The sequence below is a fragment of the Drosophila kikkawai genome, chromosome 3R (assembly GCF_030179895.1).
Source record: "Drosophila kikkawai strain 14028-0561.14 chromosome 3R, DkikHiC1v2, whole genome shotgun sequence".
In the NCBI taxonomy this organism is placed as follows: Eukaryota; Metazoa; Arthropoda; class Insecta; order Diptera; family Drosophilidae; genus Drosophila; species Drosophila kikkawai.
Window position 1 is genome coordinate 10,071,372 of NC_091731.1, and position 65,061 is coordinate 10,136,432.

Genomic DNA, 65,061 nt, shown 5'->3' on the forward strand with positions numbered 1-65,061 from the left:
CTGCCAATAACCTAACACGAGCGAGAGAGCATCCAAAATAAAAGCGAATCTCGAAAAAATACAAAAAAATTGAAAGAAGAAACACAAACAAGCGAAAATAAAATGAAACCAAAGCCATGCCGAAATAAACTCGCTCTCAACACATAAATTGCATTTTGGCCGCTGGCGAGGTAAACAGCCACAAATGCCACACGAAAATAGAAGAAAAAGCCAAGCGATAGAGCGAGCGGGTAGGAAAATAAACCAAAACTTGACAATAATCGAAAAATTATTTCCACACATTGTGTCCTGAGAGGGGGCCAAGCGTTGGGGGCGTGTCAAATCAAAGAAACAAATAAAATGAGGAAAAACAAGCAGAAAATCCACAGAGCACACAGAGCGTTGAGAGCGAAAGAGGAGAGCACGAATTAAGTTAAGCACTTTTATTTATTATTAAAAAAGTTTTCAACGGAAAGGGGGAACCATTTTTGGGTGTGGCAAAGGAAAATCTGCAAAATCTGCACATAATGCAAAGAAAAGCCCGAATTTATCGTATCACTTAGATGGAGTGTCATATGTATGTGTGTGTGTGTTCCCCGTCTCGAAAGGGGTTAAAATGCGCATTATGTGTGCTTACAACTGTGGTCAGAACATACATATATCTAACTAATTATCAAAAATTTACATTCCCAAAATTTTGTAATTTGGAATTTTTTAATAAATGTAATGTCAAGTATTAGTATACACATTTAAAGACTTTAGATTCATTAGGATTATGATATTTGCTGCATAAGACTTTACTTTTAAAAAAGTAGGAAAGCAAAAATTGTCCTTAACAATACCTATTGCCTTGACCGCGACTGTAGTCGATGTGTTTGTGCATTCATAATATAACTGTTGATTATTGCGCCAACACGCACTCGACGTAAGTGAACCAGCAACAGCTTCAACGGCATCAACTGTAGAAGCTGCGAGCTGAAATCTCGCAACGTGGCGTATGCGCAATATTATTAGATATTGAAAGCAGCCATCGATGATGATGGCCAACGCGCTCTGCTCCCTCTTCGTCGTCCTGGAACTCGTCCAAAAGCAATTGAAAGCAGCCACAGCAGGAGCAGCAGCAGCAGTAGCAGTAGCAGACATATGAATTTTTTCCTGGCTCCCTTTAGCACTCGGCATAAACCTCCTTGAGCCTTGGCATCCTGCTCATCCTTTGGCATAAACATCCTCATGAAGCATGTGTGTGTGTGTGTATGTGCGCGCAGGGATTCGGCGGGGGTTATGCGATTGGGATTCGGATTCGGTTTCGGATTTGTCTGTGGGCGTGTCTTTAGCGGAAAGCTCTGTGGCTGCGGCTCCTGCCGATGACGCTGAAGCTGCTGTATTATATCGATGGCAATGTGCTAAATTTGTGGCAGATTATTTATTAGTGTAATGGCTTTAAATTTGCCAGAGCAGATGCTCAGGCCAAGAATACTTTACGCCCCGAGATTTATGCTCGTTCTTGGCGGGCGTTGCTATTTAAATATTACGTATAAATGGAATGTTTTCAAACGATGCGATGAACACAAAATGATTGAGTTGAGATTTGAGGGGTATTTGATGCAGCTCAGAATGAATTTATGGGAAAATACTTTGGAAAGATTGCTTGAATTTGTACAGCATTTCCTTCTATAAGCCATGTAGTTACTACATGAATATTTCTATATTTTACTTTAAGGTAATTTTTGAATAAATTTCGACTAGTTTTGTTCTGATCTTAATGCCTTGACAGTTGAATATTGGTGCAACCATAACCCTTTTGCTTCTATGTCGGCGACTTATCTGTCACACTCCATCTGCAAAAAGGGAATTGCCGGGAATTGCTTCTGTGCTCCCCCAACTCTTTCACCCCTTTTGCCGCTTCTAATCTTTCTAACCATTTGGCCATTTTCAATTCGTTTTACCCCGTTCGAGCGCTTTTTATCTGGCCACTTTCAAAATCAAATCTTACAAATTCACAACTGACAACAAAAACCAAAAAAAAAAAAAATGAGAGGGAAAAAATATAAAAAAAGTGCGAAAAGCAGCGGATGGAAGAAGAACAGAAAAAAGCAACACGAAAAATCTAATAAGAGAATAGCTCAAAATCGGTGTGTAAAAATCAAATAAACGCTGCAACTGCATCGGCAGCCACCAAAGGAAAAGCTTGCCCCCAGCTGGGTTTCCTCGTTTTTCCTCCTCGGTGAAAAAAGTTTGTTTTCGCCTTGCGCCAAGTTTTGTGCGTTTTTAAATGGCCCGAGCTGCTGGCCCAAACAAAAACGAGCAAGAAAATCTTGGCCAGAGCCAAGGAAAAGCTGGGAAAACCATTGGAAACACATGTCCAGCCAGCGGACAAGGACAAGAACCGCCAGGATCCATGGACCCTGGAGCTGTGTAAATGTTTGTGAGCTCGGATTTCTCTTCGGTCATTACATTAAGTTGGCTATCTGTGGAGAAACACACAAACAGCCGGGCACAAACTCCCCATAAGTGGTATTTGTGTTTGTGCCTGGCCTGCAGATGGGGAGCGACGGCTGCTCCTAATAGTCAACGATTCGTAATATTTTTAATATTTGCTCAATAAAATGTCAGACAATTTCTGTCTCCGCCACTTGGACTCATTACATTTATTCGTACGGTTGTTCCTTTGTTTGTGCTTAACAGATTCGCTGTTTGGTCTCTGATTTGGTTTCGCCATGAACTTCGATATGCTCTAACTTGGTTTTATTTGTATTTATTAAATACATTTTTAAATTTTAAAATACTTGTAGTAATTATAAGAGTAAACATTTATAGAAGACTACCTTATGAGTAAATGTTTATTTATGTAATAAATTGTTTTCAAGAAATAGGAACCGCATAGGAACGCTTACAATAGAAACGCAGTTCCACATTAATCCATCGCAACAACAAATCCTAAAGACCACTTCTAGAGATCAGTTAGGAATTTAATGGATTCATTAAGTTTACTAACGGAGTCTTTATTTAAATATTTATCCGTATACACAAAGCAAGTTATCCATATTGCGCTGTAGTCCCTTGGCGAATCCCTTAGAGTATATTGATCCCCTTAAGGGAAGCCGAAACATTATTCTTCATATTCGTTGGAAGCGGCTGCAGCGTCCCGTGGGAGGGAGGGACAGCGTGTAATCCTTTTTGTAGTTGACGCAAATCCTGTTGCTCTTTGCCAAGTCATAAAGTTTAATTTAGTTTTAAGCCTTTCAACTGGAAAATTGCATGGCTCGGCGAGGGGGTAAAGAGGGAGAGATCAACGAGTGGCACTCACTTGTGAGCTCCCCAACTCCCTCGGCTCCTATTATTTTCCCTCTGCTTGTTCTTACCAACAAAAGCAAATGGCGTTGACCGCAGCAGCCTGTCATTCCAATGCAAGAGGAGGGGTCAGATGGCCGGACCTCCTGCCTGGCTGACACTGCTCTAAAATTAACACACGTTTAATATGCAAGTCGTGCATAAATTTTATTGTTGTTGTTGCTGCCCTGCTGGCCAAGAACCCGTCCTCTCTCTCCTCCTTCGCTCGCTCCTTGGGATGCAGTTGGCTGTCAAGAGAGCCTTTATGATTTTTAATTTACCATCAGACGTCACGGGCAACAACAATGACCACATGTCGGCGTTCTGAGAGAAAATGCTTTGTTTTTTTTTTACCATGTTTTCCCGCCTTTCCAAGGGAAAAATACGTGCTTGACGTCTCGTTATCATCATCAGCGTTATAATCATTATTATCAGGCAGCCTGACATTAATGTTGATGCGCTTTAATTGCCAATTGAGGTCTTTTCTGTTTTTTTTTTTTTCTTGCAGCGATCCAATCAGCCAACAGGCCCTTAAAGCCGCCAGCCGTTGTAATTTCGTTATATTCCGACTTTTAAAGTAATTACCACCTGGGTTTTAGTTATATATGTACAAGAACAGGACATTTTAAGTCACCAAAGCATTTTACAAGTCTTTAATATATTTTTTAAGCTTAGTTTTTGAATAAATATTCAACAATCCGATATACAAACATATATCCTATTATTCAGCTAACCAATAAAAATAATAAAGAAAATATTTCCAGACAGAAGACCCTTTTTCGAACACATCAGTACAAAAAAATATATATAAATATTTCCGCAAAAAGGATAAATTTTCAATATATAAATATTATTTCATATTTTCTTTAATCAGCTAAGTATTTTTTTAAAGTTTCATCGCAAGTAATAAATAAATTACTTTACCTTTTTCTGTGAAAAACAAATCTTACATTTCTCGCAAACATCTATTCACCTCAATTTATGTATTTTCGGCCAATTATGCCAGATACTATTAGAGAGGACTTCCGCCTTTCGCAATTCCCCGGCTTGAGTCAGTGCCAAATTTCTTGGCAGTCGCATTAACGACAAATGTTGCCAAGTAAATTGGCATAAAACAAATCGGCGTCGTCATTGTTATTATCGTTCTTCTTGTTATTCCTCTGCCGCCGTCTAATTAGATTGTTCGGGCAACGACAACAACAACAACAGCAACAACGTCTGGAAAATGGAAGTCGAAAATTGTTAAATAATTTAAAAAGAAATTAGCGGCCATTTTGTGTGTGTGCGAGCGCAGACAAAAGCAGCATGAAAATAAAAACTGTAACCAATTTCATGCATAACAGTTAAATAAAATTTAATTTAGCAGAAAAACGAAGCAAATGCGAGTTAAAACGGCAAAAGCGGGGAAAAAACAAACAACAACTGCACAAATTGCCAAAAGAAATAAAAATCACAACCAGATGAAAACAGAGAAGCAGTAGCTTTTCCAAGAGAGTAAGCGGAAAGCTAGCTGCCACACAGTCGTGGGCAAAGCGAAAGTACTAAATATTAACCAGAAATAAAATTGAAATGTATGTTTTTAAAGTCTCAGAATAAAAGAAAAAATATATTTACGAAATCAGCGATTACATATTTCAATTACATATTAAACATATAATACAAAGTACATGTTTATAAACAAAATGACTTAATATTTACTTCTAGTGTTAATTTTTCCCCCATCATAGTATGTCAAAGGGAGAGAGGGACAGGGCCAAAGAGAGGTAACGCCAAAAAATAGACAACACAAAATGCGTTGGCCATAATGAAGACTTCATATTTGTGTAGCAGCAACAACAAATGAATGCCGTCAACATTTATTATTAATTTTAATATTTCAAAGAGCGCAGCCAGCCAAAAAACAACAACTCTGTTCCGTTGATGTCCACCCAATAGCTACTGGGCTTGAACAAAGGCGAAGAACGAGCCAAATAGCCGGGGAGACGGCCTTACATTTTTGGCATAAAGCCGGCACACTAATTTGATGGCTTTTTTGTGTGTTTCGACCAAAGTGAAAATTCACTGCCTTGAATTTAAACTTAAATTAAATGCACAGGAGTGAATTTCTTAAAATTATAAACAACACTGCAAGTGTTTGGCCCAGAGCTAGCCCCGGAGTTTTAAACTAACATTTGAATTTAGCAAAACTAAAATTGCTTTAATTTATGAATAATAAACAAGCCAATAAGTGTATGCATGGGGATGGGCATCCTTCAGCTTAAAGTTTAAGCATTTTAATAATACATAATTTTCACGATTTTAGCTAATTAGAAATAGTTAATTTGGATATAAGATATTATCTTTATGGATACATACATAAATTAAAAATTAGACAAAAGTAGCTTTAACGTGATGAAATACGTTATCAACCAAAAATACACCCAGAAAACAACCATAACCAATACAAAACCGCCTAAAATATGCTTAAAAATATGTTTATGTCAAAGTTTTTTTTTGTATTTGAAGCTACTGTCATTACTTTTATCTCACCTCTTTAAAGGGCAATTTTGTTTGCTATCTAAATATTTTTAATATTAATTTACACAAAATCCCAATATCAAATTTTCCGTTGAAAAATTGATTTTAATAAAATCGTTGTATCTAAAAATTATTGAATTACCTAATAAATGTTTCCTTTTATATCGATTATATTTTAAACATCTTTATAAGTTTTTGGAACATTTAACTTATATTATAATATAACTTATATATTATATATCGTAAAGATAAAACATATATAAATACATATGTATAAATGGATCTGCATGTAATATTTATACAATATCTGTATAACAATATTTTCTGCTGTTCCCATTATTTAACTATTTGAAAGGATTATCCCCCAATTCTGAAATCCTTACCCAAAACTTTTAATAATTAACACAAGCCCTAATTTAAAAATCTGACTTAAATAATAAACACAATTAAACAATAAAAACAATACACATAATTCTGATTCCTTCATACATATGTCAGCAATTTATAATCGTCAAAAAAAACCCTGCAATCACAATAAATGTTTGCCAACTGCAACATATAGTATAGTCAAACAAGGCAAGGACAATTTCGTATACACTGACATACACACGCACACAGTAAAGTTCTAAGCTGTGCCGAAAACTATCTGTCATCTTGTAAATTGCGTGTGTTGAAAAATGCCAAAAGGAGGAAGTCAAAGCTGTAAATCAAAAGAAAAAACGAACTTTAATTTAAACGACAAGCAAAAATAAAAAAAACAAAGCTTTAACAAGGAGAACGAAGGGAACGGAAAGGAAAAAGTGAAAAAAAAAAACAGGCAACAACAATGAAAACCACAAAACGGCGCTTTTGTTCGCCAGTGTCGCATGCAGTCAATCTATGTATGAATGTCCTCGCGTGTGTGTGTGTGTGTGTGTGTCGCCTGCCAATCAACTCAACAATCGCAATCAATTTGCCCCGCTGCATAGCCCCACCTCTATGGCTACCAAGCCCCCCACTGATTTTCCCACACCCCTAGGCCAGGCATACATACCCCTTCATTCCATTTCGGGCGCATTGTCATGGTACAAGTGCAACTGTCATTTCAAGCGCAATCTCTGCATGTGCCGCGGCAGCGCAAGAGAGAGAGAGACAGCGAAGGAGAGGACTGCAGCGGGGTGAGCGAAAAAGATATATCAGTGAAACCATCCAAAAATAACAACAGTAAAATGCCCACGGCGCCGCAGTGCATTTTTTAATTACGATCCTGCGACATTAAGGACCGCAGACGTCACATACATGAATCATGGAGACACAAGATATTTAACAAACGGCAGCAAAGGATGACAAATATCTCGCTCGAAGGTCCTTTAAGACTGAGAACGTATTTAAAGGATTTATCAGAATTCGACAGTCTGTTTTTTATTTAAACTTAACTATTTGATTGAATAAATACAGCGGCCTAGGAAATAATTTATTACATTTATTAATTGCGATTCTAAAACACAACTTTTCAATATCTTACGATAGAAATAATTTATGTAAATATATCTATTAATAACTACTTATGTATATGTCAACTGTCAATAATTTTATTTAACTTCAAATAAACATTTGGTCATTTCATAAACAAAAAAACTAGCCTTATAAAAAAGAAAACCCAAATAAGTCGCCTCAAAATAGGATTTAAAATTGTCAAAAATTTATGCGCATTATTTGCGAATCAAAATCATCATCATAATACGCATACGCAGCGTTGCTCCTATACACAGAAACGCGCACACTCATTCATAAATTTGCCCAGCATTGTTATGCTAAATTTATTTGCCCTCGCAGCCATCTGTCCTTGCTGTTTGCGTTTTTGTTGGTAACTTCATCAGAAGTGCGATTGAAACGCAACTTCCGTTTCCGCAAAATGGCTGTCAATGTGTGGAATGGGATGTCGGGGAGGGGGGGCGAGAAAAGCGAAAGGAGGCAAAACGATGGGGTGGGAATAAAAAAAAGGCACGAGGGGCACCCGAGTTCCACTTTGCCTGCAAACAAATCAACTTGAACTTCCGTTTCATTTCGCTTTTTCTTGCCATTTCATATTCTTTTGCAAGTTCCGCCAGCACACACCGCTTTTCCTTCTGCTGCTTTGCTCGGGAAACCCACTCAACTCTCAATTTTTATTTTCTCTTTACTGTGCATTTCGGCGACTTTAGCGTAAATTTACTTTTCACTTTCAGCGCGCCATCAAAAAAGTTTTTGTGCATAGCTAACTTTTTGGCTCACATTACGTATATTTTCCATATTTTTCCTGCTTCACTTGCCTTCTCTCTCCTTCTCGCTCTTTTGGTCTACGTGTCTTTTCAATGTCATTGCACACTCTGACACTGATATAAAATGTTTTTAATACGATAATAATATGAAAATAAATGAAAATATGTAAATGAAAATAAATTTTAATAAAGAAATGTAAAATAATTGTCAAAGTTCTGCTTTGATTATATTTTTATTCAATTGTTTCATTGAAGTAATTAAATCATACTTGACTGTATGTGTTTATAAATGTATTTATTCACTTTAAGAAATAAACCCTATCTAAACCGCTCCCCCTTTTTTCTCAATGTACCAACACACTCGGAAAATTTCGCGTATGTGCTGCTGGAGAGGAAACTTTGTCTTTTTGGCATTTCATTTCCTTCATTTCAGCCGTTTTGCACCTCGGAGCAGTTTCCTTTTCCTCTATTCTTTGTTTTTTCTTTATTTTTTGTCGTGGGCGTTACAGTGTCTTCCTAGTTGTTGTTGCTTAATTTAATGCTCGAGTGCCTATTTAAATTTTCTGTCCCTCATCGTCGTCTGCATTTCCCATTTTGTTTTGTCATTTACTTTTCGTTTTTATATTTTCCATTCGTTTCGCGGTGAAATCAATCAGCGGCCGACACGTGTGTGCATTGATAACATTGCCAATAATAGGAAAAACGAAATGTATTTTTGGCAGCCCATGAAAATACATCTCAACTTTTCACAGCGAGTTAGCGATTGTTTGTGCGATGGTTGGAAAAGATGAAAACAATTTTGTGCAGCATACTTTTGGCCAGAGTAATTTGTTTTCAACAGGAAATGGAAATGGAGAAGGCACAACAATGGCAATGGAAGTTAGGGGCCACAAATTCAAATTCTTGGCAATTAAAATAGCTTATTTGAGATAATTATATCTTATTGGTAGAAGTTAATTTGCAGTGCTTTCTATTTAAAACGGGAAATGGATATGTTCATGCGGACAATTTTAAATAAACCAAGAAATCCTTTATACTATGTTTTTAAATATGAATAAAAATGTATTACACAACAAAAAGTGACATAAAATATGTACAAATATAATAAAAATATATATTTCTGTCTGTAAGATATATAAAACAATCTTGACTAGTTTAAAACGTTAGTTTAGCTTTACTTTTCCCCCTTGAGTTTTCTTTTCCCCCAATACTAATTTCGTAAGTAGCCTCAAAATAACGTATGGCAGTAGAATTATCGTAAAGATCACGACTGCAAAGAGTATGAGGAGGACATCAGCGTTGTGGTATTGCCACCAGTTCAGTCTCTGGGCGGCACTCTTCAAATAGGCAGCTCCTTGGTGTCGGGTCACATGCTCCACCCAGTACACGGCGTTCTCCAAGGGCGTGTGCTGCTGATCCCGATATCTAAAAGACATTCCTCGCACCACTTCTGCGTAAGAGGGCTCGCTGGTGATCCTCTCGATCGCCGCCCGGAAGTCCTGGGCCTTTAAAGCCTTAAAGTCCAGCATAATGCCATAGCCAGTTTGCTCGGCATGAGCCATGTTGAAGAATTGATCGCTGAAAATGGGCAAACCGATTACGGGCTTGCCATGGTAAATGGACTCCGTGGTGCTGAGCATTCCGCCGTGGGTGGCAAAGGCCAAAACCTTCGGATGGGCTAGTATGTCGGTCTGCGGAAACCAGTCGGAAATGTAGACATTATCCGGCTTGTTGGGCAGATCCTCTAGCTCAAATTTCCAAAGAACTCGCTGCTTGAGGCCCCTGAAGGCTTTTAGGATCTCTTGAACCTTTGCGGGCGGCAGATCCTTGCTCTTAAGATTAGAGCCCATCGAAAAATAAATGACTCCATGCTCTGACTCATTGAGGAACCTCTCGATGCGCTCGGGCAGTGGACTCAGCTTGCCATCGATGTGCATGCCACCCACCTCGACCATGTTGGGCGCATAAGGACGCGGGAAACTTAGAGACACATGCTGGTTGATCAGCACCAGAGAGGCATTCCGGCGCATTTCGTAGAAACTCTGCTTATTGTCCGGAAAGAACTCCTGGTATAGTTGCTCCTGTCCCGGCAAGTAATAATAATCCAGGAGCAGTCTTTCATAGGCCAGGAATGCCACGTTGGCGAGGCGTTCGAAGAGAGTCATATGATCGTTAAAGGGTAACATTATGTGGGGCACAAAGGAAGCGGGAGCTGGAGAACCAACCTGCAGGGAGAAATGGAAGGTGATGAATACAAATTCATAAGAATATAATAAAATTAAATAAAAATAATAATATTAAAGATTAAGAAATTAAGAATCACAAAAAAACAAAATGGAGCCAACTTCGGCACGTCGTCCTATGGCATCTATATAATATATTAGTTACATATATAGTACTAGTGACAGTAGTAAAAAACTATCTGCAAAGTTGAATTCAAATAGCTTAAAAACTTAGAGACTAGTTTGCGTAGAAACGGACAGGCGGACAATCGGATAGACGGACATGGCTAGATCGACTCGGCTGCTGATCATAAATATATATATATTTTTTAGAGTCGGAAATCACTCTTTCACCACGTTGCAAACTTCTAACTAAAACTGGTATACACTCAAGGGAAAAAAAATTTCATAAATTTAGGAAATTGTTTACGATAAATACAATTAATGCTAATGCTTCTACTTACCATATCTGTAATAAAAGTCAACCCACCACCGGTGCTCAGTCCTATAAGTGGGGCCTTGAAATGCTCAGCCAAGCCATAGTGGGCGTCGTTATAAAAGGTCTCGCATATTATCGCATCGAAACTTTTGTTGCTCTTTAAGAGCTCCTGGAAGTTGGGTTCCTCAAACAGGGCTCTGGTCAAGCGGAAGCCCATTTGATAGTGATCAATGAGTTTCTGCGTCACAGATTTCTGAATAGATGCCCATAAGCCAGCCAAGTCACCTAATAGAATCATAAAATAACATATGAATTAGTTAATAAAAAAAAGATAATTAAAATCACTTTTTTCAACACTTACCCCTCATTGCATTTATCACATTTGGAATATAAATATCATGATAGCCCGGAATGGGTTTCTTCAGAGGAAACACAGATGCCACGGTGATCTCATGACCTGCTTGGACCAATCCCTTGGCCAGGGCATGGCCGACATTAAAGTGCGAGCGCCCGGGAGAGTTCAAGATCATGAGAAACTTGTAGCCACTGGAGGATCCCAGGCTAAATATTAGCGCCAAGATCAAGGTAAATAAACGCATGGTGATGAAAATCAAACAAGAAACCCCACACCGAGAACCTAACCGAGCACGCTGCTCCACAAGACTAAAAATGTTTGCCGCACTCAACCTTGAATTTATATAGATATCAGACATACATATAGACACACTCGATTATTGTGAAATTCTCGGTTGCGTGAGGCTCAGCATGGACTGGACACAAGCCAAATGGTAAACATAATGCTTTGATTGTGGAAAAAGTACAATAGTTAATTTGGATTTTTGAATACCCTTACAGTAGACATTATAGATTCTTTAAGGTTATTAACACTGGAGATTCATTATTCTTATTTCTTGAATCTTCGTTGTTTTAGTTTTACATTTGTTGTATACATTTAATATATTTTTTATTTCAAAACCAAAGTAAGTTTACTTCAGGAAGAGTGCAGAACTTAAATTTGCTGATCAATTAGAATTTGACTTTAGTAACTTAAGTTCCTCCCATGAGTGCTTACTCTCGCTCTCTTTCTTTCTCTCTCTCTCTCTCTCTCTTTCTTTCTCTCTCTCTCTCTCTCTCTCTCTCTCTCTCTCTCTCTCTCTCTTTCTCTTTCTCTCTATCTCTCTCTTCTGACAAACAAAACGTGTTTGACTTAATTTAAAGCTTTTAACCAAAGAGAAATAGTTGGCATAAAGAGTACAGATATTTAAGAGAGAAAGATTTACTAATTTTGTAGAATGTTTCTTACAAATTTTACTGTTTTCTTTCCAAATAATTTATTTAAATTTAATATAAAAAACGGCGATTCAATTATTACTGTGTATAAATATTTATTTATATTTTCAAAAAACAGTTTACTATAAACACTTGAAGCTTATCACTGACCTAATCCACTCGCATTTTTTCTTATCTGGACTATAACAAGCTGCGACACCATTTGGCTCAATTCAGTCTAGTTTAAACATTCAAAAGTATTGCGACAATGAGCTGGTTCCTTAATTCCTGGACTTTTCTGCTTACCTTGGCCTTGGTGAGTCAGGTGTGTGGTTACTCCTACCTGATGGTGTTGCACACCGCCTCAAAGTCACATCACGTTGTGGGGGAGGCACTGGCAAAAGGGTTAACAGCTGCCGGCCATGAGGTCACCCTGATATCACCTTTTCCCCAAAAGAAACCTGTGAAGAACCTCATCGACGTAGACACGCCGAACACTATCAAAGTAATGGGAGGTGAGTCCAAATATTATCTGGGTGTTTCCTCGATCTGTCACGTATGGCTTATCGTCTAGCGACACGCCACCTGATAATAAAAACGTGTTTGCTTATCTAAATCGTAGCGAGTAATCAAAAAACTATAGAGATAAATATAAACATTAGTTTAACCCATAATCATTTTAATCTTTTTTCCTTACTTACACTCCAGTTTACAAGGCGAGGATCTTACAAAATGCCCAGAAACCTTTGGTAATTCGCTATCCCTATATGCATGGAATGGGACTGGATCTAACAGAGGCTCTCTTGGTGGCCCCGGAGGTGCAGGAGCTCCTGGGACAAAACCGAACCTTCGATGCGGTCATCTGCGAGACATTCATGAACGATGCCCACTATGGGTTCGCAGAGCACTTTGGAGCACCGCTGATCACGTTGAGCACTCTAGGAGCCACTGGCTGGACCTCAGATCTAGTGGGCACTCCCTCTCCACCGTCGTATGTTCCTCATAGCTTACTGCCATTCGATGACCACATGGATTTCTGGCAGCGAGCCCAGAATCTAGGATTCCAGGCATACGAATACATTTACCAAAACTGGGTCAATCTACCCAGGCAAGAGGCCTTGTATAGGAAATACTTCCCCAGCAATAAGCAGGACTTTTATGAGATGCGCAGAGGCACTTCGTTGGTTTTGCTAAACACTCACGTTTCTCTAAGCAATCCTCGTCCCTATTCGCCCAATATGATTGAGGTCGGAGGAATGCACGTGAATCGAAATGACCCGAAGCCCCTGCCCGTGGATATTCGGGAATTCATCGAGGGAGCCGAGCACGGTGTGATCTATTTCTCCTTGGGCTCCAATCTAAAAAGTAAGGACTTGCCAGAGGAGAAACGTAGAGCCATTGTGGAGACCCTGAGAGGACTCAAGTACCGAGTGCTTTGGAAGTACGAAGAGGAAGACTTTGCCGACAAGCCTGCTAACGTGTTCGTATCCAAATGGTTCCCACAGGACGACATTCTGGCCCACGAGAACGTGATTGCCTTCATAACCCACGGCGGACTCTTGAGCACCATGGAGACTATTTACCACGGCAAGCCGGTCGTGGGAATACCCTTCTTCGGGGATCAGTTCATGAACATGGCCCGAGCCGAGCAATCGGGTTATGGAATCACCGTAAGATACGGTCAACTCACCGCACCTCTATTCCGTTCCGCCATCGATCGCATCACAGGTGACCCCAGTTATTTGCAGAGGGTCAAGGTCATGTCCAGTCAGTTTAGGGATCAGAAAGAGACCCCCCTGGAGCGCGCTATTTACTGGGTGGAGCATGTGGCACGGCAGAAGGGAGCCAAGTACCTGAGGAGTGCCTCGCAGGATCTAAGCTTCGTGGAGTATCACAATCTGGACGTTTTAGCCGCATTTTTTACAGTGTTGAGCTTAGTTTTGGTTTTATTCGTGCTTCTTGTCCGATTTGTTGCATTAAAAGTGAAAGGTTGCACAGCGAAAAGTTCAAAACATAAGATTAATTAAATTAAATAAGACACTTTAGTTAATGTTAACTTTATTAAATTAATAAACTAATAAAATAACAAAGATGATCTTGCAGATTCTAGAAACAAACTTTATTTTACTAAGTATGAATTATAAATTATTTATATAAATTAATGAATTAAAACAAGAATACTTAATCGCTTTCGGAATGGTCTAAGTATACTGAAACCGATTTTAAATATATTATTTCTTAATAAAATCTTTTTAGTAATTGCAATACGTAGGTTTTTTCGATATTATTTAAGCTATAACTATAAAACATAATTTTTCTATGAATGATTCTCCTATAAAATCATTTTAGCATGAATTCAGGCCTACATTTTCCTTCATTATCCTAAAAATGAAGGAATGAATTCATACACAAATTTACGTATTAACTCCGACATGAATATTCCTAAAAATTTAGACATAAAATAAATTTATTGAGTCTCGATATATCGTCTCTTGAATATACATATATCTTAAACATTGCAGTTTTCTTTTTTTGGCCTTTTCTAAAGTTGTATCTGCCAGTGTAATTCAACTTTGATACCTTTATGTACATAGTATATGATATAAAACTCAAACCAATTACTGAATTGCAATTTCTGATGGCAACAATTTAACAAACAGAAGGGAACCACTATACACTTTTCTTTCATTTTTTATGATAATAATCAATAAAAATGTTAAAGGAAAGGGTTACATTTTTTATAAGATTATTAAAAAAATAATTTTGTATTATCAAAGGTCTAAAATTCAATGGATAAAATAATACTTTCTGTTCCAAGTTAATGTAAATTTGTTTATATACCAAATTAAAAAATATACAAATAAGCCATATTAACTTTATTATAAAGATATTTTTGTATAAACACAGTGGGTCAATGGGGCCTTAATAATATTTTCATTTTTAAGTAGCCCTAGACGAACCCTTTTAAAAATAATACGACTACACCCATAACTCTAGAGTCTAGACCGTTAATTATCAGTGAAACAACCAACAATCATAAATGTATACACACGTACATATGTATGTATAAGTCCCAAACAAAATTCTTGTTTAATCTATCAAAATTTAGCGGCCCAAAACAAAACAAAGGAGGGAATATGGAAAACGAAACACAACCTATAGCGCGCGATGAGAGCGAAAGAGAAACTAATACCTTCAAATATAGCTTTCCGATCGTGAGCAGCCTTAAAATTCTGAAGTGTCATTTTTAGCTACGTAACGATGATAGAGAGAGAACTACTGAAACATTGAGATATGGCGCGATTGCGAGAATAAAGGTACTGGTTACCGACGGGTCAGAGCTCCGAGTATCGGAACTGGGACCTACCCAACGCTTATAATTACCTCATCGCAGCCCCGAGCTAGCTCAGTTTATTTCGAGAAGCGAAGGCGTGCGTATCGATGATAGCAGCTTCTGGGAACACCACCGTTTGGGTTTGATAACAATAAAGAACACGCGTATTTCACAACTAATGACAATTAAGTCCCATTAATTGGCTGGAATTTGTGGCTCGAAGAACGGATAAAATGAAGCCAACAGGTGGTCAAACGAGTTTCCTGGGCCTGCTGCTGCTTTGCCTGCTGAGCTGCGTGTCCGCCTACAATTATCTAATGGTGCTCCATACGGCCGCCCGATCCCACTACCATGTGGGATCAGCCCTGGCCAAGGGATTAGCCAATGCCGGCCATCAGGTCACCCTTGTGTCACCCTTCGAGCTGAAGAAACCCATCAAAAACATCAAGGATGTGACAGCCAAGGGCATTATAGCCAGAATGCAGGGTAAGTTTACTTAAGTTTTGGTAATTGCAAGATTGCACAATTGGCATCTATTGTTGCTAATCGCTGTGCTGTAAAGTACAACCTATAATTCGTTTTTGTAGACGCAAATTCTGTAGTTTTATGTAATATTTTTACCCTAACTGAAATTCCTATTGGAGTGGTAAATAAACCGAGTTGTGCCTTACAAAAGTGTAACGATAAAAGCTTTTAGAGCTTATACCCTATGTTTATTTAAATGACACAAATAACATAACATATGGTTCAAACCGGTTTAATTTAGTTTTGGCTATTTACAATATATGTAGATTTGTTTTGATTTGCTTTCTGCTACTTTTTTGATTAAATCAAAACTAATGGTTCTGCCTGCGACTCATATTTTAGTTGAATAACAATAACTATTAGTTGTTGTATACATATATATATTTAATATCAACATTTACTTAGTTCAAATTAAATGTTCTCCCCATTTTCCAGCTTCACTTTTAGTTTTTTTTCAGATATTACACATTTCATATTATTATTTTATAATTAAACAAGAACAAAGTCTGCTTTAGTAATCTGTTTTGTGAATAGCTAAGCATTTATACAGCCTTTTATACAGTATTATTAAAACCCAAGCCTAAAAGTACTGTGTGTTGAATACAAGTTCATTGTTCAAAAAGTTTCGTAACTTCTTAAGAGATTACGTCGATTGAATCCAATTATCATGCCTTCTTATCAAGCTTCTAATAACTAAGTTTATTGATTCAAAACTTCCCAGTCTGATATTTAAAATCAATTATGATTACGTACACTTTTTATTTACTTTATTTATCAAATTTATAACAATTCCAGGAAGAATGAGCAACTTGCTGGAGAGTTCCAAGCAGCCGATAATGAAGCAGATCGTGGAATTCCATCAAATGGGTATTGAAATAACCGATTTCTTGCTAAATGATCCTGGTGTGGTGGAGCTTATGAAGTCAAATCAGACCTTCGATGCTGTGATATGTGAGGTCTTCCTCAATGAAGCCCATTTCGGCCTGGCCGAGCACTTCAAGGCCCCGCTGATAGGAGTGGGCACCTTTGGGGCCATTAGCTGGAACACAGATCTGGTGAGCAGAATGAGAACAAGTTTTATGTTATCCTTAGACTAATAATTTCTTCTCTGAATCTTCATAGGTTGGCACGCCCTCGCCGCCGTCGTACGTGCCGCATGCCATGCTCAAGTTCAGCGACCGCATGTCCTTTGTGGAGCGCGTGGCCAATCTGGCCTTTGCCACCTACGAGTATCTGTTCCTAAACTTTGTCTATCTGCCCCGACAAGAGGTTCTGTACCGGAAGTACTTCCCCAACAACAAGCAGGACTTTTACGATATGCGCCGGAACACGGCTCTGGTGCTGCTCAATCAGCATGTCTCACTCAGTTTCCCGCGACCCTACTCCCCCAACATGATCGAGGTGGGCGGCATGCATATCAACCGGAAACGCCAGCCCCTGCCTAAGGACATTGAGGCGTTCATCGAGGGGGCCGAGCATGGTGTCATCTACTTCTCAATGGGCTCCAACCTGAAGAGCAAGACCCTGCCCCTGGACAAGAGACAGGCCTTGATCGACACTTTTGCCCAGCTGAAGCAGCGAGTGCTGTGGAAGTTCGAGGACACGAACTTGCCCGGAAAACCCGACAATGTCTTCATCTCCGACTGGTTCCCCCAGGACGATATCCTGGCTCACGACAATGTGATTGCCTTCATCACCCACGGCGGTCTTTTGAGTACCACGGAATCGATTTACCACCGCAAGCCCTTCGTGGGCATCCCGATCTTTGGGGATCAGTTCCTGAACATGGCTCGGGCCGAGCAGAATGGCTATGGTGTGACGGTGAACTACGAGGAACTGACTGCTCCCAGGCTCCTGGCGGCCATTCAGCGACTTATTGAGGATCCTGAGGCCACCAAGAAGGTGCGTGACATGTCCGACAGGTATCGGGATCAGCCGCAGAAGCCCCTGGAGCGAGCTGTGTTCTGGGTAGAGCACGTGTCCCGGCACAAGGGCGCCAAGTATTTAAGGAGCGCCTCCCAGGATCTGAATTTCATTCAGTATCACAGCCTGGATACCATGCTGGTCCTGTACGGAGGCATTGCATTCGTGATATTCTGCATTCTGCTGCTCATACGTAGGGTGTGGCGCTTCCTGCAGGAATTGTTTGTAAGGAAGGACACTCACAAACAAAAGCCGAAGGTCAAGCGTAACTAAGAAGAAGAGATTAATGTGTCCAGGACCTGCTAATAAGTAAGAATAGCTCTCCTAAGAATGCATACTGTGCTAGGTTTTTAAGCTGTGTTTTTAGCAGAAAGATAAAGAAAGTCAATTCGGTTCAAAATAAAAAATAATATATATTATATATTAGTCGTAACCATTTTGTTGTTGGACAAGTTCGTGAAAATTTTATTTGATTTTTCAGTGGGTTGAGCGGTTGGTTCCAGCCTGCGGCTCGAAACTTGTAAACTAAAACGGAAAATATTGTGAACTTCTATCGAAAAAATACTTCGTTGCCATACCATTTTCTCTTTTGCCCTTCCTCTTTGTTTCCCTACTGATTTTATTCCCCTTTATAGTTTTATACCCTAACTAAGCGAGCTCTGAATATTATGTGGGTTTTGAAACTGGTACATGTATTTGAGGTAATAATACTCTAAGAACTAAAGGACCAAAGATTTATATATTATGAAGTCAATGATGAACAAGTTTTAATAAAAATTAAGCAACATTTGTAGAAACTACATTATTATTATTATTTTTATTATTTAAAAAATTATTACTTATGTCACATGACAATAGCTTAAACAATAAAAGTCAGCATGAATCAGTTACTTCACTATTTCTATTTCTAACATAATTTTCTTTCTAAATAGAAGGCATATTAAATGAAATGAAAAACGTGACCTTAATTAAAATTTAGGTAAATTTTTGTTACTTTTTAGAGTAGTCATTATTCCGTTTCGAAATTTCCTCAATGGATCCTCTTTTCTTTGCCCGCTCAGCAGCTCTCCCCTCTTGTTGCAAGTTGCACATAGTTAACGCTTCAGTTGTAAAAATGCCCATCAGCGCGTTCAAATTTTTAACAGCAACCAAACTGAGTGCCACGCCCACTCACGCTGCCACTCCCACAAAAGGCCCCAGGCTAAATGCTTTTATTTTCCTCGCCGTGCATCCTCCTCCTGTTTTCACTAGCCTCCCTGACACCCTCCCTCGTTTCTTGGGCTGGCAAAAGGCGTGTAAAAGTTTTAGCGCAACTTATTGAAACTGTTTTGGGCCATGGCCATGCTGCTGGAAAATCAGCGTCCGTCGCGGAAATGTTGACGGCTTTAAGCCGGACCGACTGTAAAGAGTGCGGCCAAGGAGTCCTTGCTTTTGTAGGATATATCAGGTTCCCCAGATTAAGCACAATTTATACTTAAACTATTACTACTATTTATTTTTATTTATTTCGGTTTTAATTTTTTGAAAAACGGACGACTATATCATATATGTAATTAGCATCGGCAGATGTAGAAAAAAAAGTAGGTCTGTGAATGGAAACTGTAACTTTCTTGCTAATAATACAATGATAAAAAAATAAAATCTACTTTTAAAATTTAATGCATTAGTAGCAGTAGGAATATACTTTATAGTATAGTGATAGTATACTACTATTAAGTATACTAATATACAATTTTTTTTTTTTTTTTTTTTTTTTTTTTTGTTAAAAATGTTTATTTGATTTTAACTAGCTTTCTGATACCGCTGAGGCAACTTAATCTAGTTTCATATTAAAAACAAAAAACAAAAAGATAAAGTACAACCTATACAATATCCTACATACATATTTACATTTATATTTTTGTGTATTATGTGTAATATGATGTTATGCGTATTATGTTATGTGTAATATGTTATGTGTATTATGTTATGTGAATTTGTTAAGTGTATTATGTTATGACCCTTTTAGGAAGGTCGATTGGATGGCATCTTTTTAATCGTCTTGTTCTGGGTCTCCCTCTAAGGTGTCTGGCCAAAGCATTAGGGTGGTTTTCGAGGCGATTCACATATCTGATTGCCAAATCTTGGAGAACGTCTCCGACCATCGGGACCTTCAGGTTATACTATTATAAAAGGAAAGATTTGTATTTTGTGTATGTATGAATGTCATAAACAAATTCAAAAACTACCGTGTTGAATGAAATATTCTTTCACCCTCAGTAATATAGGCTATGTTTATTGCTATTATATATTAGGGATCCTTATTAAAACTTGTTTAACATAATCCAAGGCGCTATATGTAAAAAAGACTGTATAAAAAGACTTAAAACAAGTCAACAATAAGCATTTCTCTAAGGCTTATTGTTTACTCCAACTTCCTTAATGTTGTTCCCAAGTGATATTAGTAAATATACGACGTATTGGAGAATCACCTGCTAAAAATTCCGGTCATCTCGTAAATCAGAGAGTTTTGGCGTCTCAATCGCCTAATATATCATTTCCTTGAACACGTGAAAATTAAAAATAAAAGTTATTTCTTATCCATTATATATAAATCTGGAAGTAGGCAACTATATATGCCTTAAAATAGTATTCCTAAAATATATAACAATAGTCCAAATTACCAAATAATGAAAATATTTATTATTGTAAATACATTTTATATTAATTGGAAGTTAGTTCTTCTTTACCTTAAATGCGCTAATTAACAATTTTTTTGTGTTACTATTCAAAATATTTTTTTTTTTATGTCAAAACTTAATAATGTGTGATTAAATATTGGGTAACCATGAACTTGTTGGGGAATTTTCCATACATTCACACAGAAACTAATTCAATTCTACTTAATTTTATTCTACTACACATATGTATTTGGAACACTTTATCAAATAAAGTTATTAGGTACGGGAGTTTTTTATAATATTCACAGAAAAACAAATTTAATTTTTAATAAAACTACAATAATTTTTATGTTATACTTTTAAGCTAAGGCTAGAGTTCTTTATTACTTAATTTAACTGCTAAAAGTAAGAATTACTTTTTTAACGAGTGAAATCTTAGCTTACCCTGGTGTGCACACCATTCAAAATTTTTTATTTAAAGTCTAAAAATAACACAAATTTTCCACCTGATATAAAAAAATATTTTTTGTCCCATTCCTTTGTTTTTATCTGCGGCGACTATTCAGCTGTTCGGCAACGTCTTCTATAGGTATGAATCTGTTCGCATGAAAACGTCCAAGCGGTGTCGTTATTATGCCCGATCAGACCTCAATCATCAGTGGGTAAAGCCCCAGATGCGATTTCAGGCACTTAGCTTACTATAAAGAAGGCAGCGGAACCTTTCACAACTCAGTCAAGAGCGTGCAGCAAGATGATCAAGATCTTGGTAGTGGAACTGCTGGTTCTGCTGGCCAGCTCATCGGTTTTTTCCATCGAAGTTGACACCGATCTGGGACGCGTACGGGGAGTAAACCTCACCTCCCGATTGGGTGTAAGCTTCCATGCCTTTCGGGGTATTCGCTATGCAGAGCCGGCTCTGGGTGAGCTGCGCTTCGTGAATCCGCAGCCTGTGAAGCCCTGGTCTCCGGGGACCTTCGATGCCAGCCAAGACGGACCGATGTGTCCGCAGCCGTGGGATAACATGACCGATGTCTCTGAGGATTGTCTGCGCCTCAACGTTTACACGAAGGATGTGAAGGCCCGAAAGCCGGTGATCGTTTTTCTGCATCCTGGTGGCTTTTACGTGTTCTCCGGACAGAGCAAGTACCTGGCTGGACCAGAGCATTTTATGGATCGCGATTGTGTCCTGGTCTCGCTGAACTATCGGTTGGGCAGCTTGGGATTCCTGGCCACCGGCACTAAGGATGCTCCCGGGAATGCGGGTCTCAAGGATCAGGTCCTGGCACTGCGCTGGGTTCAGAAGCACATCCACCGTTTCGGCGGGGACCCCCAAAGTGTAACCCTCCTGGGATACAGTGCAGGCAGTATCAGCATTGGCCTGCACATGATCTCGCCCATGTCGCGGGGTCTCTTCCATCGTGGCATCTGCATGAGTGCCTCTCCATATGGACCCCCTAAATACCATAGCAATGACCTTCAGCTGGCCCAGCGTCAAGCGAGGCTATTGAAGTGCCCCCAAGAACCCGTTGCGGAAATGGTCGAGTGTATGAGGCGTAAACCTTACTTGGACTACGTAAGCACCTACAATGGAATGTTCGAGTTTGGTTGGAATCCTGTGCTCAACTGGAGGATCGTGGTCGAGGAGGACTTTGGTCAGGAGCGGTTCCTTATCGAAGATCCCTTTAAGACCGCCCGGCGTGGCGACTTCTACAAAGTGCCTCTTATCACTGGAATCACAGAGTTTGAATTCAAATCTGCAGCATTCTGTAAGTTCTCTTTTTGTTAAAATAAAAATAATTCCTTAATTTTCTTTTTTTTCTTTTAGGGGATCTGCGCAATGCAAGCATCGTGAGCAAATACAATTCTGACTGGGAACGCTTTGCTCCGATTGCTCTGATTTTGGATCGTGACTCGAACCAGTCACGAACTGCCACTCGCGTTTTGAGAGAGAAATATCTGCCGGAAAGCCGTGACAAACTGGAGTATCCAAAGTCCCTTAAGGGCTTAGGGGAACTCTTCAGCGATGCCTTGATTGGAGTGGCCTTTAATCGCTTTCTCCGCCTGATGGCCCCGCACACACCGATCTACACGTATCTGTTTCGGTACAAGGGTAGATATAGTTTTCTGAAAAACCCCGATAACCAAGAGGCCATGGGTGAGTATACATTTTTAATGCCAAGGTTATGTTTTGGATAAATTTGTTGTGTTTTTAGGTCCCGTACACCATGATGAGCTCCTGTATTTGTTCCATGTAGGCCTTATAAGTCCTCTTTTAAAACGGGAAGATCCAGAGAACTTTATTATTGAGCGAATGACACGCATGTGGATGGAATTTGCTAAAAAAGGGTGAGTATTTTTTTTGAATGGGGAAAGCTATGTAATGTCTTGCTGATTTTTACTAGTGATCCTCACAATAAGAACGATGAATACCTCAAAGAGCTCAACTGGCCTCGGTATACTTCAGAAAATCAAGACTATTTGGAAATTGGTACAAATCTGACAGCAAAAACGGGTGGCTTTTATTTGGATCGATATCACATTTGGGATGAACTATTTCCATTGAGCGGCTTTTAAAAAAAAAATATTTTTTTTTATTATTTTATATTCTCGACATTTAACCAAGTTCTCCAATGTAAATTATACAGTGGAGTGATATTCAAATATACTATAGTCATGAATATTATTTTTTCGAAAAATAGAAATAAAAGGCATTGTCATATTTTAACTATGATATATTTAGTTAAGGTTTTATCAAAGTCTTAAAGATAGATAGATAAACTTCAGATCAGGCAATTAAATATTAAAAAATTTGCTCAAGTAAATGCAAGTTTATTCCTTAAACTCCCATCGAAACTCAAAAAAAAAAAATTTGCATAATTTTAATAGTATAATACTTCATCGTTTTGTCGCAGCAACTGTGAAACATGTCAACGGAAACCTTTAAGGCGGATGACATCCTCATCTCCCGTCTGACATCGAACAGAAATTAAAAGACAAAAAAAATGACGAAATGCTTGAGCGCATAACTATCGTCAGGTGAACAAGCATCGAGCCAGGCACTGCTGCATATTTTGTACCAATTTAGAGAGCTGCAGTTCGACTTTTCTCGACTTTTACCCTGCACAAATTGTTGTAAAATACGTGGGGAGAAGGGAGCTAAAAAAGAGAGATGCAGTCAACCGACCGATTTGCTGGGACAACTCACAGATGAAATTCGATTCAGTGGAGAGGTGAGCTGATATTTCGACACATTTCCAAAAGTGCAAATTGGAATTGCTGACATTGCGTAAATAATAGCTTGCTTGAGTTGCAAGTGGCAATTAAATTGAGACTCCTGCATAGGAAGAATCTACAAGGCAATAAGTGTTTTTGCTATATCGACAACATCGATAATCAACAGCTCATTAAAAACGCGTCGAACCACAAAACAGGACATCATTAAATTGCCTTATATCCCCCATTCGACCACACTCGGCACTTTTGAGGGATCTGCGGGGATGGGTCATCGGATGGGATCAGGTCGAACCCTAAATCGCATGAAATTATCTACATTTGCATACCGACACACAAAACACACACACACACACACGCAAAGCTAATGGCAGTGGCAGCCACACCACATTTATATAGCTCATGAATTTTTGATTACGCATTTGGCAATGCGGCCAAAAACGGCCAAAAGCGGCCGAACCCAAATGAGCCAAACCAATCCAACGGAAGTGACTCCATGCAATTTAATATTACGCATACGCAGCGTATGCAACTGATTGGCAGCGGTTAATAAATACGCACCGACAGGCGTATACAAGCCACGGCCGTGCAAATATTTGTATGCGTATTCCATAATTCACTGGACGGCAATCGAGCAGCTTTGTGTGTGACCAGAGAGCATCGTTATATGATAAATACGCTCATCATAATATCCTATCATTTTGGTCGCGGCCTGTGCTATCTGCGGTGAAAGCGCCACTGGAAATCGAGTGCACATGTGAGCTGAAGTTGGCCAGATGACGGTAGACCCCATCTAGTTTTTGGTTTGTTTTGCTTTTATTGAAGAGGTTATAGTTATCACAAACAAGGTCATAATAATAGCATTTAAACTTGCTTTTGTTGGTGTTTATAAACTTCACTCTTTTAAGCAACGTTTGTTGAATTTACTTCTCAGATATTATAAAAAAAAAATTTACAAAATATAATGAAGGAATTAAAAACCAACCAATTAACACCTCAATTACTGTACTTTCTGTTTTCTGTTATTCTTATGACCTCCACGTCGCAGGATCAACCTCAGTGACTTCAGCACACAAACGGTTGCCACAGAAAAAATAATTAGAAAAAGTAAGAGACAAGTGCCCAGGACATCCAGGCTGTGGTAGGTGAAGAAGTCCAATTCCCGGCCAGCCACACGCATGTAAGTCGCACCCTTGTGCCGAAGAACGTAATGAGTCCACCAGATGGCATTTTCCAGAGGCCTTGTGGGTTGATCCCTATATCGGGCAGCTATTGTTCTCGCCGTGATATCGAAACTCTTCTCCTCTAGCAACCGCAAAATGGTGGTCTTAAGCTCTTCAGATGTCATTTCCCAAAAGTTTAAAACCAAACCCAAACCTTGCTGACTGACATGGTCCATGTTGCGGAACTGGTCGTAAAAGAAGGGCAATCCCAGCATGGGCGTGCCATGGTGAATGCTCTCAACGGTGCTTTGCAGTCCCCCGTGGGTGATGAAGAGCTTTACCTTTGGATGCGCCAGGATATCCTGCTGGGGGAACCACTTCCTAATCAATACATTGGAAGGTTTTCCACGCAACTCCTCGTCATCGAACTTCCATAGGATACGCTGTGGCAGACTCTCAAATGTATCCAGCAATACTCTCAGTCGGTCCTCTGTCAGCGTGTTGCCTCTGACATTGGTGCCCAGCGAGAAGAAAATAACCCCATCCTCGCCAGAGCCTTGGACGAAGTTCTCCATGTCTGGCGGCAAAGGCGTAGGCTGGTGATCGATGTGCATGCCTCCCACTTCGATCACATTCGGAGCCAATGGTCGCGGCGGAGCCAGTGTAAAGTGTTGATTTACAAGCACCAAAGCAAAGTTTCGGGTAATCTCAGATAGGGGCTTCTTATCGGCGATTTTCGGGAAGTATTTTCTGTACAGAGCCTCGTGCTTCTCCTCGTACCGCCATCTCCAGTTAACCCAGGAAATCGATCGCTCAATAAAGTGTGCCAGACGGCCAGCATAGGTCTCCAGATTGTGCCAGCTAAATGAGGGTGACTGGAGATACGACATCGGGGATGTATTGCCCACCAACTCGTCTATCTTCCAGTCGATGCCGTACGATGCTATTCCAATGATGGGTGCCTCAAAGTAAGCCGCCAGCCCATATAGAGCATCCATCCGCCATAGATCTATGAGAATCAAGTCAAATTGTGTTTTCCCAGGCTTAAGAATCTCCCGACGCACTCCGTCATTGTTTAGAAATTTCTTTGCCAGATTTAGGTTGCAGTTGTTTATATGGTCATTATACTCCCAAGTGCCAGGTGACGTGGTTAAGATCTTAACAAGCTCTGTAAAAAAAACATAAATAGAATAGAAATATAATATTGCTAATCACTCCTATGCAATATTTACATTTTAAACAATATTATAAATCTTATATTTTGTGGTCTTCCGTGTACTTACCTTCGTTATAGTCAAACAGTTCCGGAACATGAATTTCGTGAATATTTGCAAAAGGCTCTTTCAACGAAAACGGACTCACCAAGGTGACTTCATGACCCAAAGAGGCCAAACCTTTAATATACGGCAAGGAGTGGTAGTAGTGCGAGTAACCCGGTATGGGATATAAGGCCAAGATTCGAGCAGAGTCCAGATACCCAGGCAGTATACACAACAGCAGGCAAAGGCATCTCGGAAACCAGTTCGGAGGTAACATAGTTGGAATAGCCATGCGCTGCCCTCGAGCTCAGACAGAAGACTGTGTAGACAGCGGAGCTCACCCACCCGCCAGTTACGATAAGATTAAGCACAAAGTGTGCTTGGGGAATTGAGACAATAAATTAAAAACTTTCCTTTCCAATAAAGAGAGACACACTAGGGAAAGAACCCTTTCAAAGTATGTTATAAATCAAAAAACTCATATCTTGCGGCTTATTTTCTATGTTGTTTGTACTAATCAGATCGGATTTGATTAAAATAATGTACAATTTTGTATGTTCAATTACATCACCAATTTTAATGTTGTAAAATTAAAAGGACATAAAAAGATCCGCTAATTAAAAAAATCATTATTTTCACTGCTCTTTTAGTTTCTTCTTGGAACTTCCAAGTCCAGCTAGCTTTGCTATTTTCCAAAGAAGGGCAGCAGTTACCACAATGATCAGTAGGGCTCCACCCAAAAGAGTTCCAATGACATCCACGCTGTGGTAGGCGAAGAAACCCAAATCCTGGCCAGCCACTCGCATGTGGTACGCTCCCTTGTGCCGCAGCACATACTCTGTCCACCATATGGCCGTGTCCAGTGGAGACATGGGCTGATCCCGATACCGATCCGACATTTGCTTGGCCGTCTCCGCATACCGAGGTTCCTTAAGCAGCCGCTCGATTGTCGCCCTGAACTCCTGCTGGGTCATCGTCTTGTGATCCAGTCCCAAGCCAAATCCCGCCTGAGTGGCCCGCCTGACGTTCAGGAACTGATCGTAGAAGAAGGGCAGACCCAAAACGGGCTTGCCATGATGGATGCTCTCGATGGTGCTCAGCAAACCGCCATGAGTGATGAACAACTTCACCTTCGGGTGGGCCAGGATGTCGGGCTGGGGGAACCACTTGCTAATGAAAACATTTGGGGGTTTTCCCGGCAGCTGGTCGTCCTCGAACTTCCACAGGACTCGCTGCGGCAGACTAGCAAAGGTCTTCAGAATCACCTCCCTTCTGTCAGCCGGTAGATCCTTGCTCTGGACATTTGAACCCAGGGAAAAGTAGATCACACCCTGATCTTCGGCACCCTGAATAAAATCCTCCAGGTCCTTGGGCAAGGGAGCTGGCTTGTGAGAAATGTGCAGACCTCCAACTTGGATCATATTCGGAACGTAGGGTCGTGGGAAACTCAGCGAAAAATGCTGATTGAGGAGCACCAGCGAGAAGTTCCTGTTCAACTCCGACAGGGGAACCCGTTTCGATGCTTCCGGGAAGTGCTCCGCATACATTTTCTCCTGCTCCGGCATATGCACATATCTGTAGTTGAGCCAGGCAATTGTAGTGTCCACAAAGTTTGTCATCCGCTCCGAGAAAGTCATTCGGTCGGTGAAACCATCTGTCACCAGAGGAATATACGACAGGGGTGAGACATTGCCGACCAGCTCATCGATGTTATAGTCGGTGCCAAAGGTGGAGATGCCAATAATAGGTGCATTGAAGTGGGCCGCAAAGCCGTAATAGGCGTCCGAGCGCAGAGCCTCCACAATAATAAGATCGTAGTGATCCTTTCCAGGCGGCAACAGGGTCTCCTGCACCTCTTTGTTGTTGAGAACAGAGCGCGTGATGTCCACAAAGAATTTGTTTATAAAGTTGTTCTCCTCCCATATGTTCATGGGATCATTGAGATCGTTTATGATATCTGAAATGGTGATTATAAAACTAAAGAAAACAATGTTTCCAAGCTCACTCTTATGGGACTTACCATTGTAGTTGTTAAACACTTCCAAGATAGGAATATCTCGAAAGTTCTTGACTGGTTTCTTCTGCGGAAAGGCATTGATCGAGGTCACCTCGTGGCCCCGAGATGCCAGAGCCTTTAAATAGGGCACCACATTGATGTACTGCGATGGTCCTGGAAAGGGGAATACGGCAAGTATCCTGGCTGCCTCCAGGCAAGCGGGAAGAATCAGCAAAAAACTGCACAGACGAATGGCCAGCATAGTCTAGTCGCAGCAAACTCAAGCGATGAACTGAATCTGAAAAAACACATTACGGCGGGCTATCTACTACTATTAGATAAGACTCTGAGACACTGACATGCGATGGCAATTCGTTTGAGATGCGATTACGGAAATTTCGTAGGCGATCCACATCTCACCGTCGCACCCCATAGAAACATACAATAAAAACATTTTAAAGCCACAGTAGGGTATGCTGGGCTTTGAGAAACCCCTAGAAATAAATATAAATATACAATAATATATATAATAATCATAATAAAATAAGAACCAGAATTCTCTTTTAATAAAAATAAATAATGGAAAGACTAAATCGACGCCGCTGGCGACGCTGGTCAAAAAAGTATATACTAAAAAATGTCTTCCTATTACTTTGATAAATATATAGGTACCTGGTATATTAAATAATTGCATGATTAAATTAACAATTGAATGCATTACAAAAAAAATAGAGAGCTTGGTTATTTATATATAATATTAGAAAATCAAGGGGAAAAAACGGGATATTACAAATTATTTTAAACTCGTTCCTATATAAAAAAACATATATTTCAATTTAAAGTTAAGCTAATAACTTGATTCTGATTCAATGTTTTTCTTAGTGTAATGTCTATGTTTGTGACAGCCCGAATTAAACTGACAAACAAAGGCTAAAGTTTATGCGTGCCGAGAAACAAAGTTAATAAATACGTTTGATACTTAGTGATTATTTTTTCGAAATGTTTGAATATTAATCCCTTCATACTCTATCGTGGCGAAGAATTACAAATCTATATTTTCAATAGTTTTTTTTTTTCTGTTTCCAAAATCTATAATTAGCACAGCTTAAGATGTAAACTTTCCATTCTTCCAATAAAAACAAATAAAGCATATTTATGTTTCATAAGGTGGGCTTTAATCTCAAACATTAAGTTGTTCTTATTCCTATGAGTAAAGTGTTAAGTTCAACTGATTACGAGTGCTTCAAAACACAAAACATACAACAGATAGGTGACTGTATAAACGAGACTAGTTAATGAACTTTAATTGGTTACTGGGTCTTCAATTTGCTCGCCGACCCACGATGCCTGGCGATGATATAACTGAGACCCCTCAGTAGGTAGTTCAAGGCAATCACGAAAATCAGTGTGGCGACCGCAGTGACTGCGATGAGCAGTCCCCAGGTGTCGAGGCCATGCAACTGGATGAAACTGAGATCGCGGGAGGCACATCTCAAGTGTTTGGCTCCCTCGTGCCGCAGTACGTACTCAGTCCACCAGACGGCCCGCTCCAGGGCTGTCTCCTTTTGATCTCGGAACAGTTTGGACTTGGTTTGCGCCGCTGCAGCGTAACTGGAATTGCTTAGCAGTTCCTGAATCAGGGATGTGAGCTCCGTGGCATTGGCGCTCCACAAATCCGCACTGAGGCCATAGCCCGCTTGCTTCGCCCGCTGGACATTCAGGTGCTGATCGTAGAAAACGGGCAGACCCAGAACGGGCTTTCCAAAGTAAATGCTCTCGATGGTGCTGAGTAGTCCGCCGTGGGTGATGAACAGCTTCACATTCGGATGAGCCAGCAGGTCCGGTTGGGGGAACCACTTGCTAATGAAAACATTCTCCGGTTTCCCGGGCAACTGATCGTCCTCAAATTTCCACAGGATCCGCTGCCGCAAGCTGGCGAACGTCTCCATCAGAACCTCACGCCGGGCTGGCGGTAAGTCGGCGCTCTTGATATTCGAACCCATGGAGAAGTATATAACTCCCTCAGGCGATTGATCTACGAACTGGGCCAATTCCTTGGGCAAATCCTGCACCTTTCGCTGCTGCTGCAGATGGAGTCCGCCCACCTCAATCATATTGGGCAGGTAGGAACGTGGATAGCTCAGCGAAAAGTGCTGACCCAACAGAACCAGCGAAAAACTATCCATGATCTCTTCCAGAGATTTCCGGGCAGAAGGAAAGTATTTGGCATACAGCTCCCTTTGGGTGGGTAGATGGACAATCCTCTTGTGCAGCCAAATGACAATAGCCTCCCACACATTCCACAGACGCTCCTCGAAGACCATTCGCTCCGTTCGCGACGAAAGGAGCATGGGATTGTAGGACAATGGCGATATATTGCCCATCAACTCATCAATGTGACGATCCGTTCCGTACGACGAGATGCCCATAGTCAGGGCCCCAAAATGCTGTGCCAGGCCAAAGAGAGCTTCGTTCTGTACAGTTTCCATTATAACCAGATCAAAGTGCTCCTGACTTTCCAATAAATCCTTTACAGCCGGCTCATCCAGCACACTTGTGGTCAGCAGATTAAGAAAATCCGTTGTCATGGTCAGCACTGTCCATTGACTGGCTGTCTGGTCGTAGGCCAAGTTGGAAAATGCTGAAATACATAGGGGTTTTACATGTACTATACGTTTCTAGTTATCTAAACAATATAGATTTAATCAATTTCCAATTGAAATAGATCGATCAAGGCCATGGCAACATGTAGAGCCTTCTTTACCTGATAAGTTCTAAACTTTTCAAGTGCACTTACCCGCCATTATTTCGTGTATTTTCTTGGCTCCAATAACCCGAAAGTTGGGCTCAGTTTTATCGCTGCCAAAAGTGTTGATCACAGTAACATTATGACCTCGCCGGGACAACTCCTTCAGATACTGTTCGGCGAAAATGTACTGCGATCGGCCTGGGAAGGGGAACACGGCCAGAATGCGTGAACTTTGAACCTCCCCCTCGACGGCGGCTGCCCCCAAGCCCATCCCCACCAGCACTACAAATACCAGGCCTCCGAGGAGCGGACCCAGTCCAGTTCCAAAACATGGCAAGCTCATTCCCAAAGCAACCACAGCGAGTCGCTGGCAAACGACAACTAATCTCGAATAGAAAAAACTTTTCCATATATTTATCGGGGAACGACGATTAAAAGCATTGCCAAATTTTGCTCGCTCTGAACATTGGAGGTTCACTGGAGCGAGACAGTATTAAGTTCTCTCGATACTTTTAAATTTATGAACACATATATATATTTTCGGCGTCACCGGCTTGCTTCTGACAACTTTGTTGATTGTTTATGTTTTTATTTAGTTGTTATGCAAGTCATGAGCAAGGTGAGGCGCACTCTCTCTCAGACTTTACGTTTCTCTTTACAACTAAGTCACAAAATTAAACTCTACGTTTCTCTGTACTTATCTCTCTCTCTTTTCAGTGTTTCGCATTTGTTTTTGTTTACTAGAACATTTTTATTGAACGTTGTTTTTGTACTCAGAGAACTGATGAGTGTATACCCTACCCTTAATGAGTTGTTGATCATATCAGTTTCAAGCTTAATCTTGGTTCGAAAAATAATCATTTCGAACTTTAACTTTATTTGTTGATAATGGTAACAATAATTTGTAGAAATATAGAATCGAAATTAAGCACATTATTTGAACGAGATCTATATATATTTAAACATTTCGGAAGAATATAATTTTTAATAGTAAACTGGGAAACACTTTAAACAACCATAGGTAGAGGGAATCATTTAGATAAGATATAACTTCCAATGATCTCGGCATTCATTGTCCCTACTGAAATGTACCTCAATAACAGTTTTAGAAATCAAATTCAATAAAATCATTCAAATACATTTAAGCTTAATATAAGCCCGCGCTGGGATACCAGTAATGTTTATTCTACAGCAAAACTACAACATATTTTTAAATATATTCAAATGCTTTACTTTCTTACCACATACCATTGCAAATAATCATTACAATTATATATAAACCTTTTGTTACTTCACAAATAATAAACTAAAGTACCTATATATTTTAACTATGAAACTTATCAACATGTAGATTGGCCAAAACCGCTCCGCCAGTCTGACTAAATAGCTAAGGAGACACTTCCACTTGAAAAGTATAAAAAAAATTATGGCCACCACCAGGGTCAATCGTATTCCTACCATCAGAAACTTGTCTAAAGAATAATATTCGACCAGCTTTACGTGGGACGGAGAGACCTTCAAATGATGTGCTCCCCTGTGTCGCAGCACGTACTCTGTCCAGTAAACGGCCACATCCAGGGGATGATTGAGTTGATCCCGAAATCTTTCGGATATGGCCAGCGAATTTTCTTGAAAGCCTGGGTCGCTAATCAAACGATTTACAGCCTCCTTGAGCTCCTTACCAGTCACACTGTCGATGTTTACCTGCAAAGCGGCGCCCTCCTCCAGCAAGACATCCAAGTTTCGAAATTGATCGAAGAACAGAGGCATGCCCAGCACCGGCTTTCCATAGTAAGCGGCCTCGATGATGCTCAGCATTCCGCCGTGACTAATGAAGAGCTTCACGTTCGGGTGGGCCAGGATGGCCTGCTGGGGCAACAGTTTCGCTAGGTAGATGTTATCAGCTACCGCACACGGTGGCTCACCTTCAAATTTCCAGATCACGCGCTGCGGCATTAGTTCCAAGCTCTCCAGCAGCATTCTCCGCCTTTCCTCTGTTAAAGCCGTGGCCGGCAGCTCCACACCCAAGGCGAAATAGATCACACCATGCTCGGCTCCATTGATAAACTGCTGCAGATCCAAGGGTAACTTTGGGACCTCTTTGGGGATATGCAAACCAGCCACTTCTACCATGCCCGGAACACTCGACCTGGCCCGAAACAGGCTAAAGTGTTGATTGAGTAGAATCAGCGAAAAGCTGTGCCGTATCTCCGAGAAACTTTTTCCCAAGTGCCCGAAAAAGTGGTCGTGGACTACTTTCAGTTTCGGAAGAAACACCAGTTCCATCAGCAGCCACTCCTCGGTGGTGTAGTACCAATTGTACAGGCGATCCCAAAAGCTTGTTGCGGATGTCTCTCCCAAGGGCATCAGCGGCTCGAGGGCCATGGACGCCCCGTGTCCCACTAGACTGTTTAGATTCCAGTCCGCTCCGCAGGTGGACAGCCCGATCAGCTGGGCGTTAAACTGAGTTGCCAAGCCAAATAACACATCGGTATATGTCGGTTCCACAATTAGCAAGTCGAAGGTGGTATTCGATTGGATCAACTTCCGAACTTCCATGTTATTCAGCACATTCAGCGCTGCGTTAATCATGAGCCTCGTCAGAGAAGTACATTCTTCCCACTTGCTTATCGATCTGGTTATTATAGTTAATTCTGCGAATTCTGAAATAAAAAAAAAACATTACAAATTAGGATGAAGTTGTCTCTGTCAAACGAGTTTCTACTGTTCTTCCATTATAAATTAATATAAGGAGGCTGTGTTATCTTTATATCTTATCTTTAATAATTTAATGTTTCCATAGTTATAATAGACGAAGTCAGCATAGAAATATACTATTTTACTTCACATACCTGAGCAAACGTTCATATTATCAAAAATGCGTATATACGTGACATTGCCAATGGGCTGACAGTGCTGGAAGGCATGGATCACCGTCAACTCATGACCTCGATCGACAAGGGCCTGAACGTAGGGCGTAATCAGGAGGCACTGCGAATAGGACTCGAAGGGGGAAATGACTAGTACCCGGGCGCCATGTGCGGCGCTGGTCAGCCAGAGCAGCGGCAGAAGACATCGCCCCAGGGCGAACATATCGTTCCAACGCCAGTTTTTCGACTGACTAACTGATTGTTTGAAGAGCCAGCGATTGGAACTCTTTAGTGTTTTGGTTTCGCTGATTAGATAGTCTGCATCTGTATCAGACCAGCATTTTGAATTAAGTAAGGTACTAAAAAATAAATTAAAAATAAAAGAAATACGCTTTTATAAATTTTATTGTATATCATATATCGTCCTTAAGTTTCCTCAACAATTTAATACAATGGGAAAAATATTAGCCGACGGCGCCTAGACAAAAGCACTTATTCGATTCCAAAAATAAACCTGGAAACACTTTTAACTATCATAAAAAAGGGGATAATTAAGATTAGATAAAGTTTGGACAGCTCTTAATAAAAGTTATTACAATCCAATTGAAAGCACTCAAATATATGAATTTTTACTCTAACTACGCAGATGGTGAGCGGTTGGAATACCACTGATTGTTAAGTATTATTCAGCATTATATCCCCAAAAACATAGAATTAATACTCTGCTTGCATAAATTTAAAAATAATCAATTTCATACCAAATAACATTGCAGATTGTTAACCTCTAATACTTACAACTGCTGAATTATTGCGCAATTATTATGAAACCTGCTCTTGCCTCAATGTAAATAAACCTATTTAAAAGTTTAACTTTAAACTAAAGTACTTATATATTCTAATAACGCAACTCATCACCATGTGGATGGGCCAAACCCGCTCCGCCAGTCGGGCCAAATGGGCGAGGAGGCACCTCCACTTGGAAAGCGTAAAAAACACGATGACCACCACCAAGGTCAAGCGGATTCCCACCATCAGGAATTTGTCCACGGAATAGTAGTCGACCAGCTTTATGTAGGCAGGATACACTCTCATATGACTTGCTCCCCTGTAACGCACGATGTACTCCGTCCAGTAAATGGCCACATCCAGGGGATGCATGGGCTGATCTCTGAATCTTTTCAATAAGGCCATTGCATTTTCTCGGTAACTCGGCTCGTTTACCAGACGATCCATAGCCTCCTTGAACTCCTCCCCAGCCACGCTGTTGATGCTTAACTGGAGGGCAGCCCCGTCTTCCACGAGCACACGTAGGTTTCGGAATTGATCGAAGAAAATAGGCATGCCCAGCACCGGCTTTCCATAGTAAGCGGCCTCGATGATGCTCAGCATTCCGCCGTGGCTAATGAAGAGCTTCACGTTCGGATGGGCCAGGATGGCCTGTTGGGGCAACAGCTTTGCCAGATAGACATTATCGCTTACCGCACACGGTGGCTCACCTTCAAATTTCCAGATTACGCGCTGCGGCATCAGCTTAAACGTCTCCAGAAACATTTTCTGCGTTTCCACCGGCAAATCCTTGCTCTGCAACTCCACACCCAATGCAAAGAAGATTACACCATGCTCCGCTTCGTCGATGAACTGCTGCAGATCCTTGGGCAACTTTGGGTCCTCTTTGGGGATGTGAAAGCCGGCCACTTCTACCATTCCCGGCACACTCGACCTGGCCCGAAACAGGCTAAAGTGTTGATTGAGTAGAATCAGAGAGAAGCTGTTACGGATCTCCGAGAAGGTCTGTTCCAAGTGCCCAAAGAAGTGATCATGAACCATTCGCAGTTTGGGAAGGAATACTAGTTGTACCAGCAGCCATTCCTCGGTGGTGTAGTACCAATTGTACATGCGGTCCCACAGATGCTTCACAGGTCTCGCCCCCATAGGCATAAGCGGTTCCAGAATCATGGATGACTCAAGCCCCACCAAGGTGTTCAGGTACCAGTCCGCTCCGCACGTTGACAGACCCATCAGTGGGGCTTTGAATTGGGCTGCCAAGCCGAAGAGCACATCGGAGAATGAGGGCTCCACAACTACCAAGTCGAAGGTGGTATTCGATTGGACCAACTGCCGAACCTCAAAGTTATTGAGCACATTCAGCGATGCGTTAATCATAATTCTCGTCATGGAAATCATTTCTCCCCACTTGTTTGCCGTTAAAGATTGTATCAGAAACTCTTCGAATTCTGGAAAAATATAAAAAAATATATAGGTATATATTTATATTTATACTATAAAAAATAGGTTTGTGCAAAGGTTTTAAGAAAATATAATAAAATTGATTTGCTTCTAGAATATTTTTTCTTAAGTTAAATATTAAAGGGAGTATTTATTGGATAGATAGAACCTAAGAAACATGGGTTTCGACTTGCATCAGGCTGAAACCCTTAATCATTATACTCTAAATTTTTATTCGATCTTATCACTTTACGTGCCGACGAGGCGTTATCTTGCACCCAAAGTTGTATTTTCAAATGTCTGAATTTTCCGCGTGTGTCACTCCCTTCACATACCTGAATATACGTTATTGTTATCCGTTATGCGTATGTACTTCACATTGCCGACGGATTGGCATTGCTGGAAAGCGTGGATCACGGTCAGCTGGTGACCCCTAGCGGCGAGGGCCCTTATGTAGGGTGTCATCAGGAGGCACTGCGAATGGGACTCAAAGGGGGCGATGACCAGGATTCGGGCGGCGTTAGTACATCCGATCAGACATAGCAGCGGGAGAAGCCATCGCCCCAGGGCGAACATATCGATCGAGCGCCAGTTGTCCGACTGACTAACTGAAGAGCCAACGATTGGAACTCTTTTGCCTTTTCGCTCTTTGCGCCCGCTGATTAGATTGCCCCCTCGAGCATGTCTGGCCGAGTACTCCGGCCGACCCTGACCAAGGCAGTATCAGTTCGGGCGGCGGCATGTGCGGTCGATTTGTGTGAGATGACGAGGGGCCCGGGCATCGCTGGTCTTCTGCTCCCGGCTCTGCTCTGTGGCCTGTTGTGCCCTCAATTGGCCAGAACTGAGAACATTTTGGCCATATTTTCGTATACCTTCGGGTCGTCTTACCTATTAATCACACCATATCTGAAGAGCATCGTGCAGCGGGGTCACCAGCTGACCCTGATATCGGCCACCACCGAAATGCCCGAAATCGAGGGAGTGCATCACATTCGCGTCGCCAAATTGGATATGCTTATGAAAAGTAATGAACCTCACCTAAAATTAACTCTAACGAAATTAGTGTTATCAAATCGAGATTATTTTATGGATTACTATACATGAAATGGACTATGAGTTGCAAAACAATAACAAATTGTATACGAATAGCCACTCATTATGTTTAATTTTATACTGGAAAACTAATTTAATCGGTAATGCAATATATTCTTTGAGAAGATTAATGTTCAATTTGAATTTTATTAAACTAGGTCAGAGTTCTTGTTTAATGTGACTTTTAAAGCTATTTATGGCTCTGTTATTTTTTAAACCCAAATAATTGATAAAATGTCTGCGATTAAAATCCGTTCACAGTACTCTTGGAGTTTGACTACGACATCGAGCAAAGCAAGTGGATGGAGGCTCAGTTTGTGTCCGATTATTTCTACAACTGTTCAAGGTTCGTGCTCGAGGATCCCGGTGTGAAGGCGCTGCTCCGGAATACTAGTGCCCAGTACTCTATGATCATTCTGGAGGCATCGCACACGGATGCTCTCTACGGATTCTCGCAGGTCTTTAACGCTCCTCTGGTGGGCATCGCTGCCTACGGATCAGCATGGAACATTGACTTCCTGGTGGGTAACTCGGCTCCGAGTGTCTACGAGCCAATGTCCGCCCTGGGCTACTCTCCAGGTCTCAGTCTGCTGGAGAAGTGGCACAACCTGATCTTCATCACGGAGGAGCGACTGGTGGAGCGCTTCATCTACCTGCCCCGTCAAATTGATCTGTACAAACAGAATTTCCCCAATGCGCCAGTCAGTCTTCACGATCTCCGCCGGAGATTCTCGCTGATTCTGATCAATCAGCACTTTAGCATGGGCAGGGTGCGGAGCAATGTTCCCAATCTCGTAGAGGTGGCAGGCATGCACTTGCATGAGCCCCCTGAACCCCTGGGAGCTGAACTCAAACAATTTCTGGATGAAGCGGAGCACGGCGTTATCTATTTCTCCATGGGTCTGCAGATGTTGGACAAGTGGCTGCCCCCAAAAATGTTGGCCACAATGTTGGCTGCTTTTAAGCAACTGAAGCAACGCGTGGTTTGGAAAAGTAATGACCCAACAATGGCCAATAAATCGACGAATGTGTATGCCAGAGGACTTCTGCCGCAGCGTGCGATTCTCAAGCATCCCAATGTCAAGCTTTTTATCACCCATGCCGGTCTCCTGAGCACCATAGAGTCCACCCACTACGCCGTGCCTCTATTGTGTCTACCGATCTTCTTTGATCAGTTCCAGAACAGTGATCGCATGGAGAAGATAGGAGTGGCCCGGAGCCTGGACATCACGGGTCTTATGCCGGAGATGGTGGTGGAGGCCATCGAGGACCTGACCCAAAAGCCCAGCTACAAGCAGAGGGCCCTCGAGTTGTCCGCCAGATTCCACGACCAGCCCATGACGCCCATAGAGACTGCTCTCTGGTGGACGGAGTATGTCCTGCGGCACAAGGGAGCAGACCACATGCGAATCGCCGAGCAGGAGATGTCTCTGGTGCAGTACTACAATGTGGACGTGGTTTCGGTTCTCTTCGGCAGGATCGGACTGAGTGCCATGATTGTGATTTTTCTCGGCTGGAAACTGGTTTCGTTGGCAACGCGGAACCTTGAGTATCGGTTCAATGTACCCATGGTAAGGTAGCCACAAAGATATTTCATTTAAGAGCAAGTATACGTTAGAAAAATGTATATAAATTTATCAATGCGCTCTCTATTTGCAAAACAACTTCAAATAACAACGTTGTAAATATAAAATAAAGCATCCTTTTGTTTTAAAAAGGGTTACGAGTTAGAAATTTGTTTATCAGTTTACGTTTATTGTTATAAATCATGTTAATTATATAAAAAATATATTTTAATTGAAAAACTTTAAATAAGAAGAGATCTCTGTATTTTTATTAACCATCTTAATTATTATTAACCATTATTGTAGTAATTTTTAACTCAACTTTTCGCAAATACTTACACTACAAAACTTGAAAAAAAAAAAACAAACTAAATGTTTATAACCTTGCGATTGCTTAAGCTGAATGCTATAACTTGATAAGCAGCGTCCAAAACCGCGTGAATTGTAAATGTTTGTATCAGTCCTGATAGTGCAATATCTTATCAGTCGGTGGAATAGCAACAGAATGCGAAAGAAATTATTTTTCACTAAATCTTTTCGACAAATGTAAAAGTTTTTATAATTTATTATCTCTTTCAGCAATTAAAAAATATTAATCGTCTATAATTAGCTCGTAAATTCCTTAAATCTATTGATTTCATTTCACGAGCAAATAAATACAAATATTAACTAAAAAAAAAAAAGAAAATTAATGGTAGATAGGCCGCTTCTTTGAGCATCCTGTATATTCTAATTAGAAAACTTCACCAGTCGTTATCTATCCGAACCCTTTTCCTTTCACTTCTTTCTTTATTTTTCTTTCCTTTTTTTTCCCATAAACATAACCGCGCTCATTACGCATTTTACATCAATCAGCACGTGCCCAGCATGTTTTCAACTCTTTTTCTGCAAACATAAAAAAAGAAAAAACCAAAATGAAAAGGGGAATTGAAAAAAAAAAAGAAAAAAGGACATTAAAATGCGCAGGACAAGCCGATGAAAAAAGTGCGCACAATTGCGCTCACAATTGCTGGGTAAAATACCCCAGGAACGTGAACCAGAAGATGTCTGTGGTCGAAGTGGAGATTCTGGAACCCAAGGCTGTGCCTAAAAGCGTAGAGAGCTTCCCCTTGAAACCAGTGGAGTGTAACGGTCCATCGATAGCCAAGGTAACAAACGCTCTGCGCATTAAAATAGACCCAACTACAGGGATCAGTCCGTAAAAAGGGCATGAATAATCACTGGGAAAAAATAATAACAAGCGGTTTGATAACGCATTTGGTGTGAGTTCACCGATAAGATACGTTAATTAGAGGTTGTTCCTATCAGTGTTTGGTTTGCCTTCTTTGTTAAAAAATAAACGCATAAAGGCATTTCCGTAGGAAGGTCAAGTTTACATGTAAATTGATGTACTAATCAATTCCAATTTAAATCTTTTAAATTGATTTACAAATAAATTGTAAACGTTTCATTCAATGAAGTAAGAAATATGACTTTGTAACGTAGTGTTAGACTTAACATCTTATCAACCATATCTATTGGACAATAGGCCAACTGTATTTTCAACTCATCAAATTTATTTTCGTTCCCTTATACATTGTATATAAAATATGGGCCCCAAAAAATGTGGCTAATAAGTTAGATGCTAGCTGAAACCAAATTGCACTCAACGTGTTGTCAATTTCATGTTTATTGCAGATTTTTATTTGATTTAATGTATGCAACATTTGAATTTATGTGCCGGCCATAAACTGCCGCCAAAGTCTAATCCAAAAATTCTTGTAAAATTGCCAAAGCCCCACCGCGGCTGGGGGAGAGTTGACCCAACACAGAGCAGGTTTTATTGGCCATTTGGCAAAGACGCCAAGGGAACTTCGCTGGCTCTGCTGCTGCTGTTGCTGCCGCTGCTTCTCTTGGCCAATACTCAAGTGGGCGGCTTTCATTGGCGCTTAACTAACTGAAATTAAGTAAACTTTTCTTTTGACTTTCATAAGCCTTTTAATAAGCCATAATCCCCGCTGGCATTATCTGGCCCCCGACATAAGCGCACAAAGGACAAACGCCCACAGACACACGCATAATAAAATCTAATTAACATCCCGCACTGAGCTCGTGAAAACCTCACGCAATAAAAATCATCAATAGTAGGAAAGAAGTTTATTAAAAGTGATTTTCATCACTGCGACGACCAAGTCTCTCGGGGGGTTGGCGGGTGGATGGATGCTGGTGCGGAGAGAACAGGCACTAATGTAGGGGCAGGAACTAACATTTCCAGGGCTGATTAACTTTATAACACGTGAGCTGCTGGTCTTCTTCCTTTCTTCGAGCTGAAAGAACGTCAGAAGTCTTAGTTGTACTACACTTCTATTGTGTAGAGAGCATAAGCTACGTTGAGAAGCAGCACGTATATTTTATAAATGATTTATTTCTTCTAAACTTACTCATAAGTAAATAATAAAAAAACAATACTTAAAAAGAAGAAAGAAGAAATCTATTAAAAAGATTTCAAACATTTAATTGCTTTAGCTTTTAAATGTACTTAATTCTGTAAACCTAAAATTATAATTCTCCATATTAAAGAAATTTTTAATACATTTTTGTAAATTTTGTACAAAAAACTCCTATTTAGACCTATTTCAGTGCCCAGCTGATGTCACCACCACATATGTTATCTTGCCACAAAATTCAATTACAGAGCATATCCGATTCGTGGCATCGATAAGGCCTGTAATTTTCATTTTCCTATGAGTCTTATACATTCTTTTTGGTTAGAAAAGTTATGCGGCAAGCTTTTAATTAGCGCCTGCCAACCAGTCAGCCAGCCATCCTGGCCAAAGTCCCTGAGCGCATTACGCATACGCAGCGTTGACGCCGAGGTTGCCGCTGAGGCTGGCACATTGGCTCTGGGATTGCCGCTGGCTGCTCGGGCACGATTTTAATTAATTAGACTTTTATGAGGCGTACATGCAGCAGCAGCAGCAGCGGCGGTGGCTCAGTCATTGTTGGGTTAAGGCCCAGTTATTGTTTTTTTTTTGGCTTTTCGTTCGCTGAACTGAACGGAGCTGAACTCCCCAGTTGTTTTTGCTGTTTGCCGGACTGGCCTAATAAGCATTTCAGAGCTTAACACCGCCAACGAAATGTGTATCAAAATTTAGCATTTATTTTTCGGTGCGGTGGACACACACACACCCAAGGACACACACACATACACACACACACATGACGTGTGCGGTAATGAAAATTGCGGTGGCATTATGCTCAACATTTGGCATAATTGCAGCCCAGGATATGCGTTTATGCTCAGAGATTACTTTTTGTGGCTGCTGGCCATTGACCAAGCCCTACACCACAGCCAAATGCCACCACCACCAGGACTACCATCACCATCACCACCACCGTCACCGCCAACAGCGAATGACCGGGCGTAATAAAAGCCAGACGACGATGTCGCCTTTTGTATAAAGAAATAAAAATAATTCCCAACTCCCTGCGAACCCGCTCACATCTGTGTTGGCTTTTGTGTTTCAGCTCTTGTTATTGGTATCTCGCTTTGCTACTCTCCGGCTTCTTGTTCCCCCTTTTTTTTGTTTTTGGTGTGGTTGCAGGCAAATTAATTTCCACTTGCTTCAAATATTTTTTTTCCCATTGGCGCGACATGTAATTTGTCGTTGTCAGGCCTTTAAGAAGGGGAAAAGGGTTTTTAATGAAAGTTAAGAATTTATTTAAATGTAAATACCAAGGATTTTTTAAGAGTCAGAATATATCTTCATCTTTATATTGATTATTAACTTTCTAGATATGCACATACATATATTAAGTCTCTTGAGTTATACATATATACATCATTACATAAACATCATTACATTACATACATCATTAATAAATATTTTATAATAAAAAGGATATTGAAGACATTATTTTTCTAATTTAAATTTAAAGACACTAGATTTAAGAATTCAAAAAGCAAAAATTATTTTACGGAAAATTACAAAGATCAATTATACAAGTTTTATATTTATCTTTTACTCTATTTATAATTTAATATTACTTAAAACATCGCCTCATTAGATATTCAACATGATAAATGAAAACCTCCCAATATATATTTTTTGTAAATTGTAAGTATTGCAATTTCGGCATGTCCTTTAAATACCCACTTACTGCCAATGAAAGACATAAATTACTTGGAATATGTGGTAGAAAAACCGAACTCTGAAATGTCTAAAGGACTTTTATGGTGCAAATCAAGCAAAGGGAAGAAAAAACCGAGCTGAAAGTAACCAATAAACATAAAAAACAGTTGCAAAACAATAATTAAAATGCACACGCAACAATTTACTGGCTAGGCAAATGAATAAATATACATAAAAAAGAAGAAAGTGAACAAAAAATAAAGAATAAACCAAATTATGTTTATTATTATGCACGATGAATGGGATGGAAGTTGACGGGATGGAGCGGAATGGAGCAGGGCAAACAAAGAGCCAAAAGGAAAATTCGCTGAAGGAGTGAGTCGAGTCGGATGGGAAAACTGGGGGGAGTAAACCGGAGGGGTGGCGCCAAGTAATCCGCTTGTTAAAAATAAACGAAAATAAAAGCGATGGGCGATGGGTGGGAGCGAGAAGCAGAGGAAGCGCACACAAAACATAATCATCATAAACCGGAAATATCCCGACGGCAAAACATCCGCACATAAATTTTTTAAATAGTCTACAATATTTCGTTTTGCCGTTCGGCATTTGCCATTTGCCATCTCTGTTTCAGCTTCTTTTATTGTTGTTGTTACTCTTGTTGTTGGTGGTGTTCTTGGTGTTTGTGTTGTTGTTATTACTGTTGTTGGTGTTGCTGCTTTCCTTCCACTTGTTGTTGGCATATCCCGTGTAAATACGTTCAAGTGTCTGTGGCCCTCCCCAAAGATGGTCCAAAAGCCCAGCACCAAAAAACTTGGCCAACTGCAATAAACACACAAATTAACCCGTAATACCCAAGGCCAAGCCAAGGACCAAAAAGGACAACGTGCCGCAATTCCAGCTTCGCTTCGAGGTGGTTATTCCTGCTGTCGTAAGCAGCGCCAGCCGCAACGCACATAAATAAAATATTACAATTTTAATTTGTCTCTAATCCCGCTGGACATTGAATGGCTTGTGGCTGGGTCTGAATTACAGGCCCCGGGGCGGGATTTCATAAATTGCTTGAATACACACCCGGACCACGTTTATCTATGCGGATTTGTAGCCCTGGAACAATGGGTACATAAATCAAGTAGAAGGCTTCCGCTGACAGAGCTTATATGATGGAAAATCTGGTTGGACAGAAATAATAAGGTTGCGCTTGGGTCTCGCATTCTTTGCAAAATTCTAGAGGATTTCCAAAGAGCTTTCCTTAAATAAATTTCGGCCACGATCCATTAATCTATTAATATGGATGATAGATCATTTAATCGAGAGTTGGTATCGGAGGTATAGATTTATTTTTCCGACTGTGGTGGGCGAAATATCCATATTTATTACTATATCACTTTACTTTATTTTACTTTTATTTAAGTTACTTTACAGCGACTTGAAGATGGTATTCCTGCTAGAGCTCAATATAATATCGATTATACAATCAATTTATCGATATTTTACTATACAATACAATTTCAGAATCGATTTAATTAAAATAGTGGTCTGCCCCTTGGACTGCTGAATAGTAAGTTACTTGAACAGATATATTTACAGTTTTATAGTTAATATATTGAATTTACAATTTTTCATATGCCTCTAAATTAAACGATCATTTTAATGGCAGCCATACAAAGTCATTCGAATCGCACAAAATTAAAATCTAAATTCTGATCAAATTCTTGGAGATTCTAATATGTTAGCAGTCGTTGAACAGATCTCAAGATATTTATATATATCCTCTCATTTCTATTAACAATATTGTATTTATTTTTTCCTATTTGATTGATACTTAAGGCTCTTTATTTTAAACATTTTTCTTACATTAACGGTTCTGTTTCTTGATAGTTTGAATGCCTTTTCTGGGCCATCCAGTCGACGCACACGTTGCGTATACGCAACCTAGTCATTCACTTAATACAGCGAAGTAAAATCGCAAACGTTTCGATTGTAGGGACCCACTAAAAAACGCGATTTGATCGAGGCTCTCGACAATGGCCAGCGGCAGGATACTAACGGTAACCGTTACGGCAACACCAATAACTACACAGGCAGCAGGAAGCAACAACAACAAAAGGGACAACAGCGGCATGGAGAACAAAACTCAACAAGCTCAGGGCCATGCGATGCCCTCCACGATTGTTGCCATTGCCGTTGCCATTGCCATTGCGATTGCTTCTCGCTGCCATTAGAGTTGCGAATTTGGATTTTTCTCAGATCCTTGTATTACAACTTTGTTGTATTCTCTTGAACGTTATTAAAAAAATTGCTTATTGAAGTTTAGTTTCAATTATCATATTGATGAAATATATACATACTTACATACTTTATATATCTCAATGATGTGACATATCGTAACTCGGAAGACAATTGCAGCAGTTTATACAGACTTTATTCAAGATAGACGCCTATAAAACTATAACTTTTTTCGCAGTTATAAACAATACTACCATGTAACAGAAGTCCTGAAAGTTGAAATTTTTAGATAACTTAAACTTTTTACCTAAAGACAAAGGAGATCTTCAAATATTTTGCATATTTTAAACTTATAATGATATTATAAATTTTAACAGCTTTAACTTTTCAATTTTAAACACAACATTTAAAATACATTTCAAACCTAAGCACTTGGTTAGGATTTTGTAGAAATATAATTATTATATTCTACTCCTCTTAAAACTATTATTTTTCGATTTACAAAACGAATCATTAAGCTACCATAAATTAAAATAAGACGACTAAAATGTTTCCCTTAAATTGTAATTTTAAAGCCAAAACATTTTGGCTAACACATACATATACAAATTATTAAGATTTCACGTTTCTCAGAAAGAACAAAATATCCGCAATCCCATGGGATTGGGCCCATCCAAAATAAAAGATTTAAGTAACCTGTATCAAGTTTAGTCTTCTTTTATTCTTTCTTATTTTCCTTGCACTTTACTCGCTCGATTATTTATTTCAATTAAAAACACGTCTTCTCTTTAGAAGGCTCAAAAACGGAAGGGGAAGTGAACCACCATGAATATAGTGTGGACGTTTTTTTATTCAAATACTATAGTTATGTTTCACACTAATATCGATATTAGGGGCTCTCTCATATAGCATATTTACACATATCGACATTAGGGGCTTGCTTTCTAATAATTATTTTGCATGCATTTGGCATTTTGTATAAGTGAATACTTACAGCCGCTATGTATTTTGACTATATAATTTGTCTTCTTTAGTCGGCAACACTGGTTCTCAAGTCCGTTGCTAGGGTCGACTATTGCTTACACGTCTCTTTTATTATTTCACGCCATTTCAACAGCCGTGAGCAACAAGATTATTTATGGTTTTTTCTCGCGCAGTCCCAAGCACGCTTTAAAATCGTCCCGGTCCCGTCTCCGTATCACTGCCTGGGCTTGAGGGCCGCAGTCTGGAGTCCAGAGTCCGTGGTCCGGAGTCCGTGGTCCCAGCCCAAACGCATTGTAGACACGCGTGTTTGGACAGAAGTTAGCTAGTAGGAGGAAGTCTGTCCAGTGGCACTGCCATTGCGACTGCCTACTTCGCGGCGTTGTTACAATATGGGTGGTGAGGTCTGGTGTGGTGGCGGGGGCTGCTGGGTAGTGGGCGGTAATTTCTGGGAGGTGTGAGCACTTCGAGTGCTATAAAATGCCGGCGAGAGAACGAAGGCCGCGGCACACTGTTATTGTGATTTTTGGCAATGAATACGAAATGCTGTACGTCTCCGTTCTCGTTTTCGTCCTCGTTCATCTCATCGCTCTCCTCTCCCCCTCCAAGTTTTGTCGTGTTGTCTTTTGACAAATGGCTTCGATGATGTTTTTTATTGCCCAGACCTATCTGACTCAACTGTGTGTGTCTCCAACATTGTTATATATATGTACACAATGTATATCTCTACATATGTATACGTATATACATTCACGGATTGCGCATACGTAAACTTCAACTTGCAGTGGGCATATTTCGTTCATTACATCCCGCACAGACGGGATCTACCTGCCCCTAACTCTTCTTTTTTTTCGGGGCTAGTCAAATATTTATTTTTGTTCTCTCATTCCCCTGACGGTCTGTATATGATTGTCTGTCCCATAGCCATGTTGTACTCTACGTAAGGGCGTCCAGTAAATGGGTCCTGTATTTGTTACAATTTTGAATGGTTTATTTAAGCGGTGTATATCGATAAGAAAATTTCCGATATGATATATCTATAAAAAAAATTTGAAAGGTATGTGTTTATAAATGAATCCGCCCTAGTGTATACTGTTTAATATAATTTTATTTATTTCCGAACAATTACATTTAATATTGTCGACCGCGCTGCGTTAGATTGCATTGAGAGCAAGAATGTGACTGACTAAGCTTTGGCTATGCACGTCATTCGATTATGCTAGTCGAAGACGTAAACAAGTTACAGTTAGGAGTTAGAAATGAATGGAAAATTACTGGGCAAAAGCTCGCGCGCATGTGCAGCGATGCGCTGCTCGCTTAGCGACCGCTGATAAGGCCGCCGGCAGCGGCGATCAAAACAAAGAGCGCGAAACCCAATACAGGGTGTCTCGTTCCCAAACATACCGGCCCCCCTGAACGGTCGTTCAGCACAGAGGCAAGACAGCAATTTTGGTAATTGGGCGTTTGTAGAATCCATGGGCCGTCTTTACTGTTACGACCCGTACTTTGTCATCTGATCCTGCGTGCACCTCGCTGATGCGTCCAAGAATCCATTTAGAGGGAGGTAGATTAGGCTCCTTGAGTACCACCAGTGTGTCGATCTTCAGATTCTCAGTTTCTAGATGCCATTTTGTGCGTTCGTGAAGCGATGTCAGGTATTCCATATGCCACCGTTTCCAGAAACCTTGGACCATAGCTTGCAGCTGATTCCACCTCTCCAGTCGATTGATTTGCATATCCAGACGGCAGGGTTCAGAGAGGGCAGTATAAGGAGCTCCAGTCAGGAAATGAGCGGGAGTCAGCGGGTCCAACGAATTATCCCCATTTGGGCACAGTGGGCGAGAGTTGAGGATGGCTTCAATTTGGGTCAAAACAGTCGCTAGTTCCTCAAACGTGAGAGCCTTGGATCCAAGTATCCGTCGCATATGAAGTTTTATGGAACGAACGCCGGCTTCCCACATTCCGCCAAAATGAGGGGCAGATGGGGGTATGAAGTGCCAAGAAATGCCTTCGTTGCACAGTGGCCGATTTGGCTGTTCTAGCGGCAGAAATGGAATTTCATAAAAAGTAACGATAAATTTACCAAGTTTGAAATTTTTATCAAATCTTTACCTAAAAAGAAATTAAACTTTACACCTTTAATTTAATTTAATTTTTTATTTTTTATTAAAAAATTTTTTTTTAACTTAAAAATTTTTTTTTAATTTTTCATTTCTTTTTTTAAATATTGAATGAGTTTGTATTTTGTTTTTAAAGATGTTATTTAAAAAAAAGCCACAAACAAATATATTTCAATTTTCCGAGTCTGAATCGGAATTTTCTTCTTGCATATGTAGTCTACAAGTAGATTTTGAACTTTAATGTCAAATGAAACTGCTTTGCTCGAACTATTAGCCGCACTTTTGTTTAAACTTGTTATTAGTGGATCCGACTATACCAACAATAAGTGCAAAAGATCCTTCATTTGTTAGACCGAGAGTTTTTGCGAGTATGGTTCAAGCGAAAATTTCTTAAGTAATGTTTGCTAAAAATATCCTAAACTTTAGCAGGGGCACGTAAGGGCAGCTGATCTTGGTTAATTTACATACTAGACGAACCATAGTTTAGCACAGTTATACAGTTTTTGCGGGCCGGGACGAGCTTCACAAAGATTTAGTCTACAGAAGCTGAAACATGCTTTTAAAAAGGGGGCTACAAACATTGATGGTTTTAAACATAAACTACAAATACAACATCGACTCACAGGTCACAAAACATTAATTTTCTTATTCTACATACCTTAAGCTTTAAGAAAATAGAGAACTTGTTTCAAAAAAGGTGAAATCTAATAAAATGTCGCAAATATAAAATAGAGTGCAGCAACCGAGGTATAAGCTCTGAAAAATAGTGTGCTACCATATGTTGACTTTGATTGTTAACAGCTGATCTATTTAATCGCTATGATCGGTTTTAGTATTTTTTGTTGTATATATGATTATATTACTATCGATAGAAAATAAAACTTTTATTAATTTTAACAGTTGAAAATATTCTTAATCTGCCGCTAGAACAGCAAAATCGGCCACTGTGCGTTGGCGAAGAATCCAGCCAGTTCCTCATCTTTTGATCGTTCGATGACTAGGCGTCGCATGTCGTCCAAAGTTTGCTTTCCGCCATGAAATGTGGTTCCGTTGTCCGAGTACAGATCGGTGGGCTTTGTTCGTCGGGCAATAAATCGTTGAAAGGCGGCGATGAAGGCCTTTGCAGTCAGATCACTGACGACCTCGATATGGATTGCCTTTGTAGTTAGGCAGACAAAAATAGAAAACCATGCCTTTCCGATCCGAGGAGTTCGTCCTGTTGATTCCTTGATGGCGATCGGTCCAGCGTAATCCAGCCCTGTATGTTGGAAACAGCGACTAGCCTGAACTCGAGGGATTGGCAGCTCTCCCATGATCTGGTTACTGGTGCCTTTGCGTTGAAGAAAGCAGCGTTTGCATTGGAAAACTGCCTTTCTGACCAGATTGCGTGCACCCAGAATCCAGTACTGCTGACGAAGATTGGTGAACGTAGCATCAACTCCAGTGTGTAGATGTGAAACGTGAAAATGTCGAACCAGGAGCCCAGCTAGTGGTGAATCCTTTGGTATTAGGATTGGATGCTTGGCGTTGAAGTTGATTGTCGATTTGTCGATTCTTCCACCGACTCGCATAATTCCATGATCGTCCAGAAATGGGGAGAACCGAATTAAATGCGATTTAGCATTAAGCGGGCGTCGATTCTCTAGCTGCGCATATTCTCTGGCAAAGAAATTTTGTTGCACGTGTCGGATGAGTCGGCATCGTGCGGCCTGCAACTCTTCGGTTGTAAGGAATGGTGCCGGATTCCTATGACGAGATCGAAGAGAGTGAATAAAGCGATAACAGTAGCTAGATACCCTTAGCAGACGCGTCCAGGTTGAGAATTTGTGGATGAGTAACTCGTAGATACTTTCATCAGGAAAGTTATGTAGAGTTGTGGGCTTGACAGCTCTCTCTTCGGTGTTGACATCGAGATTTGAAGATACGCTGAACTTGCTTGTAGACGGTGGCCAATCAGAGGGCGGTGTGGCCAGCCATGATGGACCCTTCCACCACAGTCGATGCTCCAGAAGCTTGGACGGATGAAGTCCTCGAGAAGCACAGTCGGCAGGGTTGTCCTCTGTGCGAACATGATTCCAGCAGCTGCGAGGAAAGTCGTTCAAGATCTCAGCCGTTCGGTTGCAGACGTATGTGTTCCAGTTTCGTGGGGGAGCTGAAAGCCAGTGTAGCACAATTTCTGAATCTGTCCAGCAGCTCGTGCTGAAAATAGGAATCGTTAGTGAGGCTTTGACAATCGAGAGCAATCGAGAAAGAAGTAGAGCAGCATTCAGTTCCAAACGTGGGATCGAAACAGGCTTGATCGGGGCTACACGGGTTTTGGCAGCAACTAGGGTTATTTGAAAACTGCCTCCATATGCTACTCGAGCGTATACAACCGCACCGTAGGCTTGCGCGGATGCGTCGGCGAATCCGTGTAGTTGAACGTCTTGGAATGGTGACGCAATGTATCGTGGTACTTGACATTGCGTAAGTGTTGGCAAATCCTCCACCAAGGCCTTCCAGCGCGAGCGTAGAGTTTCAGGAATCGGGTCATCCCATTGCAGAACACTTGTCCAGCTTTCTTGGAAGATAAGCTTGAGTAGAACTGTGACTGGCGCTACCAATCCAAGCGGGTCATAGATTCTTGATAGCTGCGACAAGAGTTCCCTTTTCGTCGGAGAAATGGTCGGATCGCACTCCTTAATATTGAGGTACATGACGTCCTTTCCGGGATTCCATTGGATGCCAAGAATTTTGATTGGTGAATCCGCAGCTGATTTGTTGAGGAGCTGGATAGGCTCATAACATCGGTCCTCTTCTGGCAATGATTTTAGAAGACGCCAACTGTTGGAACTCCATTTCCGTAGTTTGAATTGCGCCTTATCCAACAGTTGAATCAGCTCGTTTTTGAGAATCATGAGCTCGTCGAATGAGTTGCACCCTGTTGGGATATCATCTACATAAGCGTCGTGTAGAAGCGCGTGGGCTGCTGCGGGGAACTCGTGGCGGTGATCCTCAGCTAGTTGCTTAAGAACTCGAACAGCCAGAAATGGTGACGGCGCCAATCCGTAGGTGACCGTCAACAGGCGAAAATGAAGCAGTGGTTCATTCTCGTTCTTGCGCCAAACAATGCGCTGATAATTGGTGTGCGGCTTGAAGACTTGAAGAGCCTGGCTAGGATGTATATTATCCATCTCCATGAAAGAGCGAACCATCGTGTCGAGGTCCGCGTGATGAGTAACCGCTGAAGTCAGGTGATCATCGCATGCATTGTAAGAGCCTGCAATAATCCAACCAAAAACAGTATTCAGAGCGATAGGAGCGTCGTTACCAAAGCATTTCTGTTCTCCAGTATAAAGAGACCAGAGTTGATCTGATCCAACGATGACATCGATGGATCCTGGCGTGCAGAATGTGGGATCTGCCAAAGGAAGCTCGCAGATTTGCTTCCACGTAGAAGATGAGGTGTCAATAGCCTGGGCCGGGAGTGATGATGTCAGCGAATTGAGAATAAACGAGACCAGTTCGACAGTTTGGTCCGAATGACGAGAGCGCAGCTTGATATGTGCGCGTCCTCGGGTAACGCCAGCGCTGTTGGCTGCGAGACCGAGTACAGAAATCCGGGCGTGCGTTCGACGTACGCCTATTCGCTGAACAAATGATTCCGACGCCAAGGTGATTGTGGACCCAGTGTCCAAGAGCAGCCTGCAGGTTGTAGTATTTCCCCAGGCGTCGACGACGTCTGCAAGGATGGTTGGCAACAGAGTCTGCGAACCTGCAGCTGAAATATTCTCCAGCGTATGATGCGTGAAGTTATTTTCCGCGGGAGGTAAACTCCCTGATTGATGAATCTCTTGACCAGGCGGTTGATTCTGGCCGATTGTAGACGCCGCTTGTGAGGTTGATGGACGATCGCGGCTGTCCATACGGGCTCTCTCCAAGTAGTTACCGTTTTGAGTTGGCTGCGCCGAGCCAGGGTGAACCAGGGTGTGATGCTTGCGGCGACAAATCCGACAAGTGTGTCTCGATGTACAGTTACCCGCCATGTGACTTGGGCTGAGGCAATTGAAACATAGCTTTTTCGTCTTGAGAAACTCCCGGCGAGCTGCGATGTCGAGTCCGTTGAACTGAGGACACTTGAACAGTTGATGAGTTTGCTGGCACGATGTGCATTTGGGTTCTTCTCGTCTAGGATGCGTATCTGCGTGGTGCGTTGTGGCTGCGCGTCGAGCTTGGGTTGGTCGAACTAAGTGAAAAGCCTCCAAAGTATCGCAGCGAGAGGTGAGAAATTTAAGGAATTGGTTGATGGTCACACCTTTTCCCTCGGAGTCTGCGCACTGCGCCCAAGCTTGGCAAGTATCGGTATCTAATTTTGACAATAGGATGAAGATTAGCCAAGGATCCCTCTCTTCGCAGTCAAGGGCTCGCAAACCACGAATAACTTCGTCTGCGCCATCGGCCAGTTTCCGCACTGTGCTGAGATTAGTAGACGTAGCACTGGGAAGTGTCATGAAACTGTTGAGGAATGATCGGATAATTAGCGATTGTTTGTTATATCGCTGCTCAAGCCGATCCCATGCCTCCCGATAGTTCTCATTAGTCACAGGAATATGTTTGACTAAATTGAGGGCGTCTCCGGATAGATACGATTTGAGATAATGAAATCGTTGACAATCCGTCAGGCTCGAATTGGAAGCAATCGAGTCCGTAAACATATCCGAAAAATGTTTCCAGTCCTCATAATTCCCGGAAAAGGTTGGGAGTTTGATTCGCTCGAACTGGAAATCCACATGGCTCCTCTGGGGCGCATCTGCTGGTTGCACAGTGGCCAAAATATTGTTAGACGTCTGATCACGCCGTAACTCCTCCAGAGTGTTGCTGAGAATGGCGTGTGTAGCATAATGTTTCTCCTCATAGGCATCAAAATCGTCGTCCGGATTCTCCCAATCCGACTCCGATTGGAAGGCGTACAGCTCTTCCGAATGTCGCACAAACCGCAAATAATTGTCTTGAATTTGCGACAGGCGCACCACAATTGTGTCCACTGATTGAATGTCATCTACAAATTTTAGGGCATTATTATGCGCCCGTGTGATTTGGCTTTTACAAAAGCCCCGTTGTTGAATCACACTCCGCATGGCGATCGCGAAAAGATAACGACTCTATACGATTTTGAAATCTATAGATCACCGTTGACGAAAACCTCAATAATTAAATTAATTGGCCGAAAATAAACAGTATTGGTGGATCCGGCTCGAAGGACCAGTTTTTTAGAATGTTTATAAATGAATCCGCCCTAGTGTATACTGTTTAATATAATTTTATTTATTTCCGAACAATTACATTTAATATTGTCGACCGCGCTGCGTTAGATTGCATTGAGAGCAAGAATGTGACTGACTAAGCTTTGGCTATGCACGTCATTCGATTATGCTAGTCGAAGACGTAAACAAGTTACAGTTAGGAGTTAGAAATGAATGGAAAATTACTGGGCAAAAGCTCGCGCGCATGTGCAGCGATGCGCTGCTCGCTTAGCGACCGCTGATAAGGCCGCCGGCAGCGGCGATCAAAACAAAGAGCGCGAAACCCAATACAGGGTGTCTCGTTCCCAAACAGTATGATAAACCGAAATTTAAAATATATTTATAACAAAGTTTGTTTTTTAATAAAACTACTCAAAATGTTTCGATGTAACAAGGAAATTATTGATATATCGCAACGATAAATTCTTTCATATTGTAGGAACATAGTAGGAACACCACATTGTAACATGTAATGTAGCATAAGTGTAAGCAATAAATAAGTAAACACATATATCGATAGTAAGCTAGGGAGATCGATAGAAGAATCGGCGTTTGTGTGCAATAAGTTTAGCAACTTCTGGTGTGTGAAAATAAAATAAAGAACTACAATATAAAAGGCCTATTTTCTATTCACGCTGTGGTAAGAGTAAGGATTATTTACAGAGATATATTCAATACTTAAAATGTTAAAAATATAAATAAAAATAAGTAAATATTTGTAAAATTGTTATACATTTGCAAGTGTATTCAACATATCGGTCTAATTTTCAATACCATTTCAGTTTCTTTTTCTGTTTATTTTATTTCATTTATTTTTACTTTTTTTGTGTGTTTTTATTGTTGTCATGTTGCTTTGGCCATAATGGCAGCTCGTAAAAATGTTTCATTTATGCTAAATTCATTTTTGTGCCTTCGAAATCTGTTGCCGCGCCAAAGTAATAAAAGGATTCTTTCCATTTGCTACCATTCATTCGCTCCCCGTTCATTCATCGTTGGCTGGTTTCCTTGTCTAGCGGGGATTGGAGGGTAGCAGGGGTGCTTCGGTTTCTTCTTTGTGTGTTTTGTGGCTTCCGCATGCCTGGAGTCCATCGCCTGCTCATCGTCAAACCCATTTCGGACCTGCCCGATGGGTGGTAGCGGACTTTATTGGTCTACAAATTATATTTGCTTTGTTCAGCAGTTAATGAGTCTGTTAACGTTGTGTGTTAGCGCTTTTGAGTGTTCATAAAATAAGCGAGTGCATACTGAGTGGACTTTTGAGTCGACGAAGCTTCTCAGCTATTCATGGACACCCTTTGATGCCGCATAATTACTCGATAATGTGCATTCAAATCGTAAAAATCGTTAGCAGCTAAAGAAGGCCGTTAACTGAAAGGAGTTATAGGACGTAGCCACCTGGCGCACTGCTTTATGGTGGCCATGAAATTGGCTTCGAAATTTCCGTAATGAAATAGTTTTGAATGGAATGGAATTTCCAAGCGTTCACGTTTTGCAGCTAATTGCTGAATTCACTTAGAATTCCAGTGAATAGAGATCAACTTTTTATTGCATTCGTTTGGAGCAAGGTTCTCACTACTCAGCAGAATTTTTTTTAGGTAAGTTAATCTAGTTACTCTAAAGCTTTTCTTAAGGGCAAAGTATTTTGTAAGTCCTAGGGAAGTAGAATCAAATTACCAAACTAAAACCTTTTTCTATCAGAAACTCCAGTTACCATTTTAATCATCTCAAAATGTTTCAATATGCGGGGCAATGCATACTCCTTATGCTAGTTTTTAATAAAACCAACTGCCCCCACACGGAATCTCAAAACCCAAACTCAATCCACAGCCAAATCAGAAATCCAACAAGCTGTGCAGCAATTTACACCCCTCAAACCCCAGAGACAGAAGAGGAGGACTCTAGACTTCGGACTCCGGTCTTCAGATTCAGGAATTCTTGGCCATCGCCAGCGAAGCGTTGCGTAAGTGACAAGCATTAAAAGAGAGAGAAAAGGAACAGGAGCAGGACCAGGAGGTGGTGGAAACTGCGAGGCGCCCAACCGCCATGTCATTAAATGCGAGAATCCATTAAAAGCCGAAAATCAAACCAACTTTATTGAATATCAAATTAACATGTTCATAAAAATGCACACATTAAATTAAAAGCGGTCCAGGATGGAGGCGAGAACTGGAGAAGGAGCTCGCCGTTCCACGGCGAAGGACAACGATAGTCCAATACCAATTTCAGTGGCTGTGGCGCGAAGAGGAAATAATAAAAATTAACCAGCAGGCTGAAAAAAAGAGATATAAAAGGGAGACTTTTAAGACAGGCCAACTACGTTTATGGAAGGATTTTATTGAAGGATTTAAATTCGAATAAAAGGGCGTGTATTTAATGAGAAATTATTTCAATATGAATACATTTTATTTTATTATCATAGACAAAAAAAAATGGTTTTAAATAAATTTAAACAAAACTTGTTAATGTTTTTAAATCACTTTTAAGAATTGAATGACATATATAACAACCCTTATATTATGTAAAGTTAATCAATAAAAATATGTATGTAAATTCAAATATGTAAAATATAAAAAATAACGATAACATCTAAATTTGTTTCAAATCAAAACATCTTCTAATATCGAATTTCTTCCAAGTTAATTCTTTTTAAAGAAAAACTCAGCGTATAAACCTTTCATGGCTTGGAAACAACTGTTTAGCCCGGGACAAAGATGTCCTTTGGTAGTGGCCTGTGAAAATAGCAAGCACATTTTATTTATTTATTACGCTTAGGTGACAAGGACATTGGAGGAAGTCTCCTCCCAGCTCCTCTTTCTGATTTTCTATCTTCTTATCTCTCACTCCATCTCGCTTGCTGCCGCTTTGTGTGTGTAATTAAGTGAGGCATAAATAAAATGCCTTTTTAGTATTCATCACAATTTATGCTAAGCTCTCAAAGCATCAAGTTGCCTATGACAAGGCGCCAGAATCATTTTCGCATTCCGACAGGGTAGAGAGGAAGCGTCGAAAAACGGAATGGATGCACTGAAAAAAATTACGAATAATTAGCTTATGCCTTAAACTAAGTCAAACATAAGCACTGATCCCAGCCTAGTCATTATACAAATTTGAAAACGTTATTTTACGGATAATTTCAAAGGTCAAAACCACCTAAGAAACCTCCAAATACTCTATAAAGACACAAAGATATTCTTCGCTTTTGTTTTCTCTGTGTGGATGGGCGGTCGAGTTCTGTATCTTGCCACTCTGTTGCATAACTAAGTGCGCCGAGGCAACAGAAAATGGTTGGAGGCAGTGGGTGTCCTGGTGGGAGGATTACAGCAACCGCTAGTTGGGGGGCCCCTTCTCGCACATTCCACGATTTGCGTCGCCAGCTTCGTAGCTCATCAAATATGCAATTAAATCAGTTTCCGTTTAATTAAACCGGAAGTGCGTTGGCTGCCATCTCGCTCGCCCTCGCACCAACACGCGCGTATCGGCTATGTATTGGAATCCCAGCCTCACACTCTGCGGTTTGATTTTTAAGTGCTGCGCGAAGCTGGGATTTTAACATTTTTATGAGGTTTTTCACTGCATTTCATTTCAGTTTCGCCACCCGTCAGCCCTCGTCCCGCGCTCATTGGTTTTATTTTTGCATTTTATTGAATCGAATGGTAGGCGAAACCAGGAAAGAATGGTGAAAACCCAAACGAATCGGCAGTGGCTTCAAGTATGCCGGGTTTCATCTCTGTTGAAGGCAAGGGCTTAGCAATTAGATAGCCATTGGCATTGCCATTAAGACAGCTTGCTTGCCATTGCAATTGCACTTTGTAGTAGTTGCCTTGGCTGCGCTTTAAGGCCTCAAAGCTGGCTAATTAAACCGCGCGAATTGTGAGCCTTAAGTTACAACACACTCGACGGCAAAATCGAGGCAACCCACGCAACATTTCAGATCCTAGACTATAAAATATCATTTTATAATTTCTAAAGAAAATTGAAGCATTAAGAAAGACGAAATTAAAATCCGGCAAAGTGAACTTATAATTCTCAAGTCAAAATTGTGAAAACCCGAATTGTCTTTTTAAATACAGTTGAATCTATTTGGCAACAAAATCTAGTAACATTAAAAATATTAAGGACAATTTGTAAATAATCACCGGTATATTTCCCCTTTTCCTTAACATAAATTTCATCGATAATAGTATAGCCTTTCTTTAAACGAGTACAGGGTATTATAAAGCCAACAACAGGAGTGGCAACAATACAATTTCTGTCATTGCCTCCTTTTCAGATTCATGTTCTCTGTTCTCTGTTTCGGTTGCTGCTACCTCAGCCGTCTTGCTCCTTGTGCTTATTTCTTAATTATTAATTAAGAACGAAAACAAGGCAAAAAGTGAGTTGCATGCGCGCACTTTCGTTGGAATTGCCACAATTTTACTGAGACGCCCGTGAGCATGCAAAAGCTTTTCCACACCAACTTTGATGCCAGTCGAACGCAAGAAGCATGTTAAATATGAGACTCAGTCGGACTACCATTTAATTCATTGATAATTTAAAAAACCAAAAGCAGTCACAAAGTTAAGAATTTCTTATTTCTAAAATAAATCAAGTACGAAATAAATTTATTTCAGTTCAGGGGAAAGGATTGAAAGGGCATTCATAACTTCAGATTAATCCCATTTTGGATTTGGCCATTTTCCCCACTTTGGCAGCCTCGTCAAGACATTTGGATACAACAACTGTGTCAGCTCAGCTCAGCTCACCTCACCCACCGCCCACGCCCCAAGCACTGGTACTTGTATACCTTAGGTATTATCCAGCGTTGTCAGCGGCAACCAACGACAACAATGGACATGATGATGACTATGATGACGACGATGATGACGATGACGATGAAAACGAAGACGTCGTTGCCATAAGTTAATTTGCGTCTCATATATGCAGGCCTCCTGCATTTGCATGTATTTGAGTCAGCCAGTGTGCACGAAGTATGTTCATAGTTGCATGTATGTGTGTTTTGCATTAAAACTTGAAAATTTAAATGCCCTAAGTGCCTGCAACTTCAACTGTCTTACAAGTGGCTACACAAGTATGTATACGTCTCTCTTCTTGTGCCAGTATCTCACACGCAGCAGCGATTTTTGTTGTCTGCGGCGTTCGTAATTAGCATGAAAATAACTTTCTGAGCGGATGCTCGAGGCTGAGCTTTAAAGATTTTTCTCCACACAACACAATCACAAGCACATACATACATACATACTCGTGTGTTGCATATGTGGTACGTAGTACTTGGCACATAATTGAAACAAATGCATATTTAATGAATTGCGCATAACTGCTAATATGTGTCATCTGTCAATATGGAAGTTAAGTTTTGACTAGTAATTGATTTTGTGCATTTATCACACAAATTAATGTTAATTGTGAGCTAATATCAAAAGTTATCACCCCGCCCACACTGCGTATGATTGATATGCCCAAGTGCCCCATTGAATCTCTGCCATTTTCCAATCAAAGTTAAGCTAATCTTATTGTTTTCTAGGTTAATTTGTCCTTAGACTTTCAAAACAAAATATTGAATACGTTTAAAATCATTAACTGTTTACTCCTGGTCACTGGTGGCCCTGCTAATGCGGGTATGGTATTGTATAATAATATTTAATATTCAATATTTTTTTTAAATATACTGCTGATTTTCTCTAGCTTCCCATGTCGGAACATACTATGCTATATCCAAGCCTGTTCCTTGTTGTAGAGATATTTAAGACGCACGTGCTCTCCATGGACACACAACACGCATCTGCTGGGAGTCCAAAAATAGCGGAAAAACATTCTTCACTCGTTCTTCCGCATCTCCTTCGTTTTATTTCTTTTCGTTTTTTCAATTTTAATTACAAAACTTTTCATTTCGCTACGCTGGGCCTTGGAACTGGAAGCTGGCAGCGCAGAAGGGATCCGTGGGGGTCCCTGTTCGGGCGCCACGCTTGATTACAGGGCGTGCTTATGCGCTGATTGCCTGGCTATGAGTTCTTCTCACTCGTTCCTGCCCATTAGCCCGTTCCCAGCTCCTTGCTACTTGCTCCCTGCTCCTGCCTCACTGATTGTTTCATGCAGCTGACTTTGCCATCATTATTGGCTATTGGTCGTCCTTTTATCTCCGCTCTATTTCTCTGGCCCACATCTTTTTGTTCTTTTGTGGTGAATTTCATTCGGGTTTTTTTCTTTGCGGTCTGCATGCCACATAGTTGTCCTTTTCATTATTAATTTTCTTTTGACTGGAAGCTGAAGCCACGAAACTCTTTATCAAACATTTTATTACTTTCTAAATACTTTTGTGTGGCATCGGCGACTATTTGCCCATTCCCAGAGGGAGAAATGCTAGCAAACGAAATTATAATCAGGTAATTGTGTTGAATTCGAAGACGGAAATACTCTTAAAACTACATTAAACTAGTATTTAAAATATTTAAGCTTTTAATTTATTAATCAGTCGCTTAGAAATATAAATTTACCTGCAGATTTTTAAAATCTAATTTAAATAAAGTAGCTATACAAATGTATGAATTCATTTAATAAAAACAATAATAAAATCAGAGATATTTTATCAACTCAATTTGCGTCTAACTCGTTCTCATTGACTTAGAGTATAATGACGACTTTTCCGGCTGATTGCCCGCAACGGTTTGCAATACCTTTACCTTTTCGGGTTCTACTTTCTTTTTAACCCTTTTCCAGTTGAACTTTTGTCTGAAGGCAAATGCCAAGCATTTTTCACGGGGATTAAGGCCAAGTTTCATTTAACAAAATTAATTTTACTAAATTAATTGAGGGCATGTCTACTTGCCTCATCAGGCCTTCTCGGCTCGTCCAACCGAGGATGGCTGCTGGCAGGCTGGCGGGCGTTTAACCATAAAAATCTCTTTAAAATGTTGGCATGCATATGTTTTGTATCTGGAGCCGAGTAAAATATGCTGGAAATGTTGCCACACAGCTGGCAGGCAAAGGAGTTGACAGCCGTATCCTGCTGAGAGCGGGACAGCTACATGTCGTATTGCAGGGGGGCGGGAAAGGACTACGACGAATTACAATTATGATGACACAAATTGGTTATGTTGCTGCATGTGTGTGCGTGTGTGTCGCTTTTGTGTCCTGCCTTGAAGTTGGTTTTATGTTGCCATTTTTGTGTGCTTTTTTTATATTTTTGTATTTTCTTACAACCGAAAATGTTGGGATACCTAGACAGGATACATGGCATGTGGTTCGGGGCATGTCATCGTTTCACTGGCATTCGGTTGCCACTCTGTCTATATACATACATATAATCATCTCAAACATTTTTCCGGCTCACCCCAGAAGCGAATAAAAACAAAATCGTAAAAAAACATAAAGTATAATGCTGAAAAATGTATTCAAAAAATGGCTTTCTAGCCTTCTGGCCAGGCCAGCACATAGCCTAACATAAAATATAAAATTACATATAATAAAAAATCAAGTCATAAAGTTGTTTGCCACTGCGTAAGCTCCACTATGATGCTGGTCTGGCTTTGCTTGCTGGCGGGGTCCAATTCAGGCGTTTCAGGGGTCTAGGGGATGAACGGAGGTCGCCGGCCAGAAAGTAACTAGAACAAATTGCATTTGATTAGCTCGATTATGGACTGGATGCCAGAATGATATATAAATACCTAAGTGAGCTTAAGGAAAATGATAAAAGTCATAAGATCTTTAAGGGAAATTTAGGTTGGAAGATCTATTTGATTACGTTTGAGTTTTGTTGAGATTTAAGTGTAAAGTAAGTTATTTTAAAACACTACAAATTTTTAAAAATTTCCTGAGAAGGAATAGTTTAAGAATATAAATAAAATAAAATTTTATTTGTCGGGGAATAACTTTTGTGTGAAAGTCAATTGTATTCTCAATGGCTAATAACCGCTGGCTATGTGTGCGTGTCCTGTTTGTGCGAGAGGGAGGGAGGGCGGAGTGGAAAACAATTTGGACTAACAGACCGCCCGCATACAAAGGACTATTACAACCCCCTGGCTAGGAAGAGTCCCCACCCCTCATTTGCCCTCTAAACCACCGTGGAAATAACTTTCCCACCTGCTGGCCGCAACAAAAACAACAATAACAACGACAGCGAAGCGAGCATATAAATAACAATGTTGCCACTGAATATGAGGTGTGGCGAGGAGGGGCCAGAAAGGACTAGAGTTGGGGCAAAATGAAAATTGTTTACGCTGCCCACGGAGCTCTTTGGCCGGGAGCAGAAGACCCTAACTTATTAAATTATTGTTTCGACCATAATTTCAACGACACTAAAATTAAAAAACCATTACCCTGAGCCAAAAAGCATTATTTGCTAAAAATGCGAAAGGAAGCGAACAGGAGCAGGGAACGAGCAACAGCATTTCGTGTGTATGTGTGTGTGGGGGAAACCCCCCAGGCACAGGGCCCACAGCAGGAAAATATATTTCCGCTTAATTTATTAACGATTTTTGTTAGCTATAAACTTTTCATGCGTGTGTGTGCCTCCTCTCCGCTAAGTGATTCTATCTAGGGCGGAGGGGGAAACCGCCCTCGCGTTTCTTATTTTTTTTTTTTACGATTTGCACATAATTATAATTGAAATTGCGACGAAGCCGTGAGCCGACGACTTCCATTCGAGTGCCAATAAATAATAGAATCAAGTCATAAACTGATAAATGATGTGCCACCATCGGTAGGGATGAGGATGTGGATGAGTGGGCGAGCGTCGTCTCCTCCGTTCACAAAGTTTTTTTTTTTTTCTTTCGGCTGTAATAAACAAAGTTAATCATTTAGGATAATTGAAATTTTTACGAGACACTCAAAGTTATGTTTGCCTCTTTCTTTTTCTTGCTTCCTCGCCTTTTCGCCATTTTGGCAGGTAGCTTAGGCCACGAGGACCCTCATTAGTCTCATCCAGGGCGGGGGACGGGGTTTCGATGGCCAAGTGTTATGTACTTATCGATGCAAGCTGTTGATTGGAATTATGCTACGCAGACAGACAGGAGAACAAAGACTGGATGAAGACGAGGCCGCAATACATAAATAAGGCCGTACACGTGTCCCATGAAAGGCGCCCCAAAAGTATGCAACAAACGGCGAGTCAGCAGAAAAGGACAAAGACTCTAGGGAGCTGTCTGAGCAGGTGTGTCGCGTAATGGAGTACCAATATTTATGAAAGTGCCAATGACCTTAACTAGGAGAGATTAAAGTCTGCTTTACTAGAAACAATGATGATCCATCTGCAGCTTTAAGACCCTTTAATTTTAAATCTCAAGTTAATATACCTTTATAAATAAACAACGAGTTCTAAGTTTATAAATCCTGTTTAACACAGTGAATACCCTTTTTTCAGTTAAATATCCACTAACCAATAATTACCCAATCCCGGTAAAAGTTCATAGTACGTTAACCTATTGCCTCTCACTACTGTAGGGCATCTGTCAGCGACCAACGAACTTTTCCAACCACATTTGCCGGCTGGCAGCCAAACATACCTTCCATTCCATCAACGCCAATCCAACAAAAACAAAATATAAAAAATACTTGCTGGCAAAACACATTAAAATTAAATATTAAATTTAAGTGCATCATAAACGCAAAACAATGAACCCATCAGACAGCCAAGTGAGACAGCCATCGAGTATGCGAGGGAAGTTACCTGTGCGCAAAGTGTCGACGCCTCAATTTTCATCACACCAAAAACAGAGGGAGAGTCGCAGTCGGGGAAATCGGAACTCAACCCCAAAAAGAATGAGAGACCCCACAGTAAGCCAACTGACAATATGTTAAACCAAACGTGGTGGCATGGGGTGACGAGGTGGGCTGACTTGGATTAAGCTGCACAAAAAAAATTGTAATGGGAAAGGGAAAACTTGACTGCACTGTGAGCTGCAGGACCTATTTTATTTTTTGGACCTTTTGCGAACTTAAAAATTGCACAGATCTGTATTTTCTTAAAAGTCCTGCAAGAGACAACTTGATCTCGCTTTTCAATTTCGCGAGAGGGGTTCTATTTGTCTGTCATTTACAAGTTGCAACTACACTCTCTGAAAGATCTTCACATTTTGTGTCTGATTACAATTAAAGGAAATAACAAGGAAAGAAACTACGAGATATTATAGATATAGATAGATATATATAGAAACTCAATGTGTACTTACAAAATGTATTTAAAATATACAAGTACTTGGTATTTTCTGCCAGTGTGCTCCCACGGCTACTGCCACTGCTGCTGCACTTGTCGATATCGACGTCAAAGTCTCGTAATGCCGGCACTCGCACTTGTCAGCCTAAAAGATGACAGTGATGGCAATGTGTTATTCTCGCCACGGTGTGGTCGTTGCCAAGTGGCAAAAGGACGCGAGGTCCTGGCGGGTTAACACACATATTACGGCCCTTGCGTATTGATGTCGATCAAACCAATACGAGGATATGTCCTCTCCCTCTGTGTGTGTGTGTGTATGCTCTCGAGCGTCTGTATCCAACGCAATTGAGGTCATGTCCATGCGGCATATTCATTGTCGACAGCGGCGATGGCGACGTATATGCCGAGGCATTAACTCGGCATTTGTTTCAAGCTGCTCTGAGGCAAGTCCGACGAGGGCGCCATGGGTTAAGGGACATTGGGGGGTTAAGGGGTGGACAGATAGCGTCGAGTTCGGCCGAGAGTTGCGACATATTGAAAATCATTGCACACAGACATATCCATGCGGGAAACAGCCGAAAAAAAATGGAGAAAAAAAAACTAAATAAAGTCTGCAGACTATGGAATACCTGGTTTTGGAAGCTTTTCATACTTTCAGAAACGATTTAAACAACGACGAAAATTATAGGAACTAGTTCCATACTTGCAATGTTACACTGACAGAAAACTACTCAATTAGTTTATGGACGAACAAAATTAATACAAAATCTTGTAGAAATTAAAATTCAAATTTCTCTAGTTTTCTTTATGCTCAAGGTCCAGGTACTCAAGCCCACGTTATGTGATTCAAAAGGCATCCCTACACAAATTCAATATACCCTTTTTGCTCTAGAAATACCAGGTATGAGAATAAAAGCATCAGGAAGAATGTATTGAAAGACAAACGGCATTGACATCAATTTTTATTTGCCTGCACGAGTATGTGAGTGTGCTGCTGGCACGAGAAGAAACAATTTTTATTACATTGAAAATTTGCATAAAATATTTAAGCCAAATGGTCGGTCGATTGGACGGGTAAAAAATGTAGAAAGAAAAAAACTCTTCCTCGATGGCAGGACCTCCCTCACTCTCTAGGCCAGCCAAGGCTGATGGGATTTGTTGCTAAAAATTTGGCCTTAAGGACGAAAATTCGACCCGACATTTGTGGTTTCTATATGTGAAAATATACCATAATGAAATCATTTCCCTAAAGTCGCCGTATCAGGAAGCTGATTGTGGGAATAAACCATGAGATGTAGAAAATATTAAAACCTAATTCTGAAACCAAGAAGAAAATTAAACACAACATATAAAATTTAGATCAATAATTTAATACACTTTTTCTTATAAAACGTATAAAGTTTAGAGCTTTAAAAACTTAAAGATTCTAAAATTTGAAAGTGCGACTGAGATGGAATCAAGAAGAGAATGAATTTCGGCAGGAAACTTCAAGGATTCGCTGCACGTTCGCATCTTTAACGCCATATGTTGACTTTTGCTACAATTTTCATACTGGCCCACACTAGAAGTGGGGCACCACGAACTTTGGGGGAGACGTATAGTGT

General features: G+C 40.6%; 12 protein-coding genes across 13 annotated transcripts; 4 read left to right on the forward strand and 8 right to left on the reverse strand.

Annotated features, from left to right (window-relative positions):
* Positions 1-9,160: 9,160 nt before the first annotated feature.
* On the reverse strand, positions 9,161-11,372 carry Ugt302K1 (UDP-glycosyltransferase family 302 member K1). Its single transcript, XM_017176685.2, has 3 exons — positions 11,089-11,372; positions 10,753-11,012; positions 9,161-10,291 (listed from the first exon to the last, which is right to left on the reverse strand). The coding sequence occupies exons 1-3, from the start codon at positions 11,324-11,326 to the stop codon at positions 9,230-9,232; spliced, it is 1,560 nt and encodes a 519-aa protein (XP_017032174.1). The 5' UTR covers positions 11,327-11,372; the 3' UTR covers positions 9,161-9,229.
* An 877-nt stretch (positions 11,373-12,249) lies between these two features.
* Positions 12,250-14,100, forward strand: Ugt302E1 (UDP-glycosyltransferase family 302 member E1). The gene is made up of 2 exons (XM_041774439.2): positions 12,250-12,511; positions 12,705-14,100. The coding sequence occupies exons 1-2, from the start codon at positions 12,265-12,267 to the stop codon at positions 14,021-14,023; spliced, it is 1,566 nt and encodes a 521-aa protein (XP_041630373.1). The 5' UTR covers positions 12,250-12,264; the 3' UTR covers positions 14,024-14,100.
* A 1,300-nt stretch (positions 14,101-15,400) lies between these two features.
* Ugt302C1 (UDP-glycosyltransferase family 302 member C1) lies at positions 15,401-18,199 on the forward strand. The gene is made up of 3 exons (XM_017176727.3): positions 15,401-15,816; positions 16,651-16,910; positions 16,978-18,199. Exons 1-3 carry the CDS (start codon positions 15,564-15,566, stop codon positions 18,049-18,051), a joined length of 1,587 nt encoding a protein of 528 aa, XP_017032216.1. The 5' UTR covers positions 15,401-15,563; the 3' UTR covers positions 18,052-18,199.
* Positions 18,200-21,158: 2,959 nt separating this feature from the next.
* On the forward strand, positions 21,159-23,260 carry LOC108081479 (juvenile hormone esterase). Its single transcript, XM_017176676.3, has 4 exons — positions 21,159-22,204; positions 22,264-22,593; positions 22,652-22,784; positions 22,841-23,260. Exons 1-4 carry the CDS (start codon positions 21,190-21,192, stop codon positions 23,010-23,012), a joined length of 1,650 nt encoding a protein of 549 aa, XP_017032165.1. The 5' UTR covers positions 21,159-21,189; the 3' UTR covers positions 23,013-23,260.
* Positions 23,261-24,369: 1,109 nt separating this feature from the next.
* Positions 24,370-26,385, reverse strand: LOC108081483 (UDP-glucosyltransferase 2-like). Its single transcript, XM_017176682.3, has 2 exons — positions 26,116-26,385; positions 24,370-26,000 (listed from the first exon to the last, which is right to left on the reverse strand). The coding sequence occupies exons 1-2, from the start codon at positions 26,381-26,383 to the stop codon at positions 24,670-24,672; spliced, it is 1,599 nt and encodes a 532-aa protein (XP_017032171.1). The 5' UTR covers positions 26,384-26,385; the 3' UTR covers positions 24,370-24,669.
* Positions 26,386-26,583: 198 nt separating this feature from the next.
* Ugt35B1 (UDP-glycosyltransferase family 35 member B1) lies at positions 26,584-28,372 on the reverse strand. Its single transcript, XM_017176679.2, has 2 exons — positions 28,112-28,372; positions 26,584-28,048 (listed from the first exon to the last, which is right to left on the reverse strand). Exons 1-2 carry the CDS (start codon positions 28,347-28,349, stop codon positions 26,727-26,729), a joined length of 1,560 nt encoding a protein of 519 aa, XP_017032168.1. The 5' UTR covers positions 28,350-28,372; the 3' UTR covers positions 26,584-26,726.
* Positions 28,373-29,239: 867 nt separating this feature from the next.
* Positions 29,240-31,212, reverse strand: Ugt35A1 (UDP-glycosyltransferase family 35 member A1). Its single transcript, XM_017176729.3, has 2 exons — positions 30,885-31,212; positions 29,240-30,728 (listed from the first exon to the last, which is right to left on the reverse strand). Exons 1-2 carry the CDS (start codon positions 31,177-31,179, stop codon positions 29,398-29,400), a joined length of 1,626 nt encoding a protein of 541 aa, XP_017032218.1. The 5' UTR covers positions 31,180-31,212; the 3' UTR covers positions 29,240-29,397.
* Positions 31,213-31,976: 764 nt separating this feature from the next.
* LOC108081484 (UDP-glycosyltransferase UGT5-like) lies at positions 31,977-33,930 on the reverse strand. Its single transcript, XM_017176683.2, has 2 exons — positions 33,689-33,930; positions 31,977-33,499 (listed from the first exon to the last, which is right to left on the reverse strand). The coding sequence occupies exons 1-2, from the start codon at positions 33,927-33,929 to the stop codon at positions 32,124-32,126; spliced, it is 1,617 nt and encodes a 538-aa protein (XP_017032172.1). The 5' UTR covers position 33,930; the 3' UTR covers positions 31,977-32,123.
* Positions 33,931-34,093: 163 nt separating this feature from the next.
* Positions 34,094-36,522, reverse strand: LOC108081502 (UDP-glycosyltransferase UGT5-like). Its single transcript, XM_017176720.2, has 2 exons — positions 36,268-36,522; positions 34,094-35,940 (listed from the first exon to the last, which is right to left on the reverse strand). The coding sequence occupies exons 1-2, from the start codon at positions 36,506-36,508 to the stop codon at positions 34,565-34,567; spliced, it is 1,617 nt and encodes a 538-aa protein (XP_017032209.1). The 5' UTR covers positions 36,509-36,522; the 3' UTR covers positions 34,094-34,564.
* A 150-nt stretch (positions 36,523-36,672) lies between these two features.
* Positions 36,673-39,102, forward strand: Ugt303A1 (UDP-glycosyltransferase family 303 member A1). Of its 2 annotated transcripts, none has more exons than XM_017176722.3 (2): positions 36,673-36,956; positions 37,286-39,102. In XM_017176722.3, the coding sequence occupies exons 1-2, from the start codon at positions 36,695-36,697 to the stop codon at positions 38,602-38,604; spliced, it is 1,581 nt and encodes a 526-aa protein (XP_017032211.1). In that variant the 5' UTR covers positions 36,673-36,694; the 3' UTR covers positions 38,605-39,102. The 2 variants fall into 2 exon arrangements, with proteins under 2 accessions (XP_017032211.1, XP_041633514.1); XM_041777580.2 differs by lacking the exon at positions 36,673-36,956 and adding an exon at positions 36,981-37,125.
* Positions 39,103-47,332: 8,230 nt separating this feature from the next.
* LOC121502063 (uncharacterized) lies at positions 47,333-47,869 on the reverse strand. The gene has a single exon (XM_041774760.1). The coding sequence runs from the start codon at positions 47,867-47,869 to the stop codon at positions 47,333-47,335; it is 537 nt and encodes a 178-aa protein (XP_041630694.1).
* A 1,082-nt stretch (positions 47,870-48,951) lies between these two features.
* Positions 48,952-53,145, reverse strand: LOC121502062 (uncharacterized). The gene has a single exon (XM_041774756.1). The coding sequence runs from the start codon at positions 53,143-53,145 to the stop codon at positions 48,952-48,954; it is 4,194 nt and encodes a 1,397-aa protein (XP_041630690.1).
* Positions 53,146-65,061: the final 11,916 nt, after the last annotated feature.

What these genes read in the sequence shown, in the direction of transcription:
- Ugt302K1 (XM_017176685.2), bottom strand. Translation starts at nt 11,326, where the DNA reads ATGCGTTTATTTACCTTGATCTTGGCGCTAATATTTAGCCTGGGATCC. An exon ending in TGTGATAAATGCAATGAGGG is followed by an intron (nt 11,013 to 11,088) that starts GTAAGTGTTGAA and finishes TGATTCTATTAG; the next exon opens with GTGACTTGGCTGGCTTATGG. An exon ending in TGACTTTTATTACAGATATG is followed by an intron (nt 10,292 to 10,752) that starts GTAAGTAGAAGC and finishes TTCTCCCTGCAG; the next exon opens with GTTGGTTCTCCAGCTCCCGC.
- Ugt302E1 (XM_041774439.2), top strand. Translation starts at nt 12,265, where the DNA reads ATGAGCTGGTTCCTTAATTCCTGGACTTTTCTGCTTACCTTGGCCTTG. An exon ending in CACTATCAAAGTAATGGGAG is followed by an intron (nt 12,512 to 12,704) that starts GTGAGTCCAAAT and finishes CTTACACTCCAG; the next exon opens with TTTACAAGGCGAGGATCTTA.
- Ugt302C1 (XM_017176727.3), top strand. Translation starts at nt 15,564, where the DNA reads ATGAAGCCAACAGGTGGTCAAACGAGTTTCCTGGGCCTGCTGCTGCTT. An exon ending in CATTATAGCCAGAATGCAGG is followed by an intron (nt 15,817 to 16,650) that starts GTAAGTTTACTT and finishes TAACAATTCCAG; the next exon opens with GAAGAATGAGCAACTTGCTG. An exon ending in TTAGCTGGAACACAGATCTG is followed by an intron (nt 16,911 to 16,977) that starts GTGAGCAGAATG and finishes GAATCTTCATAG; the next exon opens with GTTGGCACGCCCTCGCCGCC.
- LOC108081479 (XM_017176676.3), top strand. Translation starts at nt 21,190, where the DNA reads ATGATCAAGATCTTGGTAGTGGAACTGCTGGTTCTGCTGGCCAGCTCA. An exon ending in CGATAACCAAGAGGCCATGG is followed by an intron (nt 22,594 to 22,651) that starts GTGAGTATACAT and finishes TTGTGTTTTTAG; the next exon opens with GTCCCGTACACCATGATGAG. An exon ending in ATGGAATTTGCTAAAAAAGG is followed by an intron (nt 22,785 to 22,840) that starts GTGAGTATTTTT and finishes GATTTTTACTAG; the next exon opens with TGATCCTCACAATAAGAACG.
- LOC108081483 (XM_017176682.3), bottom strand. Translation starts at nt 26,383, where the DNA reads ATGGCTATTCCAACTATGTTACCTCCGAACTGGTTTCCGAGATGCCTT. An exon ending in ACTGTTTGACTATAACGAAG is followed by an intron (nt 26,001 to 26,115) that starts GTAAGTACACGG and finishes TTTTTTTTACAG; the next exon opens with AGCTTGTTAAGATCTTAACC.
- Ugt35B1 (XM_017176679.2), bottom strand. Translation starts at nt 28,349, where the DNA reads ATGCTGGCCATTCGTCTGTGCAGTTTTTTGCTGATTCTTCCCGCTTGC. An exon ending in AGTGTTTAACAACTACAATG is followed by an intron (nt 28,049 to 28,111) that starts GTAAGTCCCATA and finishes TCACCATTTCAG; the next exon opens with ATATCATAAACGATCTCAAT.
- Ugt35A1 (XM_017176729.3), bottom strand. Translation starts at nt 31,179, where the DNA reads ATGAGCTTGCCATGTTTTGGAACTGGACTGGGTCCGCTCCTCGGAGGC. An exon ending in AATACACGAAATAATGGCGG is followed by an intron (nt 30,729 to 30,884) that starts GTAAGTGCACTT and finishes TATGTATTTCAG; the next exon opens with CATTTTCCAACTTGGCCTAC.
- LOC108081484 (XM_017176683.2), bottom strand. Translation starts at nt 33,929, where the DNA reads ATGTTCGCCCTGGGGCGATGTCTTCTGCCGCTGCTCTGGCTGACCAGC. An exon ending in TAATATGAACGTTTGCTCAG is followed by an intron (nt 33,500 to 33,688) that starts GTATGTGAAGTA and finishes TTTTTATTTCAG; the next exon opens with AATTCGCAGAATTAACTATA.
- LOC108081502 (XM_017176720.2), bottom strand. Translation starts at nt 36,508, where the DNA reads ATGTTCGCCCTGGGGCGATGGCTTCTCCCGCTGCTATGTCTGATCGGA. An exon ending in TAACAATAACGTATATTCAG is followed by an intron (nt 35,941 to 36,267) that starts GTATGTGAAGGG and finishes ATATTTTTCCAG; the next exon opens with AATTCGAAGAGTTTCTGATA.
- Ugt303A1 (XM_017176722.3), top strand. Translation starts at nt 36,695, where the DNA reads ATGACGAGGGGCCCGGGCATCGCTGGTCTTCTGCTCCCGGCTCTGCTC. An exon ending in ATTGGATATGCTTATGAAAA is followed by an intron (nt 36,957 to 37,285) that starts GTAATGAACCTC and finishes ATCCGTTCACAG; the next exon opens with TACTCTTGGAGTTTGACTAC.
- LOC121502063 (XM_041774760.1), bottom strand. Translation starts at nt 47,869, where the DNA reads ATGTGGGAAGCCGGCGTTCGTTCCATAAAACTTCATATGCGACGGATA.
- LOC121502062 (XM_041774756.1), bottom strand. Translation starts at nt 53,145, where the DNA reads ATGCGGAGTGTGATTCAACAACGGGGCTTTTGTAAAAGCCAAATCACA.